This window comes from Triticum urartu, chromosome 5A, assembly GCF_056163025.1.
Source record: "Triticum urartu cultivar PI428250 chromosome 5A, HENAU_Tu73, whole genome shotgun sequence".
Classification (NCBI taxonomy): Eukaryota; Viridiplantae; Streptophyta; class Magnoliopsida; order Poales; family Poaceae; genus Triticum; species Triticum urartu.
In genome coordinates this window covers 545025943-545098031 of record NC_141877.1, presented here as the reverse complement: position 1 = coordinate 545098031, position 72089 = coordinate 545025943, and the positions used below count along the sequence as shown (strand labels likewise).

At 41.3% G+C, this 72089-nt stretch overlaps 4 protein-coding genes and 1 long non-coding RNA gene across 9 annotated transcripts; all 5 read left to right on the top strand.

Annotated features, from left to right (window-relative positions):
- The first annotated feature begins 1626 nt into the window (after positions 1–1626).
- LOC125530128 (alkane hydroxylase MAH1-like) lies at positions 1627–3345 on the top strand. 2 transcript variants are annotated; one of them, XM_048694529.2, is made up of 2 exons: positions 1627–2121; positions 2188–3345. In XM_048694529.2, the coding sequence occupies exons 1-2, from the start codon at positions 1657–1659 to the stop codon at positions 3190–3192; spliced, it is 1470 nt and encodes a 489-aa protein (XP_048550486.2). In that variant the 5' UTR covers positions 1627–1656; the 3' UTR covers positions 3193–3345. The 2 variants fall into 2 exon arrangements, with proteins under 2 accessions (XP_048550486.2, XP_048550484.2); XM_048694527.2 differs by having other exon boundaries at positions 1627–3345.
- A 15391-nt stretch (positions 3346–18736) lies between these two features.
- On the top strand, positions 18737–20463 carry LOC147972700 (noroxomaritidine synthase 3-like). The gene has a single exon (XM_087523520.1). The coding sequence runs from the start codon at positions 18782–18784 to the stop codon at positions 20345–20347; it is 1566 nt and encodes a 521-aa protein (XP_087379646.1). The 5' UTR covers positions 18737–18781; the 3' UTR covers positions 20348–20463.
- An 11183-nt stretch (positions 20464–31646) lies between these two features.
- Positions 31647–34989, top strand: LOC125510444 (uncharacterized). 4 transcript variants are annotated; one of them, XR_007284622.1, is made up of 5 exons: positions 31647–32212; positions 32284–32417; positions 32882–33435; positions 34463–34564; positions 34792–34989. It is a non-coding gene; the product is annotated as an uncharacterized LOC125510444 (long non-coding RNA). The 4 variants fall into 4 exon arrangements; XR_007284620.1 differs by having other exon boundaries at positions 31647–32417; positions 32882–33165; positions 33244–33435; XR_007284621.1 differs by adding an exon at positions 33551–33587 and having other exon boundaries at positions 31647–32417.
- A 1446-nt stretch (positions 34990–36435) lies between these two features.
- LOC125510445 (noroxomaritidine synthase 2) lies at positions 36436–38156 on the top strand. Its single transcript, XM_048675623.2, has one exon. It carries the CDS (start codon positions 36475–36477, stop codon positions 38038–38040), a length of 1566 nt encoding a protein of 521 aa, XP_048531580.1. The 5' UTR covers positions 36436–36474; the 3' UTR covers positions 38041–38156.
- Positions 38157–43650: 5494 nt separating this feature from the next.
- On the top strand, positions 43651–45433 carry LOC125556618 (noroxomaritidine synthase-like). The gene is made up of 2 exons (XM_087523515.1): positions 43651–45010; positions 45102–45433. The coding sequence occupies exons 1-2, from the start codon at positions 44326–44328 to the stop codon at positions 45278–45280; spliced, it is 864 nt and encodes a 287-aa protein (XP_087379641.1). The 5' UTR covers positions 43651–44325; the 3' UTR covers positions 45281–45433.
- Positions 45434–72089: the final 26656 nt, after the last annotated feature.

Here is a 72089-nt window from a genome sequence, read left to right as displayed (position 1 = left end):
CTGCTCTCAGGGTGTAGAGATACGAAGCACTTGCTTTTCCTATGTAGAAAAGCGAAGGAGGTTTGGAAAAGGTTAGGGTTGGATATGATTATTGAGAGAGCTCGTGAGATTGATCGTGCTGGAGAGGCAACATTGGAATACCTATTACTCCTTCCAGATCAAGCCTTGCGCATTATGGGGCATGAAAATGATAGAGAAATGATAGCTATCTCAGTTTGGTATATATGATGGGAAAGACGGAAATTAGTGCACCAGGAATTAACTCAAAATGTGACTCAGATCTCAATGGGGATCATAGCTCTTACATATAATTTTGTAAATGCATCATCTTCAAAGGCGTCCATGAAAAAGGGGGGTTGGAAATGTCCTCCTAGGGGATTTGTGAAACTCAATGTTGACGCCTCTTTTGACCTTGACTTGCTGAAGGGTACGATGGGGGCAGTATTGAGAGACGACAAGGGTAGATTTATTGCAGGAGGGAATGGAAAGACGGACTACTGCGCGGATGTTATCATGGCGGAGGCCTTAGCTGTCAAATTTGGCCTAAATTTAGCACAAAGGGCGGGTTGTAATCGCCTAATCATCAACTCTGACAATCTGGAGGTGATTGAGACCATGCAGGACGGAGGACAGTTGATGGGAGCGGCGGTGGCAATCTTCGATGACTGCTATCACTATGCTTGTGATTTTATTATGACTAAATTCGAACGTTGTAATAGAGAGGCTAATAAAGTAGCACATGAATTTGCTAGATTAGCTAGATTTTTTTCGACTTCGGATTGGTTTAAGGAGCCTATTAGTGAAATTGTAACGTTTCTTACAAACGAGGTATTGGTTATTGCTAATGAATAAAATTTCGTTTTAATTCAAAAAAACATTCACAAGGAAGGATGGCGACAATGGATATAAAGTACTAGGCATCCTTCTTCGCCTGCTACCGGTACACGATCATGATGGATATAAATATATGTCGCGATAAGATAATCGGTGGAAATAAATATGGATACAAAATGGCTAATAAGTGGCAACAGTTCTGACAAAATCATCTTCCTTCACAGCTACTGTGATCCGGTAGCATGGAAGAAGGAACCCCATCTATATTTATATACATCATGATCGAACATCCTTGTCTAAATGCAACTGCCGGTTCCTAGCTAGGAGCAGACACATTTTTGTGTGGAAGAATTAGCTTTGTTAGCTGGCACGTTTTGATTGTTAGCAAAGACTATATGCTACAGCTAACCGTCACGATAGATACCCATTACTAAATAACTAAAAAAGATCCTCGAAGAAAAACGGAAAAGAGTGGTTGGCTACTGATCAACTGCTAATTAAGGATGATTTGAACATTGGTCGACTGTAGAACTCTTCATATAGGAGGTACTAAAACATACACTATCTTTCTAGTAGGTTAATGATTGCTTGGTCCATATCGAAAATCCACCACCAAATTCAATTATTTTATATTTTTTTTTAATTTACTGTTCATCCAGGAGCATATGCTCCCGGGAGCCAAAACGCCCCTCCCTGGTCCATATGCAGTACATGATGCAAAAAGATGTGCACACGACCAACGAGCTTAAATTGAGGGGTCATGTCTATAAATGAAACCATTGACATGTAGTAGTGTGTATCCTCCCACAGTAGTGATAAACAATGTTGATTCCATTCCGTCTGGAGTTGCTCATCTCCACACTCGTGCTACTCGTTCCCATGTACTTGTACTTTAGGTCTCGTAGTAGATCAAAGAACCCAGCAGCTCTCCCCATAAACTGGCCAATAATACACATGTTCCCTTCCTTGCTGGTCAACGTCCACAACTTGCTTGACTATTTCACCTTGGTTCTCGCCGGTAACGGTCACAACTTCAGGGCGCATGGCCCACCTGGGACCGGAATGAGGTTCTTCGTTACCTGCGACCCTGCAAACATCCGCCACATCTTCACGACAAACTACACCAACTTCCCCAAGGGCGCGGAGTTCGCTGCCATTTTCGACATCATGGGTGACAGCCTCTTCAACGTCGACGGCGCACGAGCTCTTCGTCCACGAGTGAAGATCCATACTGTACTCAGCAGCCCGCGGTTGGTTGCCAGTATGGAGGCTTGCTGCCGCGACAAGGTGGTGAACAACCTTCTCCCATTGTTTTGCCACATGGCAAGCACCAACGCTCTATTTGACATGCAGGAACTAATGTCAAGGTTTATGTTTGACTTGGCCACTACGGCTCTATTTAGCGTGGACCCTGGCCTTCTTTCCACAGACATGCCGCCCATGGACATCGCAGTTGCCATGGATACGGTCATGGAAGTAGGCTTTTTTCGGCACATGATGCCAGCCTCTTGCTGGAAGGTGATGAGGTGGCTAAACATTGGGCCTGAGAGAAAGCTTGGTGCAGCGCACACAGTACTACGAGTGTTCGTCGCAAAGATGATCGAACGGAGGAACATCGACAAAGTACATGTTAGTAATGATGAGGAACAAGAGGGTGTGGATATTCTGTCTTCCTACATCAACGACCCAGACTTCGCCGACTACGACTTTCTCTGTGCGGGGCTCATTGGCCTCATGCTCGCTCTGCGGGACACGGTTCGCACGACCCTGACATGGATCTTCTACAACCTCGCTCAGAACCCTGACATCATGGCAACTATCCGTAATGAATTGTTACCAATTGCATTACAAAAAGCACCCACGGGTGCGGGTGCCATGGTGATCTTTGAGCCAGAGGAGATCAAGTCTCTGGTCTATCTACGAGCCACCTTGTATGAGACTCTCAGACTCTACCCACCGGCGCCTTTGGAGCGCAAGACGGTGGCCACTGAGGATATCATGCCGAGTGGCCACAAGGTGCATGCAGGTGACACAGTCTTTGTTTCCATCTATTCCACGGGAAGAATGAGGGACGTGTGGGGTGAGAATTGTCTGGACTATAACCCACACAGATGGCTCTCAAAGGACGGCAACACGCTGAGGTACGTACCGTCTCACAAGTTCTTGTCCTTCAACTCAGGCCCGAGGATATGCCCTGGCAAGGACATTGCGGTTATGCAAATGAAGATCATCATCGCCACAGTGTTGTGGAACTTCGATGTGGAGGTATTAGAAGGGCAGAGCATCCGGCCCAAGTCGTCCTGTATACTGCAAATGGAAAATGGGCTCATTGTGAAGCTGAAGAAGCGACAAGCATAACACTAGTCTGTTTATCTATAATAAAAGTACCTACATATTCTGCATGACTCTTTCGAGGTTCAGGGCTTCAATATTGTACTTTATATATGTGTCTTGCTGTATGTATACTATCTGTATATTTACGTATATATGCACTATATCCCTCGGGGCTGAGACGCTTGTCTCAACTCGCACTATCTTAGCTAACAGAAAGAACCGTATGCTTGATTTGATACACACAAAACGTATTCTGCATGGAAACACTTTGCTCTTAGCAGCACACTACCGACTCCAGTTCCTATATATTGTTAGGCTCGCGGCAAGACATCGGTGATTCCAATCTTCTATCTATCTGTCTATCTATCTATTATATACTTAAAATGATAGAAAAGTAACGGTAGAGATTCACCGCTCAAAAAGTTAAGAAATATGAACGGACTAGATTAAGGCAACTTGCCGTAGAAAAAAAAGGAAAGCTTGGCAACGCAGCATATGAGTTGGAATTATGCCTAAGTACAAGTCCAACCGGACATCTATTGACATCAGCAAGTCATTATTTTGTACTACTTGAAAAAAAGTGATGCCGTGCCGGTTTTGACTGGCCAGCCATACAACTTCGGTGTAGAATAGAGTTTTTTAGATCACCACTTCAGTGCAGAATACCGTACCGTAAAGGTGCAATGGTGCAAACAGAAAAGGAAAAAACTTTCCAAACAAAACTGACGAATCAGAGTTTTGTTTCACATGTCACCTACAATAATGTAACCGGAGTCAACCAGGTTCGCACGTGTACGTAGTGAAGGCAAAAGTGGTGCAATCAAGTTCGTAGTATATAAGCTTCCTACAAACTACAAACAATGACATCACTTTGTTGTCATTGGTTAATAATTCATTTGGCTAGCTCATTTGCTTCTTAGCAATATCATAACCACTGGATAAAATTAATTCGTATTACTTCTCAAATAAAAAAGTATACACATGTTTCATCATTCAAAGTAAATAAATATTTGATATTTACATCTCAAATTTCATAAATAGCTAAATTTAAAAATAATATTGAAATTAGCATTTGACTAGGACAAAGATGAGCTGAGATATATGTACTTCACAAAATTCATAAATAGCTAAATTATGAAAAACTATTAAATTATTAAAATAGGAGAAAAGTAATGGCTCACAGTAAGCACATAAAAGAAAACAGCTCGGGTTTAAAGTTTGGAAGACACGTGCAGATAAATCTATAAGCTGACACATACCATCTAAACACGTACATACAAGGGAACTCATAGTCCCAATCCATCACGTATGAAAAAATTACCAAGCATGTTAAACTAAAACATGTCCGACGTCCAGTCAAAGGGGCAAAACATAGCTGATCATACAGACATGAGCAAGAAGACTCAGACGCGGACGCAGGTGGACGTGCTTCAAGTAGATAAGCAAATCACATAAGACAATTTGCTTGCAACTAGGCGCATCACGCATATAAATTTGTTTTCCTTTTTTTTACGAACAGCATGTGGATTTGTTAAACTTGCCATATGTGAATGCATGCATATATACATTATGGTGGCCTTCGATTGGGCTTCAGCTACAGATTCCCAGATTCTAGACCTTTCAAAATCAGAATCCCAAACAGACACGTCAGATTTTTACGTAAGCAACCACCTCATCCGATATCTCAGGACTTGAGGCAAACCATATAACACAGCCAGTTAACTATTTCCATGGGAATTCAGCGGAAACCCCTGTACTTGACAAGCAAGTGAGGGATTTTTTATCTATTGTTTGATTAAATAAATATGTTAAATATATACCGATAAATACATATCATTAGCATTTTTTGTACATCTTTTACATGAAACATAAGTAGAGAAATTTCAGAATAAATTTATTAAAAATATTATAGGTTAAACCTAAGAATACAACTATATTTATTTCAAAATATTGAAATTTGACGTTCTCCTACTCAGTGGAAAAATTATATAGAAAGCTATGTTTCTCAAAATGTATTAGAAGTCTGTATTTATTTATAATTCGTATGAACACCATAAACAACTACTTTTTAATAATCTATAAAATACAAAAAAATAACTAAGAATTGCATAAAAACTGATAAATTGATTTTACTCCATGTGAGTTCTCTAAATAGCAAAATTATTAAATAGTCATGTATAGAAATGAATAGGCACGTGAATGTGGAATAATATATAAAATAAATTTCACAATATACTTTACATTTGATAACATTGAATATATAGTGACGAGATATCTAATAACAGAACATGCATCATGTTGATGTATCAACATGCACATGTTGCTTAAATGTATAAACATGCGTAGCCAGAAGGGAGCAAGAAAAGAGGTTGAGAAAATGGAGCAGAGAATCAAAAGAAAATTGTGGCTGGAAATGAGATGGATGGAGGAACATAATTATGTTTTAGTCCTCTGTAAGAAAATCCTATGGGCTCTAAGGTACAAGAAAGACCGGAAGAAAAATATATAAGAATGAAGAAAATTACAATTTCACGACAATCTACCTTTGTTACACACCAATGTTTCTTACAAGCAACTTGATGTATCTTTATTTAGTAAATTCCATTTGTGCACCTGATTTTGATTGAAACTGATAGTGAAAATATTATGGTTACACAGTTCTCAATAATTTAAAGTACCCACATAACAACACTTTAATAATATAAATATGATGGAAAGTAAGACATAAATTTATGATATTTAGCTAATCTAGCCGCGCAAATGCGCGGGTAACCCAGCTAGTTATATTATTACAGACAGTAAAACTCAGCTAGCCATGGCTTTTCCACAGTGTTTTAAGTTTGTCAGCCGTCCGCTCTCCCGTATGAACACATAAGATTGTCGGGTCGTTACAGTGTTGCGCGTCATGGCCGCCTCAACATATCAGGGCCGCTGCTCTGGGAGCTTGTACATAGCGCTCACTGCAAGCACTACAATCGGGTCGCCCGCAGGCGCACACGTCCATACTTCTCCCTCTCGCTGGTAGCCAAGTACGTACTCCCTCCGTCCGGAAATACTTGTCGCCAAAATGAATAAAAGGGAATGTATCTAGATGTATTTTAGTTCTAGATTCATCCCTTTTTATCCATTTTGATGACAAGTATTTTCGGACGGAGAGAGTATGTTTTGGGAGTTTTCTCCCTTTTTGGATGGGCCGGCCCCATTACCTTCGGCCGCTTACTTCTGTAACGTAGACAAATAGGTATGATTTCGGGGTGTTGTCCTTTTTTTCTACGGCACTAAAAAAACTTAAAAATGTATGCAAATTTGAAAAATGTTTAAAAACTCAGCTAGCTACGACTTCGCATAGTGTTTGAAGTTCATCGGCCGCTGGATCTCCCATGTGAACGCACAGGATTGTTGGCTGGTTACAAAGCTGCGCGTCACTGCCACCTCAACATATCTGGGCCGCTGCTCTGGGAGCTTCTATATAGAACTCGCTAGTAGCGTAGTGCGCATATGTCCAGACATCCCTCTCGCTGGTCGCGCGTGGGGTGAGCCGACCCCATTACCTTCCGTTGGTGACTTCTATTTATTTATTTTTTTCAAGAAAACTTTGAATATATTCATCTTCTATCATGGCAGTACAACAAACACTAGAAATAATAAAAATTACATCCAGATCCGTAGACCACCTAGCGACGACTACAATCACTGAAGCGAGCCAAAGGCGCGCCGCCGTCATCACCCCTCCCTCGCCGGAGTCGGGCACAACTTGTTGTAGTAGACAGTAGGGAAGTCGTCGTGCTAAGGCCCCGTAGGACCAGCGCACCAGAACAGCAACCGTCGCTGATGAAGAATAACGTATATCGAAAGGATCCAACCTGAGGACACACGAACATAGACGAACCACAATCAGATCCGAGCAAATCCATCGAGGATAGATTCGCCGGAGACACACCTCCACACGCCCACCAACGATGCTAGACGCACCACCGGAACGGGGACTAAGCGGGAAGACCTTTATTCCATCTTCAAGGAGCCGTCGCCGTCTCGTCTTCCTGAGTAGGACACAAACCCTAACAAATCTTAAAGAAACGACTAACAACGGAGCCCTCCCGTCGGCCCTTGCCAGGATCCACCGCGCCCCCATGGCCCTAGGGCCACCGGAAACGAGGCGGACCTGCAGCAGAGCCGGCGAGAGGCACGAACCCAAGCTTTTCTTGGAAGAGGAGGCGGCGGCTGGAAAGAGTTCGGACTTTTCAAGAACAGCCCAGAAGTAGCTTCGTATCTATGATTTTGTTTTTTCTCTACCATACTAAAAATTGTAAAAATGTAAAAAATGTACGCAAATTAAAAAATGTTCATCAGTTTGAATATTTTTTCCAGATTTGACAAATGTTCATGTATTCAAAAAATTATCAGGAATTCAAAAAATGTTAGTGATTTTCAAAACTTCAAGAAGTTTAAAAATATTCACAGATTAAAAGTTTATGAATTCAAAAAAGTTGGTAAATTCAGAAAAACTTCATGAATTCAGAAAATGTTCACAAAATTCAATAATATTTGAATTTATAAAAATATAAAAAATGTTCAACGTATTAAAAATTGTGAATTGTTTTTTCATGAAATTCAAGAAAAGTTAGTGAATTCAAAAGAGCTTCATGATTTCAAAATATAAACCCAACATACAAAAGAAGTTCACAAATTCAGAAACTATTCGTGACTTTAGAAAAAATTTGTGAATATGAGAAGTGTTTGTAAATTCAACATATGTTCATGAGTTTGAAAAACATTCGCTTATTTGAATAATATTAATAAATTTAAAAAGTTTGTGAAAAAAATTATGAATTAAAAACATGCAAATTTGAATGACATTGACTAATTTTAAAGAAATTTGTGAAATTCAAAAAATCCTGGATCTCGAAAATTTTTTGCAAAAAAATTAAAAAGGTTTGCGAATTTGAAAAATGAAAAATAAAAGGAATAAAAGTAAAAATGCAAAAGAAATGCTGACGAAACAAAGTAATAGAAGAAACAGTAGGGAAAAAGGAATGACAATTGACAGAAAAAACAACTAGAAAAAAACCCGGCCCGTAAGCTTCCCAAAACCAGTTGGGAAGCTCTCGAAAAATTCACCAATCCCGCTCGAGAAGAACTCTTCATAGCCCATAGTCTTTGATGGGCTGGCCCATGCCAATGATCATGTGGGCGATCACAATGATAGGCAATACGTATCAATTGTGTGCTGCTCCCGTGACCGACCAAGGCGCCCTCTCATCGAACGGGGTGAGAAAATACCCGCTTGCGCTTTTTTCACAGAGGTTTGCACGATCTGGCTGGCCCTACACACTCATAACTTGTTTGATGATTCTCAAAAATTCATACCCTGTTTGATGTAAAGCGAGATTTCTGGAGGCCGGCGGTGCTGGAATCACGGTATCAGGGAAGCTTTACTGTTCCCCTTCCTTCTATTATTTCATTGATGGCGAGTTGTCGGCGTTGGTTGAATCAGTCCCGCCTCTACCTCATTTGTCTATTGGGATGTCAAGACGCCATATCTTTTGGCCACTCCCCTTCCCCTTTTCCATCCACGAGTGATCGTCATACTGGCAGTGGTTCTGCTCTCCCCTTCCATGATGGTATGTATGTGACATCATCTGCTCTTCACTCTCGCGGCTACTCGATGGCCGAGGAACAATGACGTTGCCCAGTGCTGGCTTCTTTGAGATGTGAGTGTAAAAGTAGTTGATTTGATTGATTCATGGTGTTTTGGTTTTATTTTCATTGCACCTACATATCCTGTACAACTGGACCCTGTTTTCACAAGGGCACATCACCAAGGTTAAGTACCACAGTGGCAAGATATTCATCACCTAGCATCATTGTGGCTTCCTCGGGCCCCCATGGACATGCTTGTGCCAAGAAAGGGCAATTCAAGGAGGTTCCCAACAGGCCAACACAACAACACTGGATGCTTGATATTCCCCCACCCCCCCCCCCCTCCGCATGTATGTGATGATTGGTTGGTCTTCTTTCCTGTCAGTGTTTCCTTAGGATGCCGCAGTGGAATTTTGTACTACCCGGATTATTCTGAGATAACGGAGTAATACCCTGTAAGGGCATCTCCAACAATGAGCCGCAAATTTGCTCTTGCATATGTCTGCGTACAAGGGGACCAATCCAAGGACACGGGTGCGGGAGCCGGGGATCCTGTAGCGACCAGACCTCAGACAGTCTGATCTCTATGCTCCGGTGTCATCCCTGGATCAGTAATGCTGACACCACACAGTACTCGGAGGATTTATAGCAGAGTAGCAATCACACACTTATTACATCGAGTGTCTCAAAAGAGAACTTATTACAATAAATATGGCTTAAGGCCATCTAATAACGGTAACAGCGGAAGGCTTGGAAGATAAGTGAGTCCATCAACTCCAACGGCATCACTGAGTATAGAACCACGACCTAAAAACTCCTTAATCGTCGTCTGAAAAGTCTGCAACATTAACGTTGCAGCCCGAAAACGGGTCAGCACATGGAATATGCTGGCAAGGTAACACATAGAGAGTAATGGAAAGAAACAGCTATACTACATGCATATTTGGCCGGTGGAAAGCTCTATGGTTACTGTTTTGCTCGCTCTTCAGAAGTTTGTCTTTCTCTTTATACTTGAATTTGGAGCATGACATAACAGAAGAATCAAAACTTCTATATCTATCCATCGTTAATGAAGAACCTTGTCTAAATTACATTTTGTAAGCTCCACGGAAAGGAAGAGCTACAGTTACTGTCTATTTAACACGTTGGCTCACATTCTCTATGTGTGTCTCATATGTGTGGGCTCTTCTCGTTTTTGTAACACCATTGCCATGTTGCGGAGTTTTATTATATGTGGTGTTGTAGACTAGAGAAGGGGAACTATTGCTACAGAGGCACATGCACGAGTGTGGGATAGTTAGGCCTTTCTAGTGGCATTGCGGTTGCGCTCGATGGTGTCTACGCATGGCTGGGTCCGTGAAGGGAGATGTTCTTTCGGGTGTGCGCACCATACTGCTCCCACTAGAAACCAATGCCTAAAGTTAACATATAAAAATAGAAAAATTGGAGGATCTATGTGACTGCTAGTTCTATAAAAAAAGTTATATACTTGTACAATATTACTAGATTATTTTGATTTTCTGTTCAGGTTTTATGCCCACCCAAATCGATTGGCTTTCATATTGACCCTAGTAGTTAATTATTCCCACTCCCTCATTTCTTAAATATAAGTCTGTTTAGAAATTTCAACATGGACTAAATACAGATGTATATAGACGTATTTTAGAGTGTAGATTCATTCATTTTTCTTTGTATTTAGTTCATTTTATTATAATTTCAAAAAAATCCTTATATTTAGGAACAATGGGCGTACATTGGTATTCATTGGACCGACATCGTGGGTAGAGGGTCACAATGGACATTAGATAATCCTTTTAGTCCTTTTTACTCTACATATTAGATTTATGTGAAGTCAAACATTGCAAAGTTTGACCATATTTATTTTAAAAAGTATCAACATCAAGAATACCAAATATACATACTTTGAAACTATATTTCATAATGAACATAAAGTATTGATTTGGCTTCGTGAATGTTTATACTTTTTTCTGGAAGTTCGGTCAAAGAAAAGATACATTGACTTCAGACAAAACTTATATGTAGACCAAAAAGGACCAAAGGGAGTACTTGTCATTTCTTTCTTTGCTTGCTACCAGCCTATGATCATGATGGATATAAATATATATCACTATAGTGATAATAGTATCGATAACGACGTAAATAAATATGGACCGCACTGGATGGGTCCTAATAACTTCAACAAAACCAGCTTCCATCACTACTAATGTAGCTGGTCCCGATAGCTTGTGGGAAGCAAACCATTTACGTTTATATCCAGCGTGATCAAAGATGTAACATTACACAATCCTTGTGTTTAAACTTACTTAAGGGTCCTGCATGGTTCTTCCCAGGCCTGGAATCTCAGTATTGTATTTATATACATGGATTGCTATTTATATGATAAAATAATAAGGACCTATGTTTAAATTTATATCTATTATTTGCATACATTTTCTGTTGAGTCGGGGACAAGGATGAGGATCGAAGGATAGCTTGCCTCGGAAGCATTTTCTGTCTCTCTTGGACGGAGGAGTGGGCATAGTTGGCCTGGTTGTGGATGTGCTTTGTATTTTGTCTTGTTGATGCACTCATGGTTTCTACTTAGAATCAATCGAGAGGCCATACCTAGATTATTAGCATTTTTGTTTGATTGAGCTGTATGTAATCAGACAGGTTTAGGTCGCTATTCAAGTTGAGTGAATGAATGCGCACCAGCTCCATGAACATTCGTCCTCATTGAGCCCACCTATCAACTCCACTAGTACCACATTTTAGACATTAGCAATGAGAGAGAGACACACACAGAGAGAGAGAGACGAAGCCATCTAATGTATGGCAAGAACAAATGTTATACAGTTGGCTTTGATATATGGGACCCCTTTGATAGTTTGTTTATCACTTTTGGATACTAATTATTTTCTAAGGAAATGTCATTTATCGCATGTGGAATCAACATCTGTTTTGAAGGAGTGTCACGAAGGATATACATTTCTTTCTTCTGTTTCTATCGACCTACGACCACCATGGTCTTAAATATACACCACGATCAAAGTTTTAAATAGCGGCATAAGTGTTAGCAGATAAATGGGTGCTATAGTGCCGAGATAGCGTGCTATATATTTAAAATTATGACCAATATACATAATAATATGGATCACCATGAAATAAATATGAATCGCAATAAATAATAAGTAATAATAACATCGACAGCAAAATATCTTTCTTTGCTGCTTCTATGACCGGGTAACAAGCGAGAAATGAGCACTCTATATTTTAAGCATCATGGTCATAGATCCTTGTGTGAATACAACCGTAAGTTATCTCCAAATACACATATTTGTAATAATGGCATTACTGTCCATTACAAACTTGACACTCAATTAACCAAGAATTCGGTTATTTTGCTTTGGAGTCCAATGTTCTTTTTCACGTTTTCTATGCTCACCCGGTGGGCCATTTAGGTACGGGCGGGAATAAAACCTAACACTGATACTGTACTATATGAATTATCTGTTGTTGCAGTCAATAGCTATTTTTTGTCTTCATTTCTGATTAACTGGATCTAACACTGATGATGTCGGTTGCTTGCGCGTGTGGCCATCCGGTGGCATGTGACGTCGTGGTTGTGTCACATGTCGGTGGCCAGGTTGGCCGGTGATGCCCATGTCATGTGGGTTGGGTTGTAACGGTATTAGCCCGGTTTTCTATCAATTAACCAGGCAATTCTCTTCTCCTTAATCAATGAAAATGGCAAATCTTTTGCCTTGTTTCAAAAAGTTAAGTAAGGACTCAAAGTAACATGCCCACATGTAGATATTATTTCCTAATTAAATAGATATTCCTTGCATGTTGAATAAACATTCGAGCGGGAGGAGGGTCATAATCAATAGGACCAGCCTATGATCATGATGGATATAAATATATATCACTATAGTGATAATAGTATCGATAACGACGTAAATAAATATGGACCGCACTGGATGGGTCCTAATAACTTCAACAAAACCAGCTTCCATCACTACTAATGTAGGCGGTCCCGATAGCTTCTGGGAAGCAAACAATTTACGTTTATATCCAGCGTGATCAAAGATCCTTGCCTAAATTCAACTTTTAACTTCCATGAAAAAGATACCATAGTTTGACTAGTAGCTCTAAAGGTTCATTAACTGGCAAATTTCTAATTTTCATAGTTTCAGAAAGAATAGATACGGCTAAGTATATATCTCAAGATGGACATCCACCACCAAATAAGTGAAAAAGATTATTGTATTTCCTAATCGGATAGTGATTGGCTACTGACCAAGTGCTAATTAAGTATGATTTAGAGACTTTTCTCAAGCATATAACTACCTTTGTTAGAGCTACAAATATAATATTCTAGTTGCTAGCTAATTATTGGTTAGTCAACACGCACTTCATAATGCGAAAGAACGTTCACATCAATGGACTTAGATCGAGGGAACTTCTCTATAAATGAAGCCATCGCCATCTTCGATCACAGGATGCATAAATCAAATTAGTACGACAGTAGCATATCCCCCACTACCCTCGTGATAATATTGTCAATTAGTTGCTCGCAAGAGTTGCTCATCTCCACTCTCCTGCTACGTGTCCCTATGTACATCTACTTTGGTATAGTAGTAGATCAAAGAACAAAACAACGCTTCCCACAGACTGACCAATATTGCACATGCTACCTTCCTTCCTGGCCAACGCCCACAACTTGCGTGACTATCTCATCATACTCCTTGCCGATTCAGGCCACAACTCCAGGGTACATGGCTAGGTCAGTAGCGGGATGCGGTTACTCATCACCTGTGACCCCACGAATGTCCAACACATCTTCACCACAAACTATACCAACTTCCCCAAGGGAGCAGAGTATGCCGCTATCTTTGATATCATGGCTGGCAGCCTCTTCACCATTGATTGTGCACTGTCTCTACATCCACGCGCAAAAATCAAGAGCTTGCCTATCAGCCCGTGGTTGGTTTCTATAATGGCAACTTGTTAGTATGACAAGTTGGAGAACACCCTTCTCCCATTCTTTGCCGACCTGGCAAGCAGCAGCGACGGGCCTCGGTTCGCTCTGCTTTGGCCCAAGCCTACCGGTGATGGGCCTCGTTTTGCTCGCTCTTCAGAAGTTTGTCTTTCTCTTTATACTTGAATTTGGAGCATGACATAACAGAAGAATCAAAACTTCTATATCTATCCATCGTTAACGAAGAACCTTGTCTAAATTACATTTTGTATACTCCATGGAAAGGAAGAGCCACAGTTACTATCTATTTAACGTGTTGGGTCACATTCTCTATGTGTGTCTCATATGTGTGGACTCTTCTCATTTTTGTAACACCATTGCCGTGTTGCAAAGTTTTATTATATGTGGTGTTGTAGACTAGAGAATGGGGGAAACTAATGCTACAGAGGCGCATGCACGAGTGTTGGATAGTTTGGCCTTTCTGGTGGCATTGCGGTTGCGCTCGATGGTGTCTACGCATGGCTGGGTCGGTGACGGGAGATGTTTTTTCGGTGTCCGCACCACACTGCTCCCACTAGAAACCAATGCCTAAAGTTTACATATAAAAATAAAAAAATTGGCGGATCTATGTGACTGCTAGTTCCATAAAAAAGTTATATATTTGTAGTATATTACTAGATTATTTTGATTTGTTGTTCAGGTTTTATGCCCACCCAAATCGATTGGCTTTCATATGGACCCTAGTAGTTAATTATTCCTATTCCCTCCGTTCTTAAATATTATTCTTTTTAGAGATTTCCATATGGACTAAATACACATGTATATAGACGTATTTTAGAATGTAGATTCATTCATTTTGTTTTGTATTTAGTTCACTAATCGTTAACCCGTGCATCTACACGGGCTTGCAACTTTAATGTTAGATACAACAAAGTTGTTCCAAATTAGCAAAGCCTGACAATAATATGAATATCTGGATATGGGTTATTGTTGCCACTGATGCATGTTTGTCTTTGTTGGATTCCCAATAAATTTTATGATGTTAAAAATGGTTTTTTTTCTATCACAGGTACTGTTTTTTTAAGGACGCTATCTTTTCTGTTTGAGGAACGGATGGGTTTTTCTTACAACCTTGGAATTGTCACAAGCCAATGTTTGGATGGGGACATTTATGTTTGGCAAGATTTCTTTTTATCAGATATAAATTTTCAATTCAGTGGTCTACTTAGTTTTGATGACTTGAACGATCCGGCCATATACAGGAGCCGTGGTTGCCTAAAAAATGTACGGGAGCCAATGTACATGCTTTCTCTTTTTTGGGAGAGATGCTTTTTTTTCTAATTGGCAAGAAGGCTTTCACTACTAGCTGTTTGTAACGGAAGGGGCCTTTTTTGAGACGGAGACTATCTCCTTTCTCTTTTTCTTTTTTTTTTTTGAAACTAGACTATCTCCTTTCTAAAGGAACGGGCGGATACCTTTTGTATTTCGTTTCAAAAATTGGACGTGTCAGATTTTCTCTTTTTTTTGGAATAGACCACGGAAGCCAAGGTTACCTAAAAAATGCACATGAGCTGAGGAGATGTTTTCTCTTTTTTTAAGGAGCGATGCAACTCCTTTTTTAATTGCAGAAGAGTTTCACGAATCCTGCATGTCAAAAAAGATGTCTCATGGATCTTATAGAGTTTTTTTACATCTAAGATCATATATACTCCCTCCGTATCTTTATCTAAGATGTATTATTTTGAACATGGTGACCAAGGCGCACAATTATAGAGGTCTTATGACAAAAGTACCCTTGGCAAATTTGTTGGTTAGTGGCAAGTAAATCCTTGAGTCCAAGAAAGTAAGAGATACATGCAATCCAGAGAGAGATAGTTTTCTTCTTTTGATACAAGGACATACAAAGGAAATCAGGATAGAGATACTTTCCTCTTTCTAGAGGGATAAAAAGGGAATTACGAGGAATTAGAGCAAATGCACCTTACATTGTGAAATTTAATGAAAAAACTAATACACCTAATATAAAGGAATTGAGGGAGTATAGAGTAATTATGGAAGGACTTTATCATTTGCTTTAAAGGAATATATGGATTTTTTTTCGAAACATTGGCCGTGTCATATGTCTTTTTGGACGGCCGGAACCATCTGTGTTATGCAAGTTTTCTTCTTATCTTGGACTTAATTTTACAATCCAACGGTTTAATTGATTATGATGGTGTGTCTTAATTAAAACGCTTGAAAGGTGCCTCTAATTAGTAAATATATAAGATTCTATTAGAATCTCTAAAATGGCTTACATTTAGAAACAATGGGTGTACCTTGGTATTCAACGCAGGTTGGATCGACATTCGTGGGTAGAGGGTCACGATGGATATAAGATACTCTCTCCAGTTTTTTTACTTTACGTATTAGATTTATGTCAAGTCAAACGTTGCAAAAAGTTTAACCAAATTTATATTAAAAAGTATCAACATCAACAATACCAAATATATGTGTACTATGAAACTACTTTTCATAATCTATATCTATATCTATTAACAAAAGGATTAACACTTCATGAATTTCAAGATGATATGTCGGCTCAGTCTTTCGGATGTGCTCATAGGGGTAGGATGTGCATGTGTGCGTTCATAGGGGTGAGTGTATGCGCGTGTATATGAGCGCTTGCGTCTGTGCTGTGTTCAAAAATAAATAAAAAGACTAAAGCTTCTTCCTCCCTAATTTTCGTTCGTTATTAGTTTCACCCGTCAATGCTCGTTTCGTCCGTCGTCGGTGAGTATAATTCGTCCGAGCCGGGTGAACTGAGCCCGCCCGTGCGCTCTGGCCCACCTATCATGTTTGAAGCAAAAAATACATGCCGATGAGAGGATTCAATCCCCAAACCTAACGTCCAACAGATAATGGCACAGCCAACCGAACTAGTTGTGTTATTTGAAGAAACAAAGGTAGCTTCAGTTGTTAAATAGTCCCACCTTGCTCCCTCAAATCCAATCTACCCAATATGCATACATCTTTAATCTCCTTGGTATATCAAGAAGCCATCTAGCGAACATAGTGAAGTGTGGGTCTCATGTTTCCTCAAGATCAAGATGGAAAGAAGGGATTTCCGTGATTGACAAAAAAATAGGAAGGTGGGAACCTGTCCGGTAATAAGAAGGAAAGGAGGGCTTTCGGGGATTGAAAGCGAAAAAAATAGGAAAGTAGGAAGTTGTCGCGTAATAAGAAGGAAAAGAGGGATTCGGGGAAAAACTGGGAAACCAGCCATCCCGTAATAAGAAGAAAGTGTCCTAACAAGGAAGAAGGAGAGAACAAAGAAGGAAAGGAGGGATTCCGGAAATTGAAAATAAAGAAAAAAGGAGGGATTTCTGGGATTGATGGAGAAAAATAGCAAAGTGAGAAGTCGTCCAGTAATAAAAAGGAAAGTGTCCTAATAGCCTCGTGACTTTTTGTCATTTGTTTTGTCCCATAATGAGTTGTTGATCTCTAAAAAGATTGTGGGAACAAAAGTATACCAGTTAGAAATCATTCAAAAGTGGCCCCCCTCAAAAACACTTCATCCTCTGCCACTAGCTATAGTCCCACGAACGCGTAGTTTTACCCCTCCCATAAATGGAGAGAAAATTATGTTAGAATTTTTTAACACCTGCAAGAAAAACTATGTCTAAATAATAATTATTTTTTTACTTATTGTTCATGTACAATATATTTAAAAAATATATGATGAAAAAGATAGTACATGTTAAAAATATTTGCTTGATTGTTGGACACGAATAGTGCTATATACACAGTCCCTAAACCTAGCCAACATTGGTTCATGAAAATCAGTGTTACCTCCATAGTGAAGCACAAACATTGTACTAGAGTAAACTTTACTATTTACAGTATAATGCGATATGTTTTGGGCATCACTAAGCAACTCCAACAAAGGCATGAAGGGATACAGACAACCAGGTAGATATTTATGTGATTTAAATTCCACACACCTTTAGTACACTTCTGAAATATGTTCATATTTTTTCCGCAATACATATTTTCATGGCAGCATGGAGGATTTCAAAGAGTTTGTTCATGTCATCATGCCTAGCGGTGGATCGTGGAATGAGGAATGGGGGTGGGGGGTCTTGAGCAATTGGGTTAGAAAAGTGTGGTTTTTTTCACCCGTTGCAACGCATGGGCATTTGTGCTAGTGAACCTAAAGTATTGATTTGGCTTCATGAATGTTGATACTTTTTTCTAGAAGTTCGGTCAAAGTAAAGATATTTTGACTTCGGACAAAACTTATATGCAGATAAAAAAGGACCGGTGAGAGTGCTTGTCATTTCATTATTTCCTTCCTAGTAGCCTATGATCATGATGGATATAAATATATATCACTATAGTGATGATAATAATATCGACAACGGCGTAAATTAATATAGACCAAAGTGGATGGGCCATAATAACTTCAACAAAACCAATTTCCATCACTGCTAATGTGACCGGTACCGGTATTTCGTGGGAAGAAAACCCTCTACGTTTACATCCATCGTGATCAAAGATCCTAGCCAAAATTCAACTTCCAAGTTCCATGAAAAAGATACCATAGTTTGACTAGTAGCTTTAAAGATTCATTAGCTATTATGTTTTTAATTTTTTAGTTTTAGAAAGAATAGGTACAGCTAACTATCTCAAGATAGACATCCACCACCGAATAAGCAAAAAGACTAGTATATTTCCTAATTGGTGAGTGATTGGTTACTGACCAACTGCTAATTAAGTGCGATTTGGAGACTTTTCTCGAGCATATAACTACCTCTGTTGGAGCTACAAATATATTCTTGTAGTGGCAAGCTAATTATTGGCTAGTCAACATGCACTTCACAATGAGAAACAACGTGCACCACAATGGACTTAGATCGAGGGAACTTGTCTATAAATGAAGCCATCGCCATGTTCGATTGCAGGATGGATAAATCAAAGTAGTACGACAATAGCATATCCCCTGCTACCCTCATGATAATAATGTCGACTAGTTTCTCGCAAGAGCTTCTCATCTCCACTCTCGTGCTACTTGTCCCTATGTACTTCTACTTTAGGTATAGTAGTAGATCAAAGAACCCAACAATGCTTCCCACAAACTGGCCAATATTGCACATGTTACCTTCCTTCCTGGCCAACTCCCACAACTTGCATGACTACCTCTCCATAGTGCTTGCCGAATCAGGCCACAACTTCAAGGCGCATGGCCCGGTTGGGAGCGGGATGCGGTTGCTCATCACCTGCGACCCCGCGAATGTACGACACATCTTCACCACAAACTACACCAACTTCCCCAAGGGAGCAGAGTTTGCCGCCATCTTTGACATCATGGCTGGTAGCCTCTTCACCATTGATGGTGCACCCTCTCTTCGGCCGCGCGCAAAAATCCAGAGCGTGCTTAGCAGCCCGCGGTTGGTTGCTAGTATGGCAACTTGCTGTCGTCACAAGGTGGAGAATGGCCTTCTACCATTATTTTCGCACCTGGCAAGCACGGGCACTCCGTTCGACATGCAAGAAATGTTTTCCAGGTTTATGTTTGACCTGGCTGCCACACCTCTCTTTGGCGTGGACCCTGGCCTCCTGTCCTTCTCCTTAGACATGTCGATGCCACCCATGGATGCCGCGGTCGCGATGGACACGGTCATGGAGGTGGGATTTATCCGACACTTAATTCCAGCCTCTTGCTGGAAGGCAATGAGGCGCATAAACATCGGCTCCGAGAGGAAGCTTCGCACGGCGCACATGGTGCTAAGAAGATTTGCTGCAGAGATGATCGAGGAGAGGAGTAAGATAACTCTCAATGGGGGAAGATGTGCATTGAGTAATGATGATGAACACGAGGATATTCTATCTTCCTACATAAATGACCCAGAATACACAGACAATGACTTGCTCCATGCGGTGCTCCTCAGCTTCATGCTTGCTGGGCGGGACACGATTGGTACCACTCTACCCTGGGTCTTCTACAACCTCGCCCAGAACCCTGGCATTGTATCAATTATCCGCAGTCAACTCTCACCCATTGCATCGCGCAAAGTACCCGCGAGTACGGGTGCCATGATGATCTTTGAACCAGAGGATACAAAACCTCTGGTCTATCTCAGAGCTGCGTTGTACGAGACTCTTAGGTTGTACCCATCGGCACCTATTGAGCGCAAGACAGTGGCTGCTGGTGATATCATGCCGAGTGGCCATGAGGTGAAGGTCGGGGACACCATCCTTATATCTCTGCACTCCATGGGGAGAATGGAAGACCTATGGGGTAAAGACTGCCTTAACTATAACCCGAATAGGTGGTTGTCAAAGGATGGCAACACCCTGAGGTACGTACCATCTCACAAGTTCTTGGCCTTCAACTCAGGCTCGAGGATCTGCCCTGGCAAGGAGATTGCGGTTATGCAGATGAAGACCGTCGTTGCGACTGTGTTGTGGAACTTTGATGTCGAGGTGGTGGAAGGGCAGATCATCCAGCCCAAGCCATCTTGTATACTACAGATGAAAAATGGATTTATAGTTAAACTGAGGAAGCGAGAATTGTAACATTACACAATCCTTGTGTTTAAACTTACTTAAGGGTCCTGCATGGTTCTTCCCAGGCCTGGAATCTCAGTATTGTATTTATATACATGGATTGCTATTTATATGATAAAATAATAAGGACCTATGTTTAAATTTATATCTATTATTTGCATACATTTTCTGTTGAGTCGGGGACAAGGATGAGGATCGAAGGATAGCTTGCCTCGGAAGCATTTTCTGTCTCTCTTGGACGGAGGAGTGGGCATAGTTGGCCTGGTTGTGGATGTGCTTTGTATTTTGTCTTGTTGATGCACTCATGGTTTCTACTTAGAATCAATCGAGAGGCCATACCTAGATTATTAGCATTTTTGTTTGATTGAGCTGTATGTAATCAGACAGGTTTAGGTCGCTATTCAAGTTGAGTGAATGAATGCGCACCAGCTCCATGAACATTCGTCCTCATTGAGCCCACCTATCTACTCCACTGATACCATGTTTTAGACATTAGCAATGAGAGAGACACACACACACACACACAGAGAGAGAGAGAGACGAAGCCATCTAATGTATGGCAAGAACATATGTTATACAGTTGGCTTTGATATATGGGACCCCTTTGATAGTTTGTTTATCACTTTTGGATACTAATTATTTTCTAAGGAAATGTCATTTATCGCATGTGGAATCAACATCTGTTTTGAAGGAGAGTCACGAAGGATATACATTTCTTTCTTCTATTGCTATCGACCTACGACCACCATGGTCTTAAATATACACCACGATCAAAGTTTTAAATAGTGCCGAGATAGCGTGCTATATATTTAAAATTATGACCAATATACATAATAATATGGATCACCATGAAATAAATATGAATCGCAATAAATAATAAGTAATAATAACATCGACAGCAAAATATCTTTCTTTGCTGCTTCTATGACCGGGTAACAAGCGAGAAATGAGCACTCTATATTTTAAGCATCATGGTCATAGATCCTTGTGTGAATACAACCGTAAGTTATCTCCAAATACACATATTTGTAATAATGGCATTACTGTCCATTACAAACTTGACACTCAATTAACCAAGAATTTATTTTGCTTTGGAGTCCAATGTTCTTTTTCACGTTTTCTATGCTCACCCGATGGGCCATTTAGGTACGGGCGGGAATAAAACCTAACACTGATACTGTACTATATGAATTATCTGTTGTTGCAGTCAATAGCTATTTTTTGTCTTCATTTTTTATTAACTGGATCTAACACTGATGATGTCGGTTGCTTGCACGTGTGGCCATCCGGTGGCATGTGACGTCGTGGTTGTGTCACATTTCGGTGGCCAGGTTGGCCGGTGATGCCCATGTCATGTGGGTTGGGTTGTAACGGTATTAGCCCGGTTTTCTATCAATTAACCAGGCAATTCTCTTCTCCTTAATCAATGAAAATGGCAAATCTTTTGCCTTGTTTCAAAAAGTTAAGTAAGGACTCAAAGTAACATGCCCACATGTAGATATTATTTCCTAATTAAATAGATATTCCTTGCATGTTGAATAAACATTTGAGCGGGAGGAGGGTCATAATCAATAGGACCAGCCTATGATCATGATGGATATAAATATATATCACTATAGTGATAATAGTATCGATAACGACGTAAATAAATATGGACCGCACTGGATGGGTCCTAATAACTTCAAAAAAACCAGCTTCCATCACTACTAATGTAGGCGGTCCCGATAGCTTCTGGGAAGCAAACAATTTACGTTTATATCCAGCGTGATCAAAGATCCTTGCCTAAATTCAACTTTTAACTTCCATGAAAAAGATACCATAGTTTGACTAGTAGCTTTAAAGGTTCATTAACTGGCACATTTCTAATTTTCATAGTTTCAGAAAGAATAGATACGGCTAAGTATATATCTCAAGATGGACATCCACCACCAAATAAGTGAAAAAGATTATTGTATTTCCTAATCGGATAGTGATTGGCTACTGACCAAGTGCTAATTAAGTATGATTTAGAGACTTTTCTCAAGCATATAACTACCTTTGTTAGAGCTACAAATATAATATTCTAGTTGCTAGCTAATTATTGGTTAGTCAACACGCACTTCATAATGCGAAAGAACGTGCACATCAATGGACTTAGATCGAGGGAACTTCTCTATAAATGAAGCCATCGCCATCTTCGATCGCAGGATGCATAAATCAAATTAGTACGACAGTAGCATATCCCCCACTACCCTCGTGATAATATTGTCAATTAGTTTCTCGCAAGAGCTGCTCATCTCCACTCTCCTGCTACATGTCCCTATGTACATCTACTTTGGTATAGTAGTAGATCAAAGAACCAAACAACGCTTCCCACGGACTGACCAATATTGCACATGCTACCTTCCTTCTTGGCCAACGCCCACAACTTGCGTGACTATCTCATCATACTCCTTGCCGATCCAGGCCACAACTCCAGCGTACATGGCTAGGTCAGTAGCAGGATGCGGTTACTCATCACCTGTGACCCCACGAATGTCCAAACACATCTTCACCACAAACTATACCAACTTCCCCAAGGGAGCAGAGTATGCCGCTATCTTTGATATCATGGCTGGCAGCCTCTTCACCATTGATTGTATCAAGAGCGTGCTTATCAGCCCGTGGTTGGTTTCTATAATGGCAACTTGTTACTATGACAAGTTGGAGAACAGCCTTCTCCCATTCTTTGCCGACCTGGCAAGCAGCAGCGAGGGGCCTCGCTTCGCTCTGCTTTGGCCCAAGCCTACCGGTGATGGGCCTCGTTTTGCTCGCTCTTCGGAAGTTTGTCTTTCTCTTTATACTTGAATTTGGAGCATGACATAACAGAAGAATCAAAACTTCTATATCTATCCATCGTTAACGAAGAACCTTGTCTAAATTACATTTTGTATACTCCATGGAAAGGAAGAGCCGCAGTTACTATCTATTTAACGTGTTGGGTCACATTCTCTATGTGTGTCTCATATGTGTGGACTCTTCTCGTTTTTGTAACACCATTGCCGTGTTGCAGAGTTTTATTATATGTGATGTTGTAGACTAGAGAATAGGGGAACTAATGCTACAGAGGCGCATGCACGAGTGTTGGATAGTTTGGCCTTTCTGGTGGCATTGCGGTTGCGCTCGATGGTGTCTACGCATGGCTGGGTCGGTGACGGGAGATGTTTTTTCGGTGTCCGCACCACACTGCTCCCACTAGAAACCAATGCCTAAAGTTTACATATAAAAATAAAAAAATTGGCGGATCTATGTGACTGCTAGTTCCATAAAAAAGTTATATATTTGTAGTATATTACTAGATTATTTTGATTTGTTGTTCAGGTTTTATGCCCACCCAAATCGATTGGCTTTCATATGGACCCTTAGTTAATTATTCCTATTCCCTCCGTTCTTAAATATTATTCTTTTTAGAGATTTTCATATGGACTAAATACACATGTATATAGACGTATTTTAGAATGTAGATTCATTCATTTTGTTTTGTATTTAGTTCACTAGTCGTTAACCCGTGCATTTGCACGGGCTAGCAACTTTAATGTTAGATACAACAAAGTTGTTACAAATTAGCAATGCCAGACAATAATATGAATATCTGGATATGGGTTATTGTTGCCACTGATGCATGTTTGTCTTTGTTGGATTCCCAATAAATTTTATGATGTTAAAAAATGGTTTTTTTCTATTACAGGTACTGTTTTTTTAAGGACGCTATCTTTTCTGTTTGAGGAACGGATGGGTTATTTTACAACGTTGGAATTGTCACAAGCCAATGTTTGGATGGGGACATTTATGTTTGGCAAGATTTCTTTTTATCAGATATAAATTTTCAATTCAGTGGTCTACTTAGTTTTGATGACTTGAACGATCCGGCCATATACAGGAGCCGTGGTTGCCTAAAAAATGTACGGGAGCCAATGTATATGCTTTCTCTTTTTTGGGAGAGATGCTTTTTTTTCTAATTGGCAAGAAGGCTTTCACTATGAGCTGTTTTTTTATGTAATGCCATCATGGCGGATTATATTAAATGTGGAAATAACGATACATCATCCGCTAGTACATGTATTAAAAAATCCGGTGGATCCACATTCCAGACAATGTTTTGTGGATCTACCAGTTGTCTAGCTAACAAATCAGCAGCTTTATTAGCCTCCCTAGGACAATGATTTATTATGACATGATCAAAATTGCGAGCTAGAAAGGAGCACTCCTCGTAAATCGTCGCTGCTGGTCCTATGGAGTTGCTGCCATGCTCCATTATATCGACAACCTCCATGCAGTCTGATTCGACCATGATCCTGTTACATCCCACTTGTCCCGCAAGAATTAGTCCGTTCAGAAGGGCTCGAGCTTCAGCTGTGGCAGCGTCATCCACGAATGGTATACCACAACATCCCGCTGCTACAAACCTTCCACGATCGTCTCTGATTATGGCACCCGTCCCACCTGAACCAACTTCATCATTAAAAGATGCATCAATGTTTAGCTTGACATATTCTTCCTTAGGTTTGCGCCATCCATGTCTTATGATTCCTGTCTGAGTTTTCTTGTGAGCCCTCGAATAATTGGTCACCAAAACGGATATGGCTTGAGCTGTGTCGTGTGGCTTCTGGATCTGCTCACCATAGGTAACTTGTCGACGTTCCCACCATATATACCACACAGTAGTAGCAATTAAGTCGTTACACAGCATTTCAGGTAGCAAAGGAGCCATCACTAATGTATTGAGGAGCAAGCCTCCCAGAATTGACTGGCCCTCCTCGTCGAGCATACATGCATCTTAAATTACATCTTCCATGCCTAGATTCATCCAAATCTCCTTCACACGTACACATTGGAACAAAGCATGTCGTATACTTTCACAATCAATAGAACAAAGTGGACATTAGCTGCTCGTTTGAATGTGACGATTTGCTAACACCCCTTTGCATGGTATAGCTCCATACAATACTCTCCAACAGTGAATTTTTATCTTAGCCGGTACATGCAAATCCCATAGAATTTTCCATATCTTGGCTCCAGTAGTACTCCCTTCCCGTTGAGTACGACGCAACTTTCGCCCATGCTGATGATCCCACTCAGCATGGTAGGCGGATTTAACTGATAAAATGCCATTCCTGTTAAAATGCCATGAAATGAAGTCATCCATCATCCCAATGGCCAATGGAATTTTGAGAATACGGTTAGCATCAATTGGTCAAAATATGTTCTTGATGAGCTCTTCATCCCAAACTCTGTTTTCATGATCTATCAATTCAGATACTTTCGTGAGCACAATGTTTCCCCTTCGTGTAACTATACTTCTGTTCGGGCTGCTAGGGACCATGGGTCCTCCCATATATTAATTTTCTCACCGTCTCCCACGCGCCAAATATAACCCCTCTTAAAGGTTTGTATTCCTGACCACAAACTTTGCCAAGTAAAGGAACTACCTTTTTTCAGTTGGCAATTCAATAAATCTCCATCAGCGAAATACTTTGCTTTCAACACCATGGCACACAAAGATTCGGGTTCTGCAATTAGGCGCCAACATTGCCTAGACAACATGGCCAGATTGAAACAATGCAAGTCCCTGAATCCCATACCACCTTGTTTTTTTGGAACACACATTTTCACCAAACAAACCAGTGCATATGTTTATGTTGGTCTTCGTCTCCCCACCAGTATTGGGACATAGCAGTGATAATCCCTTGGCATACCTGCTTAGAAAGCTTGAAGACCGACATAGCATAACATGGCATAGCTTGTGCAACTTCTTTCAACAAAGTTTCTTTCCCTCCAAAAGATAATTTCTTCTCTTTCCAACCATTCAGAATACTACACACTCTGTCGACTAGGTACTGAAAAGTGTCTGTCCTATCCAGACCAACAATAGGAGGCAACCCCAAATATTTATCAGTAATTGCTTCAGTCATAATATTTAAGGAATTGCAAACCTCCACTCTAGATTCAACAGAGGTACAAGGGCTAAAAAAGATACTGGATTTTGCTTCGCTTACCATTTGACCCGACGCCGCACAATATTCATCCAAAGCCCTTCGTAGACTTGTAGCATTGTTGTTGTCTGCTTTCATAAGAATGAGCGAGTCATCGGCAAATAGCAAATGTGACACCGTAGGAGCCCCTCTACAAACTTTCACCCCCGTCAAATTTCCAGTCTCCTCTTCATGTATCAGGAGACTAGTAAGACCTTCGGCGCACAATAAGAATAGGTATGGTGAAAGAGGGTCTCCCTGTCGGAGTCCCCTTGATGGAGCAAAACTATAAGAGAAATCATTATTCACTCTCACCCTGTAAGTGACCGATGTTACACACTCCATGATAAGTTTTACCCATTCCAAATCAAAACCAAGCTGAATTAAAATCCCTTTCAAGAAACACCATTCCACTCTGTCATATGCCTTGTGCATGTCCAATTTTACTGCACAATTTTCAGTCTTTCCATGCCTCTTATTTTTAATGGCATGATAGCTCTCATAAGCGACAAGGAAATTATCAGTAATCAACCTTCCCGGTACAAAAGCACTTTGCATTGGAGAAATTACCTCAGGCAAAAGTACCTTGAGCCGGTTCGCAGGGAGTTTTGAAATCACCTTATACACCACGTTGCATAAACTTATTGGACGGAATTGGGTGATATGATCGGGGCTGTCAGTTTTTGGAATCATGACTATTATAGTTTCATTCCACCCATCCAGAATCTTCTTTGAGTTGACTGCCAATAAGACTTCGTCAATAAGATCATCCCCAATAATATGCCAAAATCTTTTGTAGAAAACTGCGTGTAACCCATCCGGACCGGGGGCTTTGAAATCCCCGATGCTAAAAAGGGCCTTCTTTACTTCATCTCGAGTATATTCTGCTGTTAACATGTCATTCATGGCCCGACTCACCTTCGGTTTTACCTTTGCTAGCACGTCCGGATCAGCATGTAGGACGCCTGACGTGAACAGTGTTTTGAAGTACTCCACCGCCAGGTTCTTTAAATCATCTGGATCCTCTACACAGTCACCACTATCATTTCTCAGTTTCTTGATAAAGTTCCTCCTCCTTCTGGCAGAGGCGAATCCATGAAAAAACGCAGTGTTACAATCTCCGTGACGTAGCCAGTTAACTCTGCCACGTTGCACCCAGTACAGTTCTTCTTGTTCTAACAAATTCTCAATTTGCATATGAAGTTCTTGCTGCCTTGCAACTGCCCCATCTGATAAAGGGCCGGTCATAACATCATTTAATTCACGCTGCAATTTTTTCAGCCTAGTACGCGGACCCTTAAGCACATTCTTATCCCATCGATGCAGTTCCTCATGAACTTCTGTCGTCCGGCCTGACAACGTTGGTTGTCTGTCCTTTGCTCGTTCCCACGCATCAAGTATGATTCCCTCAACTGATTCTTCACAAAGCCATTTTGCCTCAAATTTCTTAGGTGCTTCACATCTCATAGTTTGCACCCGTTCAGAATAAATAGTATCAATAAGAATCGGGCGATGATCAGACTTGTAAAACTCTTCATTGGTCACTCCATGATGGGGAAACATGGTGGTCCAACTATGATTACTGACCGCCCTATCGAGTCTCTCCCTGATTTGACCTCATCTCCAAGTGAAAATGTCACCATGATATCCCAGATCTTCCAGATTACATTCATCTAGTACATCTCTAAAAGCCTGCATGCATCGTTGGGGCCTGATGTTACCCCCATCTTTCTCGAATCCATGCAAGATTTCATTGAAATCACCGGCTACTACCCACGGCAAATCAACCATGGCCTGAAGCCCTCTCAAGTAATCCCATGTCAGATGCTTCCGGTCTCCCCTTGGTTCGCCATACAACCCAGTAAACCTCCATCCCGATGCACTGTTTTCATCAATACGAATATCAATATAGTTTCTATGAATTTCCGAAGAAGTGACCTTTATTTCATCCGTCCACATCATCACAAGTCCACCACTCTGGCCGTTGCTTACTGAGACCTCTATCCCTGAAAACTTCAACCGTCGTTTGAGAATTTCTGCCTTTGCCTTACTCAGGTGCGCTTCAGACAAAAAAAATACATCTGGTTTTATCCGCTCATGCAATAACACGAGCGCACGAATTGCCGCGGAATTTTGCATGCCCTGGCAATTCCAACTAAGTATTTTCATTGCGACAGGACAAACCTATAAAGCAACAGAAGCTTGCACGTACCAAACCAGACTTTCAAAGCTGCTGACGCTTGCATGTAACAAAACAGACCTCCAAAGCAAACCACCTCCATGAGGCAACTCAATAGCACAATGCTTCAACGATCCACACGGCAGAAGAAGACAGACAACCTGACGGATCAAGTCGACTGGAAACAAGACGACACACCATCCATCAAGCCAGGCTTACGGAGGGGTCGGAAAAAAACAGCACGGCCTGACCTAGCACGCCGGCTGGAGACGAGAACAACCTGACTGCCGCAATGCGGAGAGGCCGGACTAAGCAGCGGCGACAACACCGGCCGCCGAAGTGGCGGCTGGCGGCGCCGCGAGACCTTCACTATGAGCTGTTTGTAACGGAAGGGGCCTTTTTTGAGACGGAGACTATCTCCTTTCTTTTTTCTTTTTTTTTTGAAACTAGACTATCTCCTTTCTAAAGGAACGGGCGGATACCTTTTGTATTTCGTTTCAAAAGTTGGACGTGTCAGATTTTTTTTCTTTTTTGGAATAGACCACGGAAGCCAAGGTTACCTAAAAAATGTACATGAGCTGAGGAGATGTTTTCTCTTTTTTTAAGGAGCGATGCAACTCCTTCTTTAATTGCAGAAGAGTTTCACCAATCCTCCATGTCAAAAAAGATGTCGCATAGATCTTATAGAGTTTTTTTTACATCTAAGATCATATATACTCCCTCCGTTTCTTTATCTAAGATGTATTATTTTGAACATGGTGACCAAGGCGCACAATTATAGAGGTATTATGACAAAAGTACCCTTGGCAAATTTGTTGGTTAGTGGCAAGTAAATCCTTGAGTCCAAGAAAGTAAGAGATACATGCAATTCAGAGAGAGATAGTTTTCTTCTTTTGATACAAGGACAGACAAAGAAAATCAGGATAGAGATACTTTCCTCTTTCTGGAGGGATAAAAATGGAATTACGAGGAATTAGAGCAAATGCACCTTACATTGTGAAATTTAATGAAAAAACAAATACACCTAATATAAAGGAATTGAGGGAGTATAGAGTAATTATGGAAGGACTTTATCATTTGCTTTAAAGGAATATATGGATTTTTTTTTGAAACATTGGCCGTGTCATATGTCTTTTTGACGGCCGGAACCATATGTGTTATGCAAGTTTTCTTCTTATCTCGGACTTAATTTTACAATCCAACGGTTTAATTGATTATGATGGTGTACCTTAATTAAAACGCTTGAAAGGTGCCTCTAATTAGTAAATATATAAGATTCTATTAGAATCTCTAAAAAGGCTTATATTTAGAAACAATGGGCGTACCTTGGTATTCAACGCAGGTTGGATCGACATTCGTGGGTAGAGGGTCACAATGGATATAAGATACTCTCTCCAGTTCTTTTTACTTTACGTATTAGATTTATGTCAAGTCAAACGTTGCAAAAAGTTTAACCAAATTTATATTAAAAAGTATCAACATCAACAATACCAAATATATATGTACTATGAAACTACATTTCATAATCTATATCTATATCTATTAATAAAAGGACTAACATTTCATAAATTTCAAGATGATATGCCGGCTCAGTCTTTCGGATGTGCTCATAGGGGTAGGATGTGCATGTGTGCGTTCATAGGGGTGAGTGTATGCGCGTGTATATGAGCGTTTGCGTCTGTGCTGTGTTCAAAAATAAATAAAAGGACTAAAGCTTCTTCCTCCCTAATTTTTGTTCGTTATTAGTTTCACCCTTCAATGTTCGTTTCGTCCGTCGTCGGTGAGTATAATTCGTCTGAGTCGGGTGAACTGAGCCCGCCCGTGCGCTCTGGCCCACCTATCATGTTTGAAGCAAAAAATACATGCCGATGAGAGGATTCAATCCCCAAACCTAACGTCCAACAGATAATGGCACAGCCAACCGAACTAGTTGTGTTATTTGAAGAAACAAAGGTAGATTCAGTTGTTAAATAGTCCCACCTTGCTCCCTCAAATCCAATCTACCCATTTTGCATACATCTTTAATCTCCTTGGTATATCAAGAAGCCATCTAGCGAACATAGTGAAGTGTGGGTCTCATGTTTCCTAAAGATAAAGATGGAAAGAAGGGATTTCCTTGACAAAAAAATAGGAAGGTGGGAACCTGTCCGGTAATAAGAAAGAAAGGAGGGCTTTCGGGGATTAAAAGCAAAAAAAATAGGAAAGTAGGAAGTTGTCCCGTAATAAGAAGGAAAAGAGGGATTCGGGAAAAAACTGGGAAACCAGCCATCCCGTAATAAGAAGAAAGTGTCCTAACAAGGAAGAAGGAGAGAACAAAGAAGGAAAGGAGGGATTCCGGGAATTGAAAATAAAGAAAAAAGGAGGGATTTCTGGGATTGATAGAGAAAAATAGCGAAGTGAGAAGTCGTCCCGTAATAAAAAGGAAAGTGTCCTAACAGCCTCGTGATTTTTTGTCATTTGTTTTGTCCCATAATGAGTTGTTGATCTCTAAAAAGATTGTGGGAACAAAAGTATACCAGTTAGAAATCATTCAAAAGTGGCCCCCTCAAAAACATTTCATCCTCTGCCACTAGCTATAGTCCCACGAACGCGTAGTTTTACCCCTCCATAAATGGAGAGAAAATTATGTTAGAATTGTTTAACACCTACAAGAAAAACTATGTCTAAATCATAATTAATTTTTTTACTTATTGTTCATGTACGATATATTTAAACAAATATAATGAAAAAGATAGTACATGTTAAAAATATTTGCTTGATTGTTGGACACGAATAGTGCTATACTACACAGTCTCTAAACCTAGCCAACATTGGTTCATGAAAATCCGTGTTACCTCCGTAGTGAAGCACAAACATTGTACTAGAATGAACTTTACTATTTTAAAACATTATAATTGGGCACCCGAGGAGCTCTCTCAGGCTATCAGCCTTTGAAGCCGTCCGATTTCACGTTATGGTTGTCCCTGGCCATTGGATGCACAGTAGTTTTTTTTTCATCACTCCCGTCCCCGCAGCTTCTTGAGGGCAGCTACTCCCGTAACTTTTTTTTTTTGAGAAGAAGCTACTCCCGTAACTTTTTCTGACTAACGTGGTTAACTGGGCCAAACGGCCCATCTGTCCGCTGAAGCGAGGAGAAAGATCGGTCCGAAAAGCACCAAACCGATCAATCGTGGGCGACTGGGGTGGTCGCTAACCCTATGGTCCCTATCCAAGGCCAACGGCGATGGCGGCTGTGAGCCGAGATGTCATCGGAGTTCGAGCCCGTGCTACTATTCCTTAAAGCGTGTCTGTGTCCATCCAGTCCCAATTTGAGGCGCACAGAGGAGCGGCCGCCGGCAGGCCGTGTGCCGGATGCGAGGCACTGGATTGGATTGACCACAGGTGAGGAGCAGCAGGATCGGGTGGAGTCGCGGGAGCAAACAATAGCATGGCGGCCGACGCTGGACGGGAGCGGCGGTGCCTCCCCCGCGACCTTCACCTCCAGCGGTGGAGCCAACCGCGACTTCCATTCTCGTCTTGCGGTCGCCCCTTGCAATCCGAGAAGGAAAGGGGTGCGGTGGCGGCAGCAAGGATGAGAAGGTTGGCAAGGAGACGAAGAAGGCGCCCCCGCTCCCCGTGCTCACAGACGTGCTCAGTATTCATATGTCTCGTGGCTTATGTTCTAGCAACCGCTTAAGGAGGAGAAGGGCAGAACGCCACGTACAGGTAAATGCTTTCATGGTGTCCCTTTCAATGTATTGTTGTTCGGCGGATTCTACCGTTCTCTGTGGTCACAGTGCGCAGGCGGCTCTTCCTGGCGTCATGGAGTTCAACAGAGAGGAAGGAGTACATGGCGATGTGCACAATGTATGCAAGGAGCGTGGCCATGCCCATGCGTGTGCATTGGTTGTTTGGGACCCTGCATGGAGTGGTATGCTTGGTGATGCACACAAGATTAGCCAAGAAATCCTGAAAAAATGCGCATCAACTGTTCAATTTATGCATATAGAGGCTCTTCGTAAGATAGAAGTTGATATTCTTCATATGTTTCTTAACCATGCTTTCCTGATCAGCAAAGAAATCCTGAAAAAATGTGCATCTTCTGTTCAATTTATGCATATAGAGGCTCTTCGTAAGATAGAAGATGATGTTCTTCATATAATCATGCTTTCCTGATCAGCCAAGAAATCCTGAAAAAATGTGCATATACTGTTCAATTTATGCATAAACGGCTCTTTGTAAGATAGAAGATGATGTTCTTTATATGTCGCCTTCATGCTTTCCGGAAAAGCATAAGCATGTATAGCTGACATCACCATATATAGGCCTGGTTTATTATTGCGATCTCTGTCATACCTATGTGCAGCTCTTTTTTAGCTAATCCTTATTTTGCAGGCCTCGTGGTTCAATTCAATAAAAATAATGTACCCTATAGCATTTTTTCAATGTGACGGAACAACATCCGAGAGGGTCAGTGCTGGACCGATAGGTGTCTCTACGAGTCTGCACATTATGTTACCCTATGATATGATCCTCCATGGAGCGAAATTATCTTCATGTGTCACAAAAAACAGGTTTGATCGGTGCTAATGGGGTTGCTGCTATGAGTAGTCTTTTTAGAGCTAACTGTACGGACTTTGAGACAGATTCTTTTCGTGAAATGCTGCCTTCTGAAGGAGGTGCTCACAGATCGATTCCTTTTTTCAGAAAAATATCATCTTACTATGATCATGCTTTTAGACCTTCTGCTTTAGCAGTGATGCAGGTTATCCCTTTTTGCAAGAAAGGTTATTTCGCTGCTCATGTCTTTATGTGGCTGGGCTCTCTCAAGCAACAGGAAACACACATTTCGGCAGGGAATCACAAAGCTTTCAGCAGTAATGTCCAACAGGCTATTGTGAAACCCAGCAAAATTGGATAGGGATGCCAAGCTGCTGATTTTCTGTCAGGTAAAACAATTGCTCATGCAAATGTATGTTCAGCTCTATTTTGTTGTTACAATGTTGAATTCTCTTTTAACTTGGTGTTCTCTTTACCGACGTTCTTTCCTGCGGACTGTCTCAGCTTTGGATAAACATCTATTATGTTCTCCGAGGAATAAGTAATAGCCCTGTCATGCTTCTAATGTGTTATTCCTTTGTTGTTATATGGTAGTACGAACCCAGTTTGTTGTTTGGTTTATCTAAATATAAGAAAACATGGTTTCCATACATTTTAAATTACAGAACATGTTAGCTTAACTATGGGCTACAATATATAGGTAAAATGTGTATCCTTTGTGACAAAGATTTCTGTGAATTCTCCCATCTTTTGTCCAGACTACTCTGTCATGCTAACAAAATGCTGGAAGGGTAATGTTTCGTATGATCAGCAGGCATGCCCGCCTGAATTGGGCGCCATGTTTTCTTGCAATAAAGGACTTTCTAATACACTTGAAAAGTGGCCTATAAAATCGAAACAAGAGTTTGATAATTGATTTATAAAGGACTTTGTGCGTTTAGAGTTTTGACAATGATAGACAACGGAGGAATGACCACGATCACTCTACTTTGTTGCTTCATCTTGCGGTACAATAATGATATGCCAAATTATTAGCATTATTATTTGGTATAAAGAATTTTAGGCGGCATTTATTTCTTCTTACATTAGTATTTGGAATAAACATTCCCCTGATTTTTAAGGTATTTAGATGAATAGTTTTTCAAATTGCATGGTCATTCCATATCTAGAATTATCTTTTCCTTGCATTATATTTTAGAATAAACAGCTCTTGCATTTTATGTTTTTTTGCCAAATGGATTCTCCTACTATATATGCTTGCCTTATTCAGAACATGTACAGCAGTGTGTCATGAGCATATGGCATCGTTGCATCTTATTTGGTTGTGTACAAATTTATCACAATATTTCCCTTTATGATGCATAATTAATTTAGTCCAGTTTAGTCCTCAGATATGTTCATCTTCTTGTTCATCAGATTTGATGAGAGACTGATGCTGCTGCGACCATAAGTGCCGGTGATTTCTGTACATGCACCGAACCAACTAAAGCAAACATCGAATGTGTAACTTCTTCCTAGGTAAGAATAATGTGCGCTCATGTTTGCATAGTTTTTATATAGTAAGTTTGTAATGTACATGACCAAGTGGGGCCACATGACTCACCAAATAGTATTTGTTGTCTCTTGGATTGTTGTTTATAAAAAAATCATTTGTATTGATCTGAACAGAAAGGTCACATTTGCATTTTGGTTCCGTATGTATATGTAGTACTTTCACTGATCTTTTTTCTTATACAAACATACAGGGCACAAGCATTGGGTGAATCAAATTCACCAAAGGTTGAAGGAGCTCATCCATCCAGTGAGAGCATTGCAGCTTCCCACATGCCATTTATTAATCCATTTGTTTTAATTGCATCAGATACTCCATCCTTCAATTGTATTGCCAATGTCACTTACACATATGTAATTAAGAGAGAAAATAGGACTTTGCAAGGATGTCACACTACTATTATTTCGATGTGTTTTGTTAAGAAGCTTTATCAAAATTACTATAGTGATCAGTTTCATGGAGTGCCATTTGTTTACACTTTCCTTGCACGGTCATAGTCATGAAATGCCTATGTTGTAGATTTATGATACAATTTATTACTTGCTAGAAAAAACTTGTTGACATGGAACTAAGAGGATGGCCAATATGACCCGGAAAATATAGATGATGGTAGCTATATAAAATAATAAATATTGGTGTAGGTTCAGATGTTCTTTCACTGGAAATAGAAATTCAGTTCTTCCATGTCTATCTATTTGTAAAATTACTATCACTTTATTGGAAAAATAGACGGGCGCAGCAACGCGCGCCAATCATGATCTAGTTTACAGTATAATGCGATATGTTTTGTGCATCACTAAGCAACTCCAACAAAGGCATGAAGGGATACTGACAACCAGGTAGATATTTATGTGATTTAAATTCCACAAACCTTTAGTACACTTCTCAAATATGTTCATATTTTTTCCGCAATACATATTTTCATGGCAGCATGGAGGATTTCAAAGAGTTTGTTCATGTCATCATGCCTAGCGGTGGATCGTGGAATGAGGAATGGGGGTGGGGGTCTTGAGCAATTGGGTTAGAAAAGTGTGGTTTTTTTCACCCGTTGCAACGCATGGGCATTTGTGCTAGTGAACCTAAAGTATTGATTTGGCTTCATGAATGTTGATACTTTTTTCTAGAAGTTCGGTCAAAGTAAAGATATTTTGACTTCGGACAAAACTTATATGCAGATAAAAAAGGACTGGTGAGAGTGCTTGTCATTTCATTATTTGCTTCCTAGTAGCCTATGATCATGATGGATATAAATATATATCACTATAGTGATAATAATATCGACAACAACGTAAACTAATATAGACCAAAGTGGATGGGCCATAATAACTTCAACAAAACCAGTTTCCATCACTGCTAATGTGACCGGTACCGGTAGCTCGTGGGAAGAAAACCCTCTACGTTTACATCCATCGTGATCAAAGATCCTTGCCTAAATTCAACTTCCAAGTTCCATGAAATAGATACCATAGTTTGACTAGTAGCTTTAAAGGTTCATTAGCTATTATGTTTTTAATTTTGATAGTTTTAGAAAGAATAGATATGGCTAACTATCTCAAGATAGACATCCACCACCAAATAAGCAAAAAGACTATTATATTTCCTAATTGGTGAGTGATTGGTTACTGACCAACTGCTAATTAAGTGCGATTTGGAGACTTTTCTCGAGCGTATAACTACCTCTGTTGGAGCTACAATATATTCTTGTGGTGGCAAGCTAATTATTGGCTAGTCAACATGCACTTCACAATGTGAAACAACGTGCACCACAATGGACTTAGATCGAGGGAACTTGTCTATAAATGAAGCAATCGCCATGTTCGATTGCAGGATGCATAAATCGAAGTAGTACGACAATAGCATATCCCCCGCTACCCTCATGATAATAATGTCGAGTAGTTTCTCGCAAGAGCTGCTCATCTCCACTCTCGTGCTACTTGTCCCTATGTACTTCTACTTTAGGTATAGTAGTAGATCAAAGAACCCAACAATGCTTCCCACAAACTGGCCAATATTGCATATGTTACCTTCCTTCCTGGCCAACTCCGACAACTTGCATGACTATCTCTCCATAGTGCTTGCCGAATCAGGCCACAACTTCAAGGCGCATGGCCCGGTTGGGAGCGGGATGCGGTTGCTCATCACCTGCGACCCCGCGAATGTACGACACATCTTCACCACAAACTACACCAACTTCCCCAAGGGAGCAGAGTTTGCCGCCATCTTTGACATCATGGCTGGTAGCCTCTTCACCATTGATGGTGCACCCTCTCTTCGGCCGCGCGCAAAAATCCAGAGCGTGCTTAGCAGCCCGCGGTTGGTTGCTAGTATGGCAACTTGCTGTCGTCACAAGGTGGAGAATGGCCTTCTACCATTATTTTCCCACCTGGCAAGCACCGGCACTCCGTTCGACATGCAAGAAGTGTTTTCCAGGTTTATGTTTGACCTGGCTGCCACACCTCTCTTTGGAGTGGACCCTGGCCTCCTGTCCTTCTCCTTAGACATGTCGATGCCACCCATGGATGCCGCGGTCGCGATGGACACGGTCATGGAGGTGGGATTTATCCGACACTTAATTCCAGCCTCTTGCTGGAAGGCAATGAGGCGCATAAACATCGGCTCCGAGAGGAAGCTTCGCACGGCGCACACGGTGCTAAGAAGATTTGCTGCAGAGATGATCGAGGAGAGGAGTAAGATAACTCTCAATGAGGGAAGATGTGCATTGAGTAATGATGATGAACACGAGGATATTCTATCTTCCTACATAAATGACCCAGAATACACAGACAATGACTTGCTCCATGCGGTGCTCCTCAGCTTCATGCTTGCTGGGCGGGACACGATTGGTACCACTCTACCCTGGGTCTTCTACAACCTCGCCCAGAACCCTGGCATTGTATCAATTATCCGCAGTCAACTCTCACCCATTGCATCGCGCAAAGTACCCGCGAGTACGGGTGCCATGATGATCTTTGAACCAGAGGATACAAAACCTCTGGTCTATCTCAGAGCTGCGTTGTACGAGACTCTTAGGTTGTACCCATCGGCACCTATTGAGCGCAAGACAGTGGCTGCTGGTGATATCATGCCGAGTGGCCATGAGGTGAAGGTCGGGGACACCATCCTTATATCTCTGCACTCCATGGGGAGAATGGAAGACCTATGGGGTAAAGACTGCCTTAACTATAACCCGAATAGGTGGTTGTCAAAGGATGGCAACACCCTGAGGTACGTACCATCTCACAAGTTCTTGGCCTTCAACTCAGGCTCGAGGATCTGCCCTGGCAAGGAGATTGCGGTTATGCAGATGAAGACCGTCGTTGCGACTGTGTTGTGGAACTTTGATGTCGAGGTGGTGGAAGGGCAGATCATCCAGCCCAAGCCATCTTGTATACTACAGATGAAAAATGGATTTATAGTTAAACTGAGGAAGCGAGAATTGTAACATTACACAATCCTTGTGTTTAAACTTACTTAAGGGTCATGCATGGTTCTTCCCAGGCCTGGAATCTCAGTATTGTATTTATATACATGGATTGCTATTTATTTGATAAAATAATAAGGACATATGTTTAAATTTATATCTATTATTTGCATACATTTTCTGTTGAGTCGGGGACGAGGATGAGGATCGAAGGATAGCTTGCCTCGGAAGCATTTTCTGTCTCTCTTGGACGGAGGAGTGGGCATAGTTGGCCTGGTTGTGGATGTGCTTTGTATTTTGTCTTGTTGATGCACTCATGGTTTCTACTTAGAATCAATCAAGAGGCCATACCTAGATTATTAGCATTTTTGTTTGATTGAGCTGTATGTAATCAGACAAGTTTAGGTCGCTATTCAAGTTGAGTGAATGAATGCGCACCAGCTCCATGAACATTCGTCCTCATTGAGCCCACCTATCTACTCCACTGGTACCACTTTTTAGACATTAGCAATGAGACACACACACACACGCACGCACGCACAGACAAAGCCATCTAATGTATGGCAAGAACAAATGTTATACAGTTGGCTTTGATATATGGGACCCCTTTGATAGTTTGTTTATCACTTTTGGATACTAATTATTTTTTAAGGAAATGTCATTTATCGCATGTGGAATCAACATCTGTTTTGAAGGACAGTCACAAAGGATATACATTTCTTTCTTCTGTTGCTATCGACCTACGACCACCATGGTCTTAAATATACACCACGATCAAAGTTTTAAATAGCGGCATAAGCGTTAGCAGATAAATGGGTGCTATAGTGCCGAGATAGCGTGCTATATATTTAAAATTATGACCAATATACATAATAATATGGATCACCATGAAATAAATATGAATCGCAATAAATAATAAGTAATAATAACATCGACAGCAAAATATCTTTCTTTGCTGCTTCTATGACCGGGTAACAAGCGAGAAATGAGCACTCTATATTTGAAGCATCACGGTCATAGATCCTTGTGTGAATACAACTGTAAATTATCTCCAAATACACATATTTGTAATAATGGCATTAGTGTCCATTACTAACTTGACATAACCAAGAATTCGGTTATTTTGCTTTGGAGTCCAATGTTCTTTTTCACGTTTTCTATGCTCACCCGGCCGGCCATTTAGGTACGGGCGGGAATAAACCTAACACTGATACTGTACTATATGAATTATCTGTTGTTGCAGTCAATAGCTATTTTTTGTCTTCATTTCTGATTAACTGGACCTAACACTGATGTTGTCGGTTGCTTGCGCGTGTGGCCATCCGGTGGCATGTGACGTCGTGGTTGTGTCCCATGTCGGTGGCCAGGTTGGCCGGTGATGCCCATGTCATGTGGGTTGGGTTGTAACGGTTTTAGCCCGGTTTTCTGTCAATTAACCAGGCAATTCTCTTCTCCTTAATCAATGAAAATGGCAAATCGCTTGCCTTGTTTCAAAAAGTTAAGTAAAGACTCAAAGTAACGTGCCCACATGTAGATATTATTTCCTAATTAAATAGATATTCCTTGGATGTTGAATAAACATTCGAGCGGGAGGAGGGTCACAATCAATAGGATATTTATTTACCGAAAAAGGCTTTCTCCCTGCTTTATATATAAAGCACCGTTCAACATCACCCAGTACAAACTCACGCCCACACAACACACACACACACACACCCAAGGCAAGATGCATAGGCGCTGAGCGTAGCAAAACCATCCCTAGCACTACGCGAAGAGGTGAAACTACATATGACGAACCGTGGGCTCCAAGGCGGCGCCTTCATGAAGGGGACGACACCAGAGCGCCTCCACCTCCCGATCCGAGGATCAGAGTTTCCCCCGGAGCAACACGAAGGGCAATGAGAGCCGCGACGACGCCTTCAAGAAGGGAACGAGTCTGCCGCCGCCGGTCCATCCGAAGAAAGAGCAGGTTTTCACCCCGACCATCATTCACCGCTGCCGAACGCCATACCCCGGTTACCACGCCGCCCACACGGCCATGGCAACTGGGCAGCATCAAGCCACGGGCTCTGCCCAAGAGCCCCGCGGAGCCACCGTCAGGGCCGCCACCCCGACATCCAAGACCTTGGCACCTCCTCACCCGAGATCAGCCGCTACCCCGACCAAAGACACGAGTGGAAAGGACCCGCCTTTCGCACCCACGGGTTGCCCCTAGTGCCGAGACCCAATAGGCTGACCAAGGCTGGCCTCCATCAGCCCGTCCTCGGCACCGGGCACGAGACGAGCTCAGTCCTGCTGCCGGGCGCGAGATGAGCATGGTTCTGCTGCCGGGCGCGAGACGGGCTCGGTCCTGCTGCTGGGCGCGAGACAAGGTCAGTCCTACTGCAGGGTGCGAGACAAGATCGGTCCTACTACCGGGTGCGAGACGAGTGATGGACTGTCACTGGGGGAGGGCCAACCATCGACGATGATAGCGGACGGACGCCCGAAGAGAAGGGTCGAAGGTCCACACGGGCCGCACACCGACGAGCCGACGCCGGATAAGCCCAGCCGCCGCCGTGAATGACCCGGACCACCGCCATGAGCCACCACCTCGAGGAGGAGACGATCATGGAAAACCACCACTGCGCTGCCGCCACCACCTACCAATGCAGGGCGACCGCCCGCGGCCCAAGCAGCCCACGACCCGCACCGTCACACGGCCGCGAGCAAGCAAGCCAGCCGCCCACCGCCCGCCTGGATGCGCACCAACCACCGCCACACCTCCATGCCCCTGCTGGCCACAGCCCTCGCTGCCGGACGGGCCGCCAGCGCCAGATCCGGCCGGATCAGACTGGGATCGCCCTGCACGAACCGCCCGAAGGACGAAACTCCGCCTTCACCGCACAGCCGCCACGGCACCGACGACCGCCCATGCCACCAGCGTCGCGACCCACAGCCCCGCCGCCGCGCCCTGCACACAGTGACGTGCCACGCTAGATCCGCAACACCCCGCACTGCCGGAGGCAGACGGGGAGGAGAGAGCCCCCGCCGCCACCCAGGCCAACCAGGCTTCGCCCGGCGGCCCGCGCAGGTGGCGGCGAGGAGGGCGGAGAAGGGCTGAGTCGACGGGCGCCGGGGAAGAAGAGGCCCGCCCGGCCGCCGCGGGGTGGCGGCGCGGACGAGCAGGAGGGCGGAGTCGAGAGACCTCCCTCTCTACAAATATACGATGAAATAAACTCAGGATATTTATTTTCCCATTTTTTTCCCATTCACTTTTGGTTCTAACCAGCCTATGATCGTGACAGACATCAATATATTTCATGATAAATAATAATATGGAGTATGGTCGAAATAAGTATGGATCATGACTACGGATAAGTGCTAATAACTTTGAGAAAAACTTTTCCATCCCCTGCTACTTCATCCGGTAGCAAGGAAGAAGCAAACCCTGATCGAATATCCTTATCTTAAATATAATTACAATGTTCCTAGAAATGAACACGGATATGTAGTAGCATTTGGTTCTGTTAATAAGGCACTGAATAAAATTAGAATTCACTTATTTCAGTTTGGTATTTGGTTCGATATTCGGTTTCAAGTTTATTATGCCCACCCCAGTGGATTCGCTTCCATATAAGCACCCTTAAGTAGTAGTTAATTATTTCCTACCTAGATGATCATCGCAGACTGGATCAACATTCCCAATTTCGCAACATAATATGACGGATTTTATTGCCTAGAGTTATACGAAAAATGGTATGTTTTCGCTGCGGTCTGCTTACTCTGTGGAGTGGAACTATCAGTATGGGAGCAAACTAAAATTTTCCAATGGGATGGGATGGAGCACACCTACCCTATATGGTGTCAGATATGGAAGTTATCTTGTCCGGCTGATGTCAAAAAATTTTATGGCGGACACTACATGGCACTCTCCCATGTCGGACAACACTCACTAATAGACACATGAAGGTCTTGCCCTCTTGCCCTACCTGCTCTCAGGGTGTAGAGATACGAAGCACTTGCTTTTCCTATGTAGAAAAGCGAAGGAGGTTTGGAAAAGGTTAGGGTTGGATATGATTATTGAGAGAGCTCGTGAGATTGATCGTGCTGGAGAGGCAACATTGGAATACCTATTACTCCTTCCAGATCAAGCCTTGCGCATTATGGGGCATGAAAATGATAGAGAAATGATAGCTATCTCAGTTTGGTATATATGGTGGGAAAGATGGAAATTAGTGCACCAGGAATTAACTCAAAATGTGACTCAGATCTCAATGGGGATCATAGCTCTTACATATAATTTTGTAAATGCATCATCTTCAAAGGCGTCCATGAAAAAAGGGGGTTGGAAATGTCCTCCTAGGGGATTTGTGAAACTCAATGTTGACGCCTCTTTTGACCTTGACTTGCTGAAGGGTACGATGGGGGCAGTATTGAGAGACGACAAGGGTAGATTTATTGCAGGAGGGAATGGAAAGACAGACTACTGCGCGGATGTTATCATGGCGGAGGCCTTAGCTGTCAAATTTGGCCTAAATTTAGCACAAAGGGCGGGATGTAATCACCTAATCATCAACTCTGACAATCTGGAGGTGATTGAGACCATGCAGGACGGAGGACAGTCGACGGGAGCGGCGGCGGCAATCTTCGATGACTGCTATCACTATGCTTGTGATTTTATCATGACTAAATTCGAACATTGTAATAGAGAGGCTAATAAAGTAGCACATGAATTTGCTAGATTAGCTAGATTTTTTTCGACTTCGGATTGGTTTAAGGAGCCTATTGGTGAAATTGTAATCGTTTCTTACAAACGATGTATTGATTATTGCTAATGAATAAAATTTCGTTTTAATTCAAAAAAACATTCACAAGGAAGGATGGCGACAATGGATATAAAGTACTAGGCATCCTTCTTCGCCTGCTACCGGTACACGATCATGATGGATATAAATATATGTCGCGATAAGATAATCGGTGGAAATAAATATGGGTACAAAATGGCTAATAAGTGGCAACAGTTCTGACAAAATCATCTTCCTTCACAGCTACTGTGATCCGGAAGCATGGAAGAAGGAACCCATCTATATTTATATACATCATGATCGAACATCCTTGTCTAAATGCAACTGCCGGTTCCCTAGCTAGGAGCAGACACATTTTTGTGTGGAAGAATTAGCTTTGTTAGCTGGCACGTTTTGATTGTTAGCAAAGACTATATGCTACAGCTAACCGTCACGATAGATACCCATTACTAAATAACTAAAAAAGATCCTCGAAGAAAAACGGAAAAGAGTGGTTGGCTACTGATCAACTGCTAATTAAGGATGATTTGAACATTGGTCGACTGTAGTACTCTTCATATAGGAGGTACTAAAACATACAGTATCTTTCTAGTAGGTTAATGATTGGTTGGTCCATATCGAAAATCCACCACCAAATTCAATTATTTTATATTTTTTCTTTTTTTTTAATTTACTGTTCATCCAGGAGCATATGCTCCCGGGAGCCAAAACGCCCCTCCCTGGTCCATATGCAGTACATGATGCAAAAAGATGTGCACACGACCAACGAGCTTAAATTGAGGGGTCATGTCTATAAATGAAACCATTGACATATAGTAGTGTGTATCCTCCCACAGTAGTGATAAACAATGTTGATTCCATTCCGTCTGGAGTTGCTCATCTCCACACTCGTGCTACTTGTTCCCATGTACTTGTACTTTAGGTCTCGTAGTAGATCAAAGAACCCAGCAGCTCTCCCCATAAACTGGCCAATAATACACATGTTCCCTTCCTTGCTGGTCAACGTCCACAACTTGCTTGACTATTTCACCTTGGTTCTCGCCGGTAACGGCCACAACTTCAGGGCGCATGGCCCACCTGGGACCGGAATGAGGTTCTTCGTTACCTGCGACCCTGCAAACATCCGCCACATCTTCACGACAAACTACACCGACTTCCCCAAGGGCGTGGAGTTCGCTGCCATTTTCGACATCATGGGTGACAGCCTCTTCAACGTCGACGGCGCACGAGCTCTTCGTCCACGAGTGAAGATCCATACTGTACTCAGCAGCCCGCGGTTGGTTGCCAGTATGGAGGCTTGCTGCCGCGACAAGGTGGTGAACAACCTTCTCCCGTTGTTTTGCCACATGGCAAGCACCAACGCTCTATTTGACATGCAGGAACTAATGTCGAGGTTTATGTTTGACTTGGCCACTACGGCTCTATTTAGCGTGGACCCTGGCCTTCTTTCCATAGACATGCCGTCCATGGACATCGCAGTTGCCATGGATACGGTCATGGAAGTAGGCTTTTTCGGCACATGATGCCAGCCTCTTGCTGGAAGGTGATGAGGTGGCTAAACATTGGGCCTGAGAGAATGCTTGGTGCAGCGCACACAGTACTACGAGTGTTCGTCGCAAAGATGATCGAACGGAGGAACATCGACAAAGTACATGTTAGTAATGATGAGGAACAAGAGGGTGTGGATATTCTGTCTTCCTACATCAACGACCCAGACTTTGCTGACTACGACTTTCTCTGTGCGGGGCTCATTGGCCTCATGCTCGCTCTGCGGGACACGGTTCGCACGACCCTGACATGGATCTTCTACAACCTCGCTCAGAACCCTGACATCGTGGCAACTATCCGTAATGAATTGTTACCAATTGCATTACAAAAAGCACCTACGGGTGCGGGTGCCATGGTGATCTTTGAGCCAGAGGAGATCAAGTCTCTGGTCTATCTACGAGCCACCTTGTATGAGACTCTCAGACTCTACCCACCGGCGCCTTTGGAGCGCAAGACGGTGGCCACTGAGGATATCATGCCGAGTGGCCACAAGGTGCATGCAGGTGACACAGTCTTTGTTTCCATCTATTCCATGGGAAGAATGAGGGACGTGTGGGGTGAGAATTGTCTGGACTATAACCCACACAGATGGCTCTCAAAGGACGGCAACACGCTGAGGTACGTACCGTCTCACAAGTTCTTGTCCTTCAACTCAGGCCCGAGGATATGCCCTGGCAAGGACATTGCGGTTATGCAAATGAAGATCATCATCGCCACAGTCTCACAAGTTCTTGTCCTTCAACTCAGGCCCGAGGATATGCCCTGGCAAGGACATTGCGGTTATGCAAATGAAGATCATCATCGCCACAGTGTTGTGGAACTTCAATGTGGAGGTATTAGAAGGGCAGAGCATCCGGCCCAAGTCGTCCTGTATACTGCAAATGGAAAATGGGCTCATTGTGAAGCTGAAGAAGCGACAAGCATAACACTAGTCTGTTTATCTATAATAAAAGTACCTACATATTCTGCATGACTCTTTCGAGGTTCAGGGCTTCAATATTGTACTTTATATATGTGTCTTGCTGTATGTATACTATCTGTATATTTACGTATATATGCACTATATCCCTCGGGGCTGAGACGCTTGTCTCAACTCGCACTATCTTAGCTAACAGAAAGAACCGTATGCTTGATTTGATACACACAAAACGTATTCTGCATGGAAACACTTTGCTCTTAGCAGCACACTACCGACTCCAGTTCCTATATATTGTTAGGCTCGCGGCAAGACATCGGTGATTCCAATCGTCTATCTATCTATCTATCTATTATATACTTAAAACGATAGAAAAGTAACGGTAGAGATTCACCGCTCAAAAAGTTAAGAAATATGAACGGACTAGATTAAGGCAACTTGCCATAGAAAAAAAAAAGGAAAGCTTGGCAACGCAGCATATGAGTTGGAATTATGCCTAAGTACAAGTCCAACCGGACATCTATTGACATCAGCAAGTCATTATTTTGTACTACTTGAAAAAAAGTGATGCCGTGCCGGTTTTGACTGGCCAGCCATACAACTTCGGTGTAGAATAGAGTTTTTTAGATCACCACTTCAGTGCAGAATACCGTACCGTAAAGGTGCAATGGTGCAAACAGAAAAGGAAAAAACTTTCCAAACAAAACTGACGAATCAGAGTTTTGTTTCACATGTCACCTACAATAATGTAACCGGAGTCAACCAGGTTCGCACGTGTACGTAGTGAAGGCAAAAGTGGTGCAATCAAGTTCGTAGTATATAAGCTTCCTACAAACTACAAACAATGACATCACTTTGTTGTCATTGGTTAATAATTCATTTGGCTAGCTCATTTGCTTCTTAGCAATATCATAACCACTGGATAAAATTAATTCGTATTACTTCTCAAATAAAAAAGTATACACATGTTTCATCATTCAAAGTAAATAAATATTTGATATTTACATCTCAAATTTCATAAATAGCTAAATTTAAAAATAATATTGAAATTAGCATTTGACTAGGACAAAGATGAGCTGAGATATATGTACTTCACAAAATTCATAAATAGCTAAATTATGAAAATCTATTAAATTATTAAAATAGGAGAAAAGTAATGGCTCACAGTAAGCACATAAAAGAAAACAGCTCGGGTTTAAAGTTTGGAAGACACGTGCAGATAAATCTATAAGCTGACACATACCATCTAAACACGTACATACAAGGGAACTCATAGTCCCAATCCATCACGTATGAAAAAATTACCAAGCATGTTAAATTAAAACATGTCTGACGTCTAGTCAAAGGGGCAAAACATAGCTGATCATACCGACATGAGCAAGAAGACTCAGACGCGGACGCACGTGGACGTGCTTCAAGTAGATAAGCAAATCACATAAGACAATTTGCTTGCAACTAGGCGCATCACGCATATAAATTTGGTTTCCTTTTTTTTACGAACAGCATGTGGATTTGTTAAGCTTGCCATATGTGAATGCATGCATATATACATTATGGTGGCCTTCGATTGGGCTTCAGCTACAGATTCCCAGATTCTAGACCTTTCAAAATCAGAATCCCAAACAAACACGTCAGATTTTTACGTAAGCAACCACCTCATCCGATATCTCAGGACTTGAGGCAAACCATATAACACAGCCAGTTAACTATTTCCATGGGAATTCAGCGGAAACCCCTGTACTTGACAAGCAAGTGAGGGATTTTTTATCTATTGTTTGATTAAATAAATATGTTAAATATACACCGATAAATACATATCATTAGCATTTTTTGTACATCTCCTACATGAAACCCAAGTAGAGAAATTTCAGAATAAATTTATTAAAAATATTATAGGTTAAACCTAAGAATACAACTATATTTATTTCAAAATATTGAAATTTGACGTTCTCCTACTCAGTGGAAAAATTATATAGAAAGCTATGTTTCTCAAAATGTATTAGAAGTCTGTATTTATTTATAATTCGTATGAACACCATAAACAACTACTTTTTAATAATCTATAAAATACAAAAAATTAACTAAGAATTGCATAAAAACTGATAAATTGATTTTACTCCATGTGAGTTCTCTAAATAGCAAAATTATTAAATAGTCATGTATAGAAATGAATAGGCACATGAATGTGGAATAATATATAAAATAAATTTCACAATATACTTTACATTTGATAACATTGAATATATAGTGACGAGATATCTAATAACAGAACATGCATCATGTTGATGTATCAACATGCACATGTTGCTTAAATGTATAAACATGCATAGGGAGAAGGGAGCAAGAAAAGAGGTTGAGAAAATGGAGCAGAGAATCAAAAGAAAATTGTGGCTGGGAATGAGATGGATGGAGGAACATGATTATGTTTTAGTCCTCTGTAAGAAAATCCTATGGGCTCTAAGGTACAAGAAAGACCGGAAGAAAAATATATAAGAATGAAGAAAATTGCAATTTCACGACGATCTACCTTTGTTACACACCAATGTTTCTTACAAGCAACTTGATGTATCTTTATTTAGTAAATTCCATTTGTGCACCTGATTTTGATTGAAACTGATAGTGAAAATATTATGGTTACACAGTTCTCAATAATTTAAAATACCCACGTAACAACACTTTAATATGATATTTAGCTAATCTAGCCGCGCAAATGCGCGGGTAACCCAGCTAGTTATATTATTACAAAGACAGTAAAACTCAGCTAGCCATGGCTTTTCCACAGTGTTTTAAGTTTGTCAGCCGTCCGCTCTCCCGTATGAACACACAAGATTGTCGGGTCGTTACAGTGCTGCGCGTCATGGCCGACTCAACATATCAGGGCCGCTGCTCTGGGAGCTTGTACATAGCGCTCACTGCAAGCACTACAATCGGGTCGCCCGCAGGCGCACACGTCCATACTTCTCCCTCTCGCTGGTAGCCAAGTACGTACTCCCTCCGTCTGGAAATACTTGTCGCCAAAATGAATAAAAGGGAATGTATCTAGATGCATTTTAGTTCTAGATTCATCCCTTTTTATTCATTTTGATGACAAGTATTTTCGGACGGAGAGAGTATGTTTTGGGAGTTTTCTCCCTTTTTGGATGGGCCGGCCCCATTACCTTCGGCCGCTGACTTCTGTAACGTAGACAAATAGGTATGATTTTGGGGTGTTGTCCTTTTTTTCTACGGCACTAAAAAAACTTAAAAATGTATGCAAATTTGAAAAATGTTCAAAAACTCAGCTAGCTACGACTTCGCATAGTGTTTGAAGTTCATCGGCCGCTGGATCTCCCATGTGAACGCACAGGATTGTTGGCTGGTTACAAAGCTGCGCGTCACTGCCACCTCAACATATCTGGGCCGCTGCTCTGGGAGCTTCTATATAGAACTCGCTAGTAGCGTAGTGCGCATATGTCCAGACATCCCTCTCGCTGGTCGCGCGTGGGGTGAGCCGACCCCATTACCTTCCGTTGGTGACTTCTATTTATTTATTTTTTTCGAGAAAACTTTCAATATATTCATCTTCTATCATGGCAGTACAACAAACACTAGAAATAATAAAAATTACATCCAAATCCGTAGACCACCTAGCGACGACTACAATCACTGAAGCGAGCCAAAGGCGCGCCGCCGTCATCACCCCTCCCTCGCCGGAGTCGGGCACAACTTGTTGTAGTAGACAGTAGGGAAGTCGTCGTGCTAAGGCCCCGTAGGACCAGCGCACCAGAACAGCAACCGTCGCTGATGAAGAATAACGTAGATCGAAAGGATCCAACCTGAGGACACACGAACATAGACGAACCACAATCAGATCCGAGCAAATCCATCGAGGATAGATTCGCCGGAGACACACCTCCACATGCCCATCAACAATGCTAGACGCACCACCGGAACGGGAACTAAGCGGGAAGACCTTTATTCCATCTTCAGGGAGCCTTCGCCGTCTCGTCTTTCTGAGTAGGACACAAACCCTAACAAATCTTAAAGGAACGACTAACAACGGAGCCCTCCCGTCGGCCCTTGCCAGGATCCACCGCGCCGCCATGGCCCTAGGGCCACCGGAAACGAGGCCGACCTGCAGCAAAGCCGACGAGAGGCACGAACCCAAGCTTTTCTTGGAAGAGGAGGCGGCGGCTGGAAAGAGTTCGGACTTTTCAAGAACGGCCCAGAAGTAGCTTCGTATCTATGATTTTGTTTTTTCTCTACCATACTAAAAACTGTAAAAATGTAAAAAATGTACGCAAATTAAAAAATGTTCATCAGTTTGAATATTTTTTCCAGATTTGACAAATGTTCATATATTCAAAAAATTATCAGGAATTCAAAAAATGTTAGTGATTTTCAAAACTTCAAGAAGTTTAAAAATATTCACAGATTAAAAATTTATGAATTCAAAAAAGTTGGTAAATTCAGAAAAACTTCATGAATTCAGAAAATGTTCACAAAATTCAATAATATTTGAATTTATAAAAATATAAAAAATGTTTAACGTATTAAAAATTGTGAATTGTTTTTTCATGAAATTCAAGAAAAGTTAGTGAATTCAAAAGAGCTTCATGATTTCAAAATATAAACCCAACATACAAAAGAAGTTCACAAATTCAGAAACTATTCGTGACTTTAGAAAAAATTTGCGAATATGAAAAGTGTTTGTAAATTCAACATATGTTCATGAGTTTGAAAAACATTCGCTTATTTGAATAATATTCATAAATTTAAAAAGTTTGTGAAAAAAATTATGAATTAAAAACATGCAAATTTGAATGACATTGACTAATTTTAAAGAAATTTGTGAAATTCAAAAAATCCTGGATCTCGGAAATTTTTTGCAAAAAAATTAAAAAGGTTTGCGAATTGGAAAAATGAAAAATAAAAGGAATAAAAGTAAAAATGCAAAAGAAATGCTGACGAAACAAAGTAATAGAAGAAACAGTAGGGAAAAAGGAATGACAATTGACAGAAAAAACAACTAGAAAAAAAACTTGGCTCGTAAGCTTCCCAAAACCAGTTGGGAAGCTCTCGAAAAATTCACCAATCCCGCTCGAGAAGAACGCTTCATAGCCCATAGTCTTTGATGGGCTGGCCCATGCCAATGATCACGTGGGCGATCACAATGATAGGCAATACGTATCAATTGTGTGCTGCTCCCGTGATCGACCAAGGCGCCCTCTCATCGAACGGGGTGAGAAAATACCCGCTTGCGCTTTTTTCACAGAGGTTTGCACGATCTGGCTGGCCCTACACACTCATAACTTGTTTGCTGATTCTCAAAAATTCATACCTTGTTTGATGTAAAGCGAGATTTCTGGAGGCCGGCGGTGCCGGAATCACGGTATCAGGGAAGCTTTACTGTTCCCCTTCCTTCTGTTATTTCATTGATGGCGAGTTGTCGACATTGGTTGAATCAGTCCCGCCTCTACCTCATTTGTCTATTGGGATGTCAAGACACCATATCTTTTGGCCACTCCCCTTCCCCTTTTCCATCCACGAGTGATCGTCATACTGGCAGTGGTTCTGCTCTCCCCTTCCATGATGGTATGTATGTGACATCATCTGCTCTTCACTCTCGCGGCTACTCGATGGTCGAGGAACAATGACGTTGCCCAGTGCTGGCTTCTTTGAGATGTGAGTGTAAAAGTAGTTGATTTGATTGATTCATGGTGTTTTGGTTTTATTTTCATTGCGCCTACATATCCTGTACAACTGGACCCTGTTTTCACAAGGGCACATCACCAAGGTTAAGTACCACAGTGGCAAGATATTCATCACCTAGCATCATTGTGGCTTCCTCGGGCCCCCATGGACATGCTTGTGCCAAGAAAGGGCAATTCAAGGAGGTTCCCAACAGGCCAACACAACAACACTGGATGCTTGATATTCCCCCACCACCCCCCCTCCGCATGTATGTGATGATTGGTTGGTCTTCTTTCCTGTCAGTGTTTCCTTAGGATGCCACAGTGGAATTTTGTACTACCCGGATTATTCTGAGATAACGGAGTAATACCATGTAAGTGCATCTCCAACGATGAGCCGCAAATTTGCTCTTGCATATGTCCGCGTACAAGGGGACCAATCCGAGGACACGGGTGCGGGAGCCGGGGATCCTGTAGCGACCAGGCCTCAAACAGTCTGATCTCTGTGCTCCGGTGTCATCCCTGGATCAGTAATGCTGACACCACACAGTACTCGGAGGATTTATAGCAGAGTAGCAATCACACACTTATTACATCGAGTGTCTCAAAAGAGAACTTATTACAATAAATATGGCTTAAGGCCATCTAATAACGATAACAGCGGAAGGCTTGGAAGATAAGTGAGTCCATCAACTCCAACGGCATCACTGAGTATAGAACCACGACCTAAAAACTCCTTAATCGTCGTCTGAAAAGTCTGCAACATTAACGTTGCAGCCCGAAAACGGGTCAGCACATGAAATATGCTGGCAAGGTAACACATAGAGAGTAATGGAATGAAACAGCTATACTACATGCATAGTTGGCCGGTGGAAAGATCTATGGTTACTGTTTTGCGTAAAGCCAATTTTTCCCTACTGCAAAGGAATAAAATTTAATTACTATCATGATGGTTGTTAAACATTGAGAATGGTTGACAGCATTCTCAATCCCAATTAAGCATCATCATTAACATAACCTAACAAAATTAATTTAGAGTAACATGTTGAGATTCACATGAAAATCCAAGTACTAGATACTCAAGATGTCCATAACCGGGGACACGGCTAACCATGATTAGTTTATTACACTCTGCAGAGGTTTGCGCACTTTTCCCCACAAGACTCGATCGCCTCCGTTTGGTTTCTCGCACTACAGGGTGTTTGAGAAGACGGATGACCGAGACATAGTCTTTCAGAAGCGCTAGCACCTTACGATCGGGTAGACCGTACCACCTACATCCCCTACATCTGCTAGTCTACCACTGTAAGAGTTCGCACAACTTAGTCAACTATGCTAGAGCCCATAATAGCTTGTGGCTGCACACGGAAGTTTCTAGTATGAATAGTCTCATGATCCCTTTGAGCCTGGGTGGCGGTCCAAAAGAAAACAGGCAAGTCCTGGAATACCCAGGTGCCTCAATCCACCCAGATGTGTGTTTAAGTTGCCACCTTAGATAAACTATTAATTAACAATCTCACATCTGTCATGGATATCACTCACCCAATCCACGTCTACTAGCATAGCATGGCATAATAAGCAAACGTAGAAGTAACTCCCAAAGGTTTGATAATAAACAGGTAATAGGTACTACCACATCTACTTCCCATCCCACAATTTAATTAGATCCTAATCTCATGCAATGTGTGAGGATTGATCTAATGCAATAAAACTGGGTAGTAGAAAAGGTATGATCAAAGTGTTACTTGCCTTGCTGATGATCCGCAAAACCTAACGATTCGAAGTAACAGGCGGCGCACTCCGGGTACTCTATCGTAGACAAACAAACAAGAATACAATAAGTACTCATCTAATGCACAGGTAAAACTCAAATAAGAGATCTAACCAGAAGGTTCAACTTAAGAACTCCGGTTGGCAAAAAGAATCAAATCGAACGAAGCAACGAAAGTCAAACGGTGAAAGAAAACAACTTCGTTCTAGTAATATGGATCTAGGGAAAATTTTACATTAGCAAAATCTTGTTTAAGTTGGTTAAACGGATAGAGGGTTTCGAGACGAATCCCTAGGCGCTTGAATCGCCTGATTCCGATAAACGAGCAAAAAGTTAAACTAAAACGAAAAGCGGATCAGGAATCGCGATCAGAAAAATCGCGGATTTAATCCAAGAAAAAGAAAAACGACGAACACCAAATATTTATTTTTCCTTTTTTCGGCACGGAAATCGAGGCGCGACGAACCTCAGCGGCGGGATCCGGCGGCGGACGTCGGCGGCGGCGGCGGCGACGGCGCTGGGCTGGGTGCTGGCTAGGGTTTCCCTCGGGGTGTGCTGCCCCGGCTTATAAAGCCCCCCTCGGGCCGGAGTCCTAGTCGGACACGGCCCGTAGGTCGGTTCGTTTTTTTTTAATTATTCCGCTCGGAAGAAAAATAAAAAGAAATACTAAACGGACTCCAAAAATTCCGAAATAAATTTTCACGGGCTTCTAAAATCAAGCCGCACAAGGTGAACATTTATTTGGGCCCTAAATGCAATTTTGAAAAACGCACATTTTTCCTAAATTCAAATAAAACACCGAAAAACTCCGAAATAAAATCTTATTTGATTTTATTATTAAATCCTCAATATTTCTTTATTTTGGGAAATTCATTTTATTCCCTCTCTCATATTTTTGTAATAGAAATAATTGATGATAAAATAAATAAAATCAAATGATCCTATTCTCAAAATTTGAGAAAACTCAAATATGAAAATAACGAAATCCCCAACTCTCTCCGTGGGTCATTGAGTTGCGTAGAATTTCTAGGATCAACAAAAATGCAAAATAAAATATGATATGCATGATAATCTAATGTATAACATTCCAAATTGAAAATTTGGGATGTTACAAACCTACCCCCCTTAAGATGAATCTCGCCCTCGAGATTCGGGTTGGCTAGAAAATAGGTGAGGGTGGTCTTTGAGCAAATCTTCCTCTCGCTCCCAGGTGGCTTCATCCTCCGTGTGGTGGCTTCACTGAACTTTGCAAAACTTAATAACCTTGCTGCGAGTAACTCGGCTGGCAAACTCGAGGATCTTAACTGGTTTCTCCTCGTAGGTCAAATCATTGTCCAACTGAATAGTTTCCAAAGGCACTGTGTCTCTCAACGGTATGTCAGCCATCTCCGCGTGACATTTCTTTAACTGAGAAACGTGGAACACATCATGTACTCCTGACAATCCTTCGGGCAATTCCAACTTGTAGGCCACTTCTCCCATACGCTCCAAAACTCGATATGGTCCTACAAATCGTGGTAACTTCCCTTTAACTCCAAAACGCTTTGTTCCTCGAAGTGGAGATACTCGAAGATAAGCTCTATCTCCGACTTCGTAAACTGTCTCCTTGCGTTTAGAATCTGCATAACTTTTCTGTCTGGACTGGGCTACCTTGAGCCTATCGCGAATCAACTTCACCTTCTGTTCAGACTCTTTAATCAAGTCAAGACCAAACAACTGGCGGTCTCCAACTTCGTCCCATGACAACGGTGTCCTGCACCTCCTTCCGTACAAAGCTTCGAAAGGGGCCATCTTCAAACTGGTTTGGTAACTGTTGTTGTAAGAGAACTCTGCATATGGCAAATTATCGTCACAACTAGATCCGTAATCTAGCGCACAAGCTCTCAGCATATCCTCCAAAATCCGATTGACTCTCTCGGTCTGTCCATCTGTCTGTGGATGAAAAGTTGTACTGAATTCTAGCCTGGTACCCAAAGTTTCGTGCAACTGCTTCCAGAACTTTGAGGTAAACTGGGTTCCTCTATCTGATACGATACTCCTTGGAACTCCATGCAGACATACGATCCTGGTCATGTATATCTTTGCCAACTTAGCACTGGTATAAGTGGTCTTTACTAGGATGAAATGAGCTACTTTCATCAATCGATCGACTACAACCCAAATCGAGTCATAGCCTGAACGAGTCCTGGGCAATCCCGTGATAAAATCCATGCCTAACTTATCCCACTTTCATTCGGGTATCGACAATGGTTGTAACAATCCTGCTGGCTTCTGATGCTCTGCCTTTACTCTCTGACATACATCACAAACTGCTACATACTCTGCAATATCCTTCTTCATTCCGGTCCACCAGAAAATATCCTTCAAATCCAAATACATCTTAGTATTTCCTGGGTGAATCGAATACGGTGAATCGTGTGCCTCTTGCAGTATCAACTTCCTGATCTCCGGGTCATTGGGCACGTAAACGCGGTCTTCAAACCATAGGGTGTCGTGCTCATTCTCACGAAATCCTTTAGCTTTTCCTTTGCTCAGTTTCTCCTTTATAGCGGCAATCTCTTTGTCAGCTTTCTGAGCTTCCCTAATTCTATCCATCAAAGTTGACTGAATCTCCAATGCTGCTACATAGCCTCTCGGAACTATTTCCAAACATAGTTCACGAAGATTTTCGGCTAACTCCCTTGGTATTTCTCCCGTCATTAACGTATTGACATGGCTCTTACGGCTTAATGCGTCTGCTACTACATTAGCCTTTCCAGGATGATAATGCAATTTCATATCATAATCCTTGATAAGCTCCAACCATCTCCTTTGTCTGAGATTCAACTCCTTCTGTGTGAAAATGTACTTCAAACTCTTATGATCCGTGTACACCTCACAATGATTTCCAATGAGAAAATGTCTCCATGTCTTCAATGCATGCACTACGGCTGCTAACTCCAAATCATGCGTGGCATAATTCAACTCATGAGGCTTCAGTTGTCTTGAGTCATATGAAACAACTCTCCTTTCCTGCATAAGCACTGCTCCAAGTCCTCAACGTGAAACGTCGCAATACACCTCATAATCCTTGGTCTGGTCTGGCAAGATCAATACTGGTGAGGTAACCAAACGTTTCTTCAACTCTTGGAAACTAGTCTCACATTCCTCTGTCCATATGAACTTGGTATCCTTCTTCAACAACTCAGTCATAGGCTTCGCAATCTTTGAGAAATTCTCAATAAATCTCCGGTAGTATCCTGCGAGTCCAAGAAAATTCCGGATCTCTCCAACTGTTGTTGGGGCTTCCCACTTGGTCACAATTTCAACTTTAGCGGGATCTACTGCTATACCTTCTCCAGATATAACATGTCTGAGGAATCCTACTTCCTTCAACCAAAACTCACATTTGCTGAACTTGGCATATAGTTGATGTTCTCTGAGCTTTCCAAGTACCAAACGCAAATGCTCCTTATGCTCCTCTTCATTCTTCGAATAAACCAGGATATCATCAATGAACACTACGACGAACTTATCCAAAAACTCCATAAACACTTTGTTCATCATGTTCATAAAATAGGCAGGTGCGTTAGTCAGACCAAATGACATAACGGTATACTCATACAGCCCATACCTGGTGGTAAAAGCTGTCTTCGGAATATCCTGTTCTCGAATCTTCAACTGGTGGTATCCTGATCGCAGATCGATCTTGGAAAATACGTTAGCTCCTTGCAATCGATCAAACAGATCGTTGATCATTGGTAGTGGGTACTTGTTCTTGATTGTTACTTCATTCAATCCTCGATAATCAACAACCATCCTTAACGTTCCATCCTTCTTCTCCACTAGTAGTACTGGCGATCCCCAAGGCGAAGAACTTGGGCGAATATATCCCTTATCTAGTAACTCCTTAATCTGCTTCTTAATTTCCACCCAATCCTTTGCTGGCATCCTATATGGTCTCTTTGATATTGGACCTGTGCCTGGCAATAGCTCAATCAAAAACTCAATATCTCTATCCGGTGGCATGCCTGGCAACTCCTCTGGAAATATATCAGGGAAATCCCTTACCACTGGTACTTCCTCCTGCACAACTCCTGTTAGGCAATTTACTTGAGTCCTCTTTGGCTCATGCCGGGATACATACTTGATCCTTCTCCCTTCTGGTGTGGTAAGCAAAATTGACTTACTAGCACATTCAATATTCCCTTCATACTTTGATAACCAATCCATGCCTAATATCACATCCAATCCTTGAGATTCCAATACTATTAGGTCTGAGGGAAAAACATAGTTACCAATCCTTAATGGTAACCGATCACACCATAGACTAGCCACATACTCTGCTCCGGGCGAGGTTACTAACATGGGTGACCTAAGGGCTTGGGTTGATAGGTTATACTTATCCACAAATCCCCTTGAGATGTATGAATGCGATGCACCAGTATCAAAAAGAATGAGTGCAGTAAATGACTTAACCAAAAACTTACCTATTACTGCATCGGGCTGAGCTTCAACCTCCTCCACGCTAACGTGGTTCACCTGTCCCCTGTTAAAAGGGTTCGGCTTCTTCCCAGAACTTCCATTGCTATTTCCATTTTGTAATTCAGGACATTCATTGGCATAATGTCCGGTCTTCGAACACTTAAAACAAATGACTTGGCTTAGGTCCTTCTTGGCTGAGGTTGAGGGGTTGGTGCGGTTCTGGCCGTTGCTTCCTCCATTGCCATTACCATTCTTGGTGCCATTGTGGTTGTGCGAGCTACCTCCTCCATGGGTATGCTGAAAATGTCCTCCCGGTCTAGGGGTAAAATGGGGCTTCTGCTGAGCTCCTGAATTGTACTTTCCTTGTCCATACTTCCTCTTGCGATTCTCAATTTGCTGCTGCTTCCCTTCAATCATAAGAGCACGATCTACCAACTCATGGTAGTTGTTGAAAGTTGCCACCATCAACTACATGCTCAACTCATCATTCAGTCCTTCCAGAAACTTCTCATGCTTAGCTGCATCCGTAGCGACGTCATCTGGGGCATAACGTGCTAGCTTACTAAATTCCTCCACATACTGGCCAACTGTCCTTCCTCCTTGGCACAAGTTGCGAAACTCACGCTTCTTCATGGCCATAGCTCCCGCTAAAACATGGGTAGTACGAAAAGCCTGCTGAAACTGGTCCCATGTGACAGTGTCTACAAGGAAAGTGGCTGTGAAATTCTCCCACCATGATGCTGCGGGTCCTTCTAACCGATGTGCGGCAAACTTCACCTTTTCCGCATCTGTGCATCCTGCTGTGGTCAACTCCCTAGTTGTCTTGCGGAGCCAATCATCTGCTACTATCGCCTCGGTGCTACTGGAAAACACCGGCGGATTCAGCCTAAGAAAACGGGCTAAGTGGTCAACAGGTGGTGGTGGTGGTGGGTTGTTGTTGTTGTTCCCCTGATTCTGATTTTGGACTAGCAACTGCATCAATTTGTTCTGCTGCTGGATCAATTGGGTGAGCTCCGGTGGAAAGGCAAATCCGGGGTCACGTCTCAGAGGCATCTGAGGGTTTTAGAAGAGATGAGATATAAGAATAGAGGGGGTCTAAAGAGAAAACACTACCCATATGCACATGAGGCAAAACAAACAATTCACTTCAATCAATCAAACAAAGGCATACAATTGATCTATCTATCGCAAAAGTGCTCGGACTACTATATTTACATGGTGGACTACTACTACTGATGAGGCGGTCTACTAGAAATATTCTACGGTCGTGGACTCCATGATATCTGCTCCAGCTTCATCAACATAGTCATCATCGCTACTATCTGCTTCCGAGTCGGTGCCATCTATGATGATGTAGTCTTCCAGGCTAATTTCCTGGGGTTCTTCGTCTTCATCTACTGGCGTAGGGCCTCCCATAAATATTCCAATCTTCTTGATTAGGTCGTCATTCTTCTCCACCAATACTTCTATTTCTTCTTCATAATCTTCCCGTGTAGCCTTGAGTTCTTCCTCCAATTCCTTGATTCTAGTCTTAGCCTTCTTCAGATCTATCATGTCGGCGCACATCTGGTTCTCCTGTCGTCGAATGTGCTGGTTTAGCTCCTGGATAAAAGCTACAATTGATCTATCCTTCCTGGTGCTGATCATCTCCCAGTGCTCATCTCGGCGCCCACAAATCTGGTAGATAGTATCCTTGAGATCCTTGCGGTAGACTTCTCCAATGCGTCTCATGGCGATGTGAGCTGCCATGCTCTTTCCTAGACTCCAAGTTTGTGCATCAAAAGAAAATTCTACGGGCTCAGTGACTGGCATGAACGTCCTTCCTGGAACTTGAACTTGAATCATCCAGCGCTCTTCTTCAGGTAAAGTGGCGTTGTAGGTTCCCGTGAAGCTAGGTACTCCTATGTTCAGGTATCTAGTGACTTCCTTCAAGTGACGTCCAAAGGGTGTATCTTCATCCGGTTGTGTGAACTTGTTCCTTGCATCCGCCATCCTAAAGAGTAGAAAAGATGAGAGGTCAGAATAGAAGAGAGTGAATAGTGATCTAGGTCTTGTGCTTAGTGGTCGTGTCCTACAGTCAGCGTGTGCTCTGATACCATCTCTATAGCGACCAGACCTCAAACAGTCTGATCTCTGTGCTCCGGTGTCATCCCTGGATCAGTAATGCTGACACCACACAGTACTCGGAGGATTTATAGCAGAGTAGCAATCACACACTTATTACATCGAGTGTCTCAAAAGAGAACTTATTACAATAAATATGGCTTAAGGCCATCTAATAACGATAACAGCGGAAGGCTTGGAAGATAAGTGAGTCCATCAACTCCAACGGCATCACTGAGTATAGAACCACGACCTAAAAACTCCTTAATCGTCGTCTGAAAAGTCTGCAACATTAAAGTTGCAGCCCGAAAACGGGTTAGCACATGGAATATGCTGGCAAGGTAATACATAGAGAGTAATGGAATGAAACAGCTATACTATATGCATATTTGGCCGGTGGAAAGCTCTATGGTTACTGTTTTGCGTAAAGCCGATTTTTCCCTACTGCAAAGGAATAAAATTTAATTACTATCATGGTGGTTGTTAAACATTGAGAATGGTTGACAGCATTCTCAATCCCAATTAAGCATCATCATTAACATAACCCAACAAAATTAATTTAGAGTAACATGTTGAGATTCACATGAAAATCCAAGTACTAGATACTCAAGATGTCCATAACCGGGGACACGGCTAACCATGATTAGTTTATTACACTCTGCAGAGGTTTGCGCACTTTTCCCCACAAGACTCGATCGCCTCCGTTTGGTTTCTCGCACTACAGGGTGTTTGAGAAGACGGATGACCGAGACATAGTCTTTCAGAAGCGCTAGCACCTTACGATCGGGTAGACCGTACCACCTACATCCCCTACATCTGCTAGTCTACCACTGTAAGAGTTCGCACAACTTAGTCAACTATGCTAGAGCCCATAATAGCTTGTGGCTGCACACGGAAGTTTCTAGTATGAGTAGTCTCATGATCCCTTTGAGCCTGGGTGGTGGTCCAAAAAAAAACAGGCAAGTCCTCGAATACACAGGTGCCTCAATCCACCTAGATGTGTGTTTAAGTTGCCACCTTAGATAAACCATTAATTAACAATCTCACATCTGTCATGGATATCACTCACCCAATCCACGTCTACTAGCATAGCATGGCATAATAAGCAAACGTAGAAGTAACTGTCAAAGGTTTGATAATAAACAGGTAATAGGTACTACCTCATCTACTTCCCATCCACAACTTAATTAGATCCTAATCATGCAATGTGTGAGGATTGATCTAATGCAATAAAACTGGGTAGTAGAAAAGGTATGATCAAAGTGTTACTTGCCTTGCTGATGATCCGCAAAACCTAACGATTCGAAGTAACAGGTGGCGCACTCCGGGTACTCTATCGCAGACAAACAAACAAGAATACAATAAGTACTCATCTAATGCACAGGTAAAACTCAAATAAGAGATCTAATCAGAAGGTTCAACTTAAGAACTCCGGTTGGCAAAAAGAATCAAATCGAATGAAGCAACGAAAGTCAAACGGCGAAAGAAAACAACTTCGTTCTAGTAATCTGGATCTAGGGAAAATTTTACAGTAGCAAAATCTTGTTTAAGTTGGTTAAACGGATAGAGGGTTTCGAGACGAATCCCTAGGCGCTTGAATCGCCTGATTCTGATAAACGAGTGAAAAGTTAAACTAAAACGAAAATCGGATCAGGAATCGCAATCAGAAAAATCACGGATTTAATCCGAGAAAAAGAAAAACGACGAACGCCGAATATTTTTTTTCTTTTTTTTGGCACAGAAATCGAGGCGCGACGAACCTCTGTGGCGGGATCCGGCGGTGGCGGCGGCGGACGTCGGCGGCGGCGGCGACTGGGCTGGGGGCTGGCTTCCCTCGGGGTGGGCTGCCCCGGCTTATAAAGCCCCCCCTCGGGCCGGAGTCCTAGTCGGACACGGCCCGTAGGTCGGTTCGTTTTTTTAATTATTCTGCTCGGAAGAAAAATAAAAAGAAATACTAAACGGACTCCAAAAATTCCGAAATAAATTTTAGCGGGATTCTAAAATCAAGCCGCACAAGGTGAACATTTATTTGGGCCCTAAATGCAATTTTGAAAAACGCACATTTTTCCTAAATTCAAATAAAACACCGAAATAAAATCTTATTTGATTTTATTATTAAATCCTCAATATTTCTTTATTTTGGGAAAGTCATTTTATTCCCTCTCTCATATTTTTGTAATAGAAATAATTGATGATAAAATAAATAAAATCAAATGATCCTATTCTCAAAATTTGAGAAAACTCAAATATGAAAATAACGAAATCCCCAACTCTCTCCGTGGGTCATTGAGTTGCGTAGAATTTCTAGGATCAACAAAAATAGAAAATAAAATATGATATGCATGATGATCTAATGTATAACAATCCAAATTGAAAATTTGGGATGTTACAGATCCAAAGCTAACTGCATATGCCCGATTACATTTCAAATGAAATTCAATTTTTTTTGGATTATCCGAGGTTATCAATATGATTAATTAATAATCAATCGACAAACCGAGATATCCAATAAGCTCACTAATTAGAATCACCGCATATAAATTGTTGTGTATTGGTGCGAGCTATAACTTTAAATGCTTGGTCACTCTCTAGTTTTATGCAGTTGGAGAAAAAATGTTTTCATGTTGTTTGCATAGTAGAAATAAAATCATGACTCATTGCACATATGACTCGATATTTTTTGCCAGTTTTCAGTTGCCAGTTTCCAGTTCTCTAAATAGCAAAATTATTAAATAGTCATGTGTAGAAATGAATAGGCACGTGAATGTGGAATAATATACAAAATAAATTTCACAATATACTTTACATTTGATAACATTGAATATATAATGACGAGATATCTAATAACAGAACATGCATCATGTTGATGTATCAACATGCACATGTTGCTTAAATGTATAAACATGCATAGCGAGAAGAGAGCAAGAAAAGAGGTTGAGAAAATGGAGCAGAGAATCAAAAGAAAATTGTGGCTGGAAATGAGATGGATGGAGGAACATGATTATGTTTTAGTCCTCTGTAAGAAAAGCCTATGGGCTCTAAGGTACAAGAAAGACCGGAAGAAAAAATATATAAGAATGAAGAAAATTGCAATTTCACGACGATCTACCTTTGTTACACACCAATGTTTCTTACCTTTGTTACACACCAATGTTTCTTACAAGCAACTTGATGTATCTTTATTTAGTAAATTCCATCTGTGCACCTGATTTTGATTGAAACGGATAGTGAAAATATTATGGTTACACAGTTCTCAATAATTTAAAGTACCCACGTAACAACACTTTAATAATATAAATATGATAGAAAGTAAGACATAAATTTATGATATTTAGCTAATCTAGCCGCGCAAATGCGTGGGTAACCCAGCTAGTTATATTATTACAAAGACAGTAAAACTCAGCTAGCCATGGCTTTTCCACAGTATTTTAAGTTTGTCAGCCGTCCGCTCTCCCGTATGAACACACAAGATTGTCGGGTCGTTACAGTGCTGCGCGTCATGGCCGCCTCAACATATCAGGGCCGCTGCTCTGGGAGCTTGTACATAGCGCTCACTACAAGCACTACAATCGGGTCGCCCGCAGGCGCACACGTCCATACTTCTCCCTCTCGCTGGTAGCCAAGTACGTACTCCCTCCGTCCGGAAATACTTGTCACCAAAATAAATAAAAAAGAATGTATCTGGATGTATTTTAGTTCTAGATTCATCCCTTTTTATTCATTTTGATGACAAATATTTTTGAACGGAGAGAGTATGTTTTGGGAGTTTTCTCCCTTTTTGGATGGGCCGGCCCCATTACCTTCGGCCGCTGACTTCTGTAACGTAGACAAATAGGTATGATTTTGGGGTGTTGTCCTTTTTTTCTACGGCACTAAAAAAAACTTAAAAATGTATGCAAATTTGAAAAATGTTCAAAAACTCAGCTAGCTACGACTTCGCATAGTGTTTGAAGTTCATCGGCCGCTGGATCTCCCATGTGAACGCACAGGATTGTTGGCTGGTTACAAAGCTGCGCGTCACTGCCACCTCAACATATCTGGGCCGCTGCTCTGGGAGCTTCTATATAGAACTCGCTAGTAGCGTAGTGCGCATATGTCCAGACATCCCTCTCGCTGGTCGCGCGTGGGGTGAGCCGACCCATTACCTTCCGTTGGTGACTTCTATTTATTTATTTATTTTTGAGAAAACTTTCAATATATTCATCTTCTATCATGGCAGTACAACAAACACTAGAAAATAATAAAAATTACATCCAGATTCGTAGACCACCTAGCGACGACTACAATCACTGAAGCGAGCCGAAGGCGCGCCGCCGTCATCACCCCTCCCTCGCCGGAGTCGGGCACAACTTGTTATAGTAGATAGTAGGGAAGTCGTCGTGCTAAGGCCCCGTAGGACCAGCGCACCAGAACAGCAACCGTCGCTGATGAAGAATAAGGTAGATCGAAAGGATCCAACCTGAGGACACACAAACATAGACGAACCACAATCAGATCCGAGCGAATCCATCGAGGATAGATTCGCCGGAGACACACCTTCACACGCCCACCAACGATGCTAGACGCACCACCGGAACGGGGACTAGGTGGGAAGACCTTTATTCCATCTTCAGGGAGCCGTCGCCGTCTCGTCTTCCTGAGTAGGACACAAACCCTAACAACGAAGCCCTCCCGTCGGCCCTTGCGAGGATCCACCGCGCCCCCATGGCCCTAGGGCCACCGAAAACGAGGCAGACCTGCAGCAGAGCCGGCGAGAGGCACGAACCCAAGCTTTTCTTGGAAGAGGAGGCGGCTGGAAAGAGTTCGGACTTTTCAAGAACGGCCCAGAAGTAGCTTCTTATCTATGATTTTGTTTTTTCTCTACCATACTAAAAACTGTAAAAATGTAAAAAAATGTACGCAAATTAAAAAATGTTCATCAGTTTGAATATTTTTTCCAGATTTGACAAATGTTCATGTATTCAAAAAATTATCAGGAATTCAAAAAATGTTAATGATTTTCAAAACTTCAAGAAGTTTAAAAATATTCACAGATTAAAAATTTATGAATTCAAAAAAGTTGGTAAATTCAGAAAAACTTCATGAATTCAGAAAATGTTCACAAAATTCAATAATATTTGAATTTATAAAAATATAAAAAAATGTTCAACGTATTAAAAATTGTGAATTGTTTTTTCATGAAATTCAAGAAAAGTTAGTGAATTCAAAAAAGCTTCATGATTTCAAAATATAAACCCAACATACAAAAGAAGTTCACAAATTCAGAAACTATTCGTGACTTTAGAAAAAATTTGCGAATATGAAAAGTGTTTGTAAATTCAACATATGTTCATGAGTTTGAAAAACATTCGCTTATTTGAATAATATTCATAAATTTAAAAATTTTGTGAAAAAAATTATGAATTAAAAACATGCAAATTTGAATGACATTGACTAATTTTAAAGAAATTTGTGAAATTCAAAAAATTCTGGATCTCGAAATTTTTTGCAAAAAATTAAAAAGGTTTGCGAATTTGAAAAATGAAAAATAAAAGGAATAAAAGTGAAAATGCAAAAGAAATGCTGACGAAACAAAGTAATAGAAGAAACAGTAGGGAAAAAGGAAGGACAATTGACAGAAAAAACAACTAGAAAAAAAACCTGGCCCGTAAGCTTCCCAAAACCAATTGGGAAGCTCTCGAAAAATTCACCAATCCCGCTCGAGAAGAACGCTTCATACCCCATAGTCTTTGATGGGCTGGCCCATGCCAATGATCACGTGGGCGATCACAGTGATAGGCAATACGTATCAATTGTGTGCTGCTCCCGTGACCGACCAAGGCGCCCTCTCATCGAACGGGGTGAGAAAATACCCGCTTGCGCTTTTTTCACAGAGGTTTGCACGATCTGGTTGGCCCTACACACTCATAACTTGTTTGATGATTCTCAAAAATTCATACCCTATTTGATGTAAAGCGAGATTTCTGGAGGCCGGCGGTGCCGGAATCACGGTATCAGGGAAGCTTTACTGTTCCCCTTCCTTCTGTTATTTCATTGATGGCGAGTTGTCGGCATTGGTCGAATCAGTCCCGCCTCTACCTCATTTGTCTATTGGGATGTCAAGACGCCATATCTTTTGGCCACTCCCCTTCCCCTTTTCCATCCACGAGTGATCGTCATACTGGCAGTGGTTCTGCTCTCCCCTTCCATGATGGTATGTATGTGACATCATCTGCTCTTCACTCTCGCGGCTACTCGATGGTCGAGGAACAATGACGTTGCCCAGTGCTGGCTTCTTTGAGATGTGAGTGTAAAAGTAGTTGATTTGATTGATTCATGGTGTTTTGGTTTTATTTTCATTGCGCCTACATATCCTGTACAACTGGACCCTGTTTTCACAAGGGCACATCACCAAGGTTAAGTACCACAGTGGCAAGATATTCATCACCTAGCATCATTGTGGCTTCCTCGGGCCCCCATGGACATGCTTGTGCCAAGAAAGGGTAATTCAAGGAGGTTCCCAACAGGCCAACACAACAACACTGGACGCTTGATATTCCCCCACCCCCCCTCCGCATGTATGTGATGATTGGTTGGTCTTCTTTCCTGTCAGTGTTTCCTTAGGATGCCACAGTGGAATTTTGTACTACCCGGATTATTCTGAGATAACGGAGTAATACCCTGTAAGGGCATCTCCAACGATGAGCCGCAAATTTGCTCTTGCATATGTCCGCGTACAGGGGGACCAATCCGAGGACACGGGTGCGGGAGCCGGGGATCCAAAGCTAACTGCATATGCCCGGTTACATTTCAAATGAAATTCATTTTTTTTGGATTATCCGAGGTTATCAATATGATTAATTAATAATCAATCAACAAACTGAGATATCAAATAAGCTCACTAATTAGAATCACTGCATATAAATTGTTGTGTATTGGTGCGAGCTATAACTTTAAATGCTTGGTCACTCTCTAGTTTTATGCAGTTGGAGAAAAAATGTTTTCATATTGTTTGCATAGTAGAAATAAAATCATGACTCATTGCACATATGACTCGATATTTTTTGCCAGTTTCCAGTGCGAGTCCGCTCCATTTTTGCTTTGAATCCGCGATCAAATCTAGATCCTGTCATTATGTGCTCCGTTCTGAATCTGACAAAAAAATACGGTAAGCATATAGGGAAATCATTATCCGATCTGATCCGTTTACGTCTCTACTCCTTAGTCTCTGGCTTAAGAAAGGAACATATCTCCATTGATAGCTCATCCCTGAGAAGGGGTGGCATGGACAAAGATGCACTAGAACCCTGAAATTGAAAAGGATTGAGGGCCAATGACCCAAGAATAAAAGAGCGAAAAGAGGAGAAGGATCCGATCACTTACGTTAGTCGGATTAGTGCGGGAATGTGGCTTCACTCAAACAACGGCCGAGATTTGTACCGCCTTTGCGTTCACCGCAAAGGCGACCAATCCCTTTGAGTGTAAGCTAGTCCTAGAGCTCAGACACTAGCTGGGTCGTGTCATGCATTCCTTCGTAGTCGCACATGGGATGCGCCCCCTGCCTTAAGGGGCTGGATGCACCTCTCCAGCCAAGTCACCAAGATTTGCTCCCGGGTGAACGGTGATCCTGTTGTGCTTGAGGTGCAGCACTTCCTAGTGAAGTGAAGTCCTCAACTTCCTTCAGCATGCATCAGAGGGACTCCAAGACCGATGCCAGGCAAGGGGCACTTCTGAGCATACAGGCCGCACCATATGGTAGTCGTGAGCTGGGACAACAGGGTAGTAGAACGACCCATACTACCACGTCTTAATGTAGTGGGGAAACTCTAGCTTGAAGTAGCCACATACTGCATGCACATTTGCGAACACTTTTTGAAAATTGCATGAAAGATTCTTAAAACGTTTGGTTGATTTTTATATTAATTTATTCAAAAAATATATAAGATTTTTATAAAAATGCATGCACACATTTGTTTTCAAAAGGCATGAACACTTTGTAAATCACACAAACAATTTTTTTATAAAAATTGAGCACTTTGAAAAATACATAAACATTTTTGAATGTATGGACACTTTTAAAATTGCATGGATGCTTCAGAAATAACAAAAGAAACCTATGTAGGAACAATGTTTTCACAACACACATATTTTTATATTTTTATATTACTCTTATGTACTATTAACTAAATTCAAAACTATTTTTATATTTTTATATTACTCTTATGTACTATTAACTACATGTTTTCACAACACACATAAATTTATATTTTTATATTTTTATATTACTCTTATGTTTTTAAAATGTGTTTAAAAAGGTAATAATGTGTTTTAGAAAACGAATCATAGATTTCAGATACTCTTATGAGTTGTAAACTATGTACCCGTCTGGATGCTGAATCCTATTCGGCACTCACTGCACCAGTTAACATGCATTTCGTTAACTGGCGCCTGGAGGTGTTTGGAAATGGGCTGACACATCTAAGGCTAAGGCTGCAGTCGGTTTGGGGAAGCTTCCGGTTGGGTTTTTACTTCTTCTTTTTTCATTTTTGGTTTTCCAGAAGAATTTTTTTCCTTTTTTTCTTCTATATCTTATTTAATTTCATTTTTTCAAAATGTCTAAAGAATTTCTAATTAGAAAAACGGTTTTTCAATTTGCAAACTTGTTCAAACTCGTAATTATTTGTCAAACTCATGAACTTCTTTTTTCAAATATTTATATTTTTTCTGAAATTCCTAAACACTGTAGAAATTTTATTAAAATTTTAGCGAAACTTTTTCAAAATGAATAAATTTGTTTTCAGTTTTTTCTATACTTTTTTGCAAAGCTATGATTTGTTTTTCAATTTGATGATCTTTTTGTAAATTCATGATTCGTTTTTTCAAAAATTTATGAACATTCTCCAATCATGAACTTTTATTCTTAACATTTTGTTATTTTTTTTGGCAAATCTAAGACTTTTGTACAAAAAAAATCATGAACTTTTTGTTTAAAATTTGTGAACCTTTTCCGAACATATTTGTGACAAGTTGACACAAACCAGCGCACACCCCTCTCTATCTGGGCCTGGCCCATTTAGTTTTCTTTTAACCTTCAAAAAATAGGTGCAAGAAGTAGGATTAATTCGTCTGGGAGCATGTGTTTTTAGTTTGGGCAATAGAGACTTGTCTCAGTGATTGTATTTTCAACACACTTCTGCTTAGGTACCCTCCTAAATACAAGGCTCAGATTAGCCCATACCCTTTTATAAGAAAGGGCATGATGATCATATTTTAGAAACTCTTAGCTCGCCGTATACGTATATGCTGTATAGTGAGTAGCGTCACACAAACCAGCGCACACACCTCTTCATCCTGGGTCTGGCCCATTTAGTGTTTCTTTATTTTTAACCTTCAAAAAATAGGTGCAAGAAGTATGATTGGTTTTTCTCGGAGCATGTGCTTTTAGTCTGGGCAATATAGACTTGTCGCAGTGATTGTATTTTTAACACACCTCTTTTTAGGTATGCCACTAAATACAAGGACAGCTCAGATTAGCCTATACCTTTTCATAAAAAAGGGCATGAAGGTCATATTTTAGAAACTCTTCACCCGTCATATACGTATACGCTGTATAGTGAGTAGTGTCACACACCTCTCGATACTTGATCTGGGCCATTTAGTTTTTTCTAACCTTCAAAATATAGGTGCAAGAAGTAGGATACGAACTCTGGACCTCTTGGATTACTTCCACCTGTTATAACCAACTAGGACAACTCACTTATTGTCTGTAGTTACTTCTTTCATTTTTCATTTTTTTTCTTTGTCTCAAAAAAAAAACTTCTTTCATTTTTCTTGTTGTGCACCTTCTTAGTCTGTTTTTTTGGCTGTTTTCCCTTGGTTTATTTATTTTTTATTTTCTTTATTTCTTCTTATTTTTATTTTTTTCATTTCCCTCAATTTGTGAACATTTTTTAAAATTCGTGAAAACAATTCAAATCCGTGAACTTATTTTTGGAATACATTATTTTTTCAAATTAAATAAACTTTTTTGATTTAACAAACTTTTTCCCGATTCATGAACTTTTTAGTAAAATTGCTGAATTTTTTGAAATCAATGATTTTTTTTCAATTTCATAATGTTTTCAAATCGATGAACTTTTTTCAAGTTCACAATTTTTTGTCACATTCATGTACTTTTTTCAAATCAATGATTATTTTTATAAAACTTGTGAACTTTTCTTTAATCTTAGGATAGGCGGTAGAAACAAAAAACTCGGTTTTTACGATTCAGTTTATTTGAAATTTCGGTTAGCAAAACTATATAAACAGAAATGAACAGGGAAAAGCAGCTAATAGATAATTAGGTTAAACGACTTATCAGTTCGGTGTTCGTTTTATACCGAGCAAACACGTCGAATCTTAACTTAAAAAATGGCCAAGCCCACACGTCGAATCTTAACTTAAAAAATGGCCAAGCCCACACGTCGAATCTTAACTTAAAAAACGACTTATCAACTCAGATTAGCCTATACGGGAATGTCTCCTCCCACTGAAAGCGCATCGCCGGAAATTCTGAAATAAATCCAGAAATAATGCGAGCACCAGAATTTGAACCCTGGTGAGTTGGGGATACCACTGTCCACCTAACCATCTCAACCACAGGTGTTGCTTTGTATTTGGACACTCTGGCTCATTATATAGCAGAGCTCTGTGCCCCCATTTTTGTAGCTCAGCGGGGTGGGACTAAATTGGGCGCTATGGGCGACTGGGCTTACGCGTCACCGAAAGGCCCGCGCAAGTTTGAGCCTTCATGGCCGGTTCAGCCGTTGTGGCGTGCATAGAGCGAGCTCCACTCCCTACTAGGTGTGGGCTTGGCCGCTTGGGTGCTTAACTCCACACTCTACAACTACAGTTTTAGTTTTTTAAGTTAATTTTTTTAACTTTCTTATTCTTTTTTAAACTTGTTTAAAAATTCTTTGAAATACCGTATAGGTTCTTGTTTTCAAATATTTTTTACAGTTTTATAAACGTTTTGGCATTTCAAAAAATGTTCCAGTTTTTGAATTTTTTGTTCACAAATTTAAGAAATGTTTGCCTTAAAAAAGTATGTGGTTTGCAATTTATGTCCATAATCAATTGTTGAGAATTTGTTAAGAAATTTGAAAAAAGTGTTCAGGTGTATAAAATTTTTATACAAAATTTAAAATTCCAAAGTTCTTCACAAATTTAAAGAAATGATTAGGATATAAGAATATGTTCATGTTGATTGATAATGACGAAAATTGCAAATAACTAAAGCATTCAAACTAGAAAAAACTGCATGCTCACGGAAGAATCCATTTGGCCTAGTCTAGCACACTCCTGTGAACTGATGGTTTTTTGGACTATGAATAAATGACCTCAACTTCTTGCATCAGGTTGGCATGGACATATGAGGCATCCATGCCAGGTTTGCATAACTTTCGACACCGTTTGCATGTTGCGACACGTCCAACCATTTATCAGTCCTTTTTCACCAAGAAAATCCAAAAAATGCAAAACTTTAGTCATAGAAACTGGTGGAAAAAATTTAGGGTCATTTGAAGAATGTCTAAAAGCAACTTGCTTTCCACATGTAGAGAAAAATGCTAGCCAGAACTTTAGTTCATGGCGCGCCATTTCAATCAACGCCATCACTATTTTTTTTTTCAAATTGTGGTGGCTTCGGTATATTTCTTACGTTATCTCTATGCCCTTTGTGATGGTGTTGGAATTTTACTGAATGCCACTTGTATGTGGGACCCAACATTTTGACCAGGCGTAACTTAGTGGTGGCGTCGCAAAACCATCCAACACTAGCACTAAAGCTAATAGCTATGGCGTGGTAGTTTTCATGAGACCACCAGTATATTTTGTGGGTCCACTTTTGGGGCCCTATGTCGGGCCTACATAACGGCAGTGTGGCTAACTTACGCACACCATGAATACATGTAGTAGTGGTGGAGTTGGCTATGTCCGGTACACCACTAATTACGTCGCAATATTATTTACATGCGAACCTAGTTTATTCATCCCCATATAGCTAATTCTCTTCTTCCTCTTCCTCCTTCTCTCTTGTCTTGTCCTTGAGAAAACATGGAATTCTTATTTATGATTCTTAATTAGGTAGTTAGATCTACCTAGGTGATGCATTAATTAAGCATGTTGGCCTCCCCGCACACACACTTCCTAAGTTAGACCTCTCCTGCACCCATTCACACACTTGCATCAACATTTTCCACCACTCTTCATTAATGGCGCACACAAACCTACATACGGTCGGCCGGCCTCTTGCGTGATCGATTGACGACTAGCTCGAGATAATATTCTCGTCTCTTTCTAGGTAAATATTACTACATTCTCATTAATTATATGCATGATGATATGGATGCATATGCGTGTGTGTGTGTTTATATAAATTGCACTGTGTTGCTCGCGAATTGTCTCACGCTATATATGTTTCCTTTTGCAGCGAATGTCTAGCGAATTATCAATGTTTTGGCGAGACGTTGATTCATTTTCATTTCGTCAAATTTCTAGCACTCAATATTTCCCTTTTTAGCAAAGGCCATGCCGAAATTTTTTATGCCCTCATTGGTAATATATAATTCTTTGTTTACTTATACCCTTTGCAGGTTGCGTGATCTATCGAAAGACTCAATCTGGATTGCAGTGTGAAGGACTTCCTCAATTTTGATGTAATAAATATGATACAAAAGGGTGACGTGCATATATCATGTCCATATACACTTGACCTATTATGGTTTCGTTCTAGGGTATACACCATGGACAAAGCATGGTGAGGAAGAGGATGTTAGCAACAATGAAGGAGT

Bases quoted from the DNA above. Each gene is read 5' to 3' on its own strand.
- LOC125530128 (XM_048694527.2), top strand. From the start codon at position 1,657: ATGTTGATTCCATTCCGTCTGGAGTTGCTCATCTCCACACTCGTGCTA.
- LOC147972700 (XM_087523520.1), top strand. From the start codon at position 18,782: ATGATAATAATGTCGACTAGTTTCTCGCAAGAGCTTCTCATCTCCACT.
- LOC125556618 (XM_087523515.1), top strand. From the start codon at position 44,326: ATGATGCCAGCCTCTTGCTGGAAGGTGATGAGGTGGCTAAACATTGGG. The intron at 45,011-45,101 runs GCCCGAGGATAT...CCTTCAACTCAG, and splicing joins GTTCTTGTCCTTCAACTCAG to GCCCGAGGATATGCCCTGGC.
- LOC125510445 (XM_048675623.2), top strand. From the start codon at position 36,475: ATGATAATAATGTCGAGTAGTTTCTCGCAAGAGCTGCTCATCTCCACT.